At 41.6% G+C, this 72,089-nt stretch overlaps 2 protein-coding genes and 1 long non-coding RNA gene across 3 annotated transcripts in view; all 3 read right to left on the minus strand.

Moving 5' to 3' along the window:
* Positions 1 to 13,009: 13,009 nt before the first annotated feature.
* On the minus strand, positions 13,010 to 35,938 carry LOC131989066 (von Willebrand factor A domain-containing protein 7-like). The gene is made up of 17 exons (XM_059354236.1): positions 35,299 to 35,938; positions 29,480 to 29,616; positions 29,233 to 29,377; positions 28,625 to 28,718; positions 26,637 to 26,765; positions 26,035 to 26,221; positions 24,538 to 24,707; positions 23,252 to 23,364; positions 23,006 to 23,122; positions 22,747 to 22,920; positions 22,293 to 22,425; positions 21,993 to 22,145; positions 19,524 to 19,616; positions 18,256 to 18,527; positions 17,999 to 18,132; positions 17,132 to 17,291; positions 13,010 to 14,689 (listed from the first exon to the last, which is right to left on the minus strand). The coding sequence occupies exons 1-17, from the start codon at positions 35,479 to 35,481 to the stop codon at positions 14,309 to 14,311; spliced, it is 2,775 nt and encodes a 924-aa protein (XP_059210219.1). The 5' UTR covers positions 35,482 to 35,938; the 3' UTR covers positions 13,010 to 14,308.
* A 7,684-nt stretch (positions 35,939 to 43,622) lies between these two features.
* Positions 43,623 to 44,950, minus strand: LOC131989116 (uncharacterized). The gene is made up of 2 exons (XR_009395932.1): positions 44,867 to 44,950; positions 43,623 to 44,524 (listed from the first exon to the last, which is right to left on the minus strand). It is a non-coding gene; the product is annotated as an uncharacterized LOC131989116 (long non-coding RNA).
* Positions 44,951 to 70,218: 25,268 nt separating this feature from the next.
* The window catches only part of LOC131989095 (zinc finger protein 239-like), a 2,292-nt gene continuing 421 nt past the window's right edge, over positions 70,219 to 72,089 (minus strand). The window contains exons 2-3 of the mRNA XM_059354275.1: positions 71,533 to 71,612; positions 70,219 to 70,912 (exon numbers count right to left, since the gene is read on the minus strand). Coding sequence (XP_059210258.1) covers positions 70,223 to 70,912; positions 71,533 to 71,550 — 708 coding nt within the window. The 5' untranslated portion in view covers positions 71,551 to 71,612 and the 3' untranslated portion in view covers positions 70,219 to 70,222. The remainder of the gene's footprint in view (positions 70,913 to 71,532; positions 71,613 to 72,089) is intronic.

Consider the following 72,089-nt stretch of genomic DNA (forward strand, 5'->3'; position numbering starts at 1 on the left):
ACCCATACCTCAAACCCAACAGGAAGTCCGCCATCTTGGTTCGAATATCACACAATTCATCATTTTTACCCATTTCCACGCTGCATACTTTAACGAACTCCTCCTACAGATTTTATCCAATTGACTTCAAACTTGGTCAGTACAATCACAAGGCCTTTGGGATCAAAAGTTGTATAAATCTTTCCCGACGGTCACACTATGTGGGCGTGGCATGGCGGCCAAATATGGCGTCTCGCCATCTAACACCAGACTGGATAACTTGACCATACATTGTCCAATCTGTCCCAAATTTCTCACACATGATGAGGGGCCAGCCCTCGACACACCCACATGTCAATATTGATACACTGTAATAGCGCCCCCCGCTGGCAACAGGAAGTAACACCTTTTACGCCTAGCCCCAGCAGTAGGCTTCACGTAGAGACACAAAATTTGGTACACACATGCAGCATTTGGAAACGCATCAAAAAGCCTCTTGGACCCATATCTCAAACCCAACAGGAAGTCCGCCATCTTGGTTTGAAAATCGTACAATTCATCGTTTTTACCCATTTCCATCTCGCATACTTTAACCAACTCCTCCTACAGATTTCACCCGATTTACTTCAAACTTGGTCACTACCATCACAAGGCCTTTGGGATCAAAAGTTGTATAAATCTTTACCGATGGTCACTTTATGTGGGCGTGGCATGATGGCAAAATATGGCGTCTCGCGACTGCATAACTTGACCATACATTGTCCAATCTGTCCAATATTTCACACACGTGATTACAACACACCCGCATGTCAATATTGACACACAGTCATAGCGCCCCCTGCTGGCAACAGGAACCTATACCTCAAACCCAACAGGAAGTCCGCCATCTTGGGTTGAATATTGCACAATTCATCGATTTCACCCATTTCCACGCTGCATACTTTAACGAACTCCTCAGTCAGTAGCATTACAAGACCTTTGGGATCAAAAGTTATTGAAAGCTTTACGGACGGTCACACTATGTGGGCATGGCATGGCGACAAAATATGGCGTCTCGCCATCTAACACCAGACTGGATTACTTGACCATACATATACATATATATTGGTCCGTTTCTTATTAGGGACCGAGCACTAACGGTGCGAGGACCCTATTGAAATTGGTCTGTTTATTTATTTATTTTTTTCCAAAAATAAATCGCCTTTTTGGGGGCTTTATCATATTCAAAAACTCACCATCTTTGGAATATACATAAATCTCCGCTGAAATTTACGTATTCTAGTGGTCCCGGGAATGGGCGTGGCAAAATAACTCAACAGCGCCCCCTTGAAAGTCAAGAAAATTCAGCCCCTCGCACAGGAATGTCGTATCGGCATGAAATTTGGTACATACTGTACATGTATCATGGCAAGACGCACCAAAAAGTCTCAAGAACCCATACCCTAAAACGTACAGGAAGTCTGCCATCTTGGATCGAATATGGCGTTTCCTGCTGTTTTGGCCCATTTCCAGGTCGCATACTTTAACGAACTCCTCCTACAGATTTTACCCGATCAACTTCAAACTTGGTCAGTAGATCAAAAGTTATTGAAAGCTTTACTGACGGTCACACTATGTGGGCGTAGCATGGCGGCAAAATATGGCGTCTCTCCATAAAACACGAGATCCTTATAACTTTGCCATTCTTTGTCCGATCTGGTCCAAACTTCTCATGCTTCATCAGAGTCCAGCCCTTAACACTTCTAAATAACAATATTTTATAAAGCCCCGCCTCTTATGCTTTATCCACGCCCCCTTTCATAAAATGACCACGTTGCATCCTTTAACAAACTCCTCCTACAAATTTCACCTTCTTGCCTTCAAACTTGGTCAGTAGCATCACAAGGCCTTTGGAATCAAAAGTTATTGAAAACTTTAACGACGGTCACACTATGTGGGCGTGGCATGGCGGCAAAATAGGGCGTCTCGCCATGAAACACGGGACTGTATAACTTCACCATACATTGTCTCATCTGGCCCAAAATTCTTACACGTGATGAGGGTCCACCTCTGAACACACCCACATTGTTGTGTTCGTTAGGATTGGACCCCAAAGCAGAGAGACGTGCACACACTGATGGGTGAGAACTGAAAAATGTCTTTAATGACACGAACCAAAAAACCATACAAGGCAGGCTGCAGTGGCAGGGAGCTGGCTGGCAGGAGGAAATCTTCTGAGGCTTCAGGTGTACAGGGGGACAGCATGCCGGGAAGCAAAGGAATAATCTGGCAGTGATCTGGAGGGAAGACCAGGCTTAAGTACTGGGGGAAATGAGCTGAGTGGATGCAGGTGTGCCACTGCTGCCAACAGGAGGAGCCAGCCACGCCCCCTTCCACACACAAGCTCTGCAGAGAAAAAGAAAAGGGAGGGTGAACAGAAAGAACAAAAGGAAAAAAAACACAACAACCAAGACAAACTAAACTGAACCATAACAGTACCCCCCCCCCCCCCCCCCCCCCCTCAAGGGACGCCTCCTGGCGGCCTACCAGGCTTGTCTGGGTACCGATTGTAAAACTCTCTAATGAGCTCAGGGTCCAAAATAAGGGAGCGAGAAACCCATGAACGCTCCTCTGGGCCATACCCCTCCCAATCCACCAAGAACTGGAAACCTCGGCCTCGCCTCCGCACATCCAGCAGCTGCCGAACAGAGAATGCAGGGTGATCGTCGATGATCTGGGGGGGTGGAGGGGGCTCGGCTGGAGGGCACAGAGGGCTAGTGGAGACAGGCATGAGGAGTGACACATGGAAGGACGGGTGGATATTGAGGGATGGAGGAAGCTTAAGTCTCACCACACAGGGGTTGATGATCCGGTCAATGACGTAAGGGCCGATGTACCTGGGAGTGAGTTTTCGGGACTCCGTTCTGAGGGGAAGATCACGGGAGGACAACCAGACCTTCTGGCCGGGCTGGTACTGGGGAGCTGGAGAGCGGTGACGGTCTGCCAGTCTCTGGTTCTGAGCCGCAGATCGGGTGAGAGCAGCCCGGGCTTCACGCCAGACTTGATGGGCATGCTGGAGGTGCGCCTGCACCGAGGGAACTGCCACCTCAGTCTCCTGTGCGGGGAAGAGAGGAGGCTGGAAACCATTAGCGGCCATAAAGGGGGACATACCTGAGGCAGAGCAGATCAGGGAGTTGTGGGCGTATTCAATCCATGGAAGGTGGGTAGACCAGGAGGTTGGGTGATGAAAAGCAACACAACGAAGTGCTGCCTCCAGACTCTGATTCGCCCGCTCAGTCTGGCCATTCGTCTGAGGATGGTAACCAGAAGAGAGGCTAGCCGGAGGAGAACTGTGGCCCTCTGTCGGACACAATGTCCTGGGGGATGCCATGTAGTCTTAGAACATGCTGGGTGAGCAAGGAAGCAGTCTCAAGGGCAGAGGGGAGTTTAGGCAGAGGGATAAAGTGCACAGACTTGGAAAAACGGTCAACAACAGTTAAAATGGTATCGTTACCTTCTGAAGGTGGCAGACCAGTGACAAAGTCCATGGCAATGTGAGACCAGGGCCGGTGGGGGATAGGAAGGGGGCGAAGGAGACCAGCAGGAGCACGATGTGAAGCCTTACTGCGGGCACAGACAGTACAGGCAGAGACAAACTCCTTAGTATCAGTGGACATTGAGGGCCACCGGAAACGCTGACGAAGCAGAGCCAAGGTCCGATGGAAGCCAGGGTGGCATGCCACCTTGGAGCAGTGTCCCCACTGGAGCACAGGGGATCGGACGGGGGGGGGCACAAACAGCTGGTTTGGTGGGACACCCTCAGGGGCTGGATGGTCCTCAAGGGCCTCCTGGACCTGCTGCTCGACCTCCCACCTGGCTGCTCCCACCACACAGGAGGATGGCAGGATTGTGTCCTCAGCAGGAACCTCAACGGGGGGAGAGAACTGACGAGAGAGGGCATCAGGTTTGACATTCCTGGAGCCTGGCCGGTAGGTGAGAGTGAAGTCGAACCGGCCCAGGAATAATGCCCACCGGGCCTGGCGAGAGTTGAGTCTGCGGGGCGGAACGGAGGTAAGACATGTTCTTGCGATCAGTCCAAACAACAAAAGGGTGAATAGATCCCTCCAGCCAGTGTCTCCACTCCTGAAGGGCCAGCACCACCGCCAGCAGCTCACGATTCCCCACATCGTAGTTCCTCTCCGCAGGTGTAAGACGGCGAGAGAAGAATGCGCAGGGGTGCAGCTTCTGGTCAGAGGTGGATCGTTGCGACAGGACCGCTCCAACTCCAGAGTCAGAGGCATCAACCTCCACCACGAACTGGGCTGAGGGAACAGGATGACATAACACAGGAGCAGAGGAGAACAGACTCTTCAACTTAACAAAAGTGGCTTCAGCCGGAGGTGACCACACAAAGGGTGACTTAGCAGAGGTTAACCTGGTAAGTGGTGCTGCAACTCGACTGTAATCACGGATGAACCGACGGTAAAAATTGGCAAACCCCAGAAACCTCTGTAGCTGCTTACGTGTGGTGGGAGTAGGCCAATCTACCACTGCCTTAATCTTGGCAGGGTCTGATTTGATCTGCCCCTTCTCCACCACAAAACCCAGAAAGCTCACAGATGATACATGAAATTCACACTTCTCTGCTTTCACAAAGAGTCTGTTTTCTAGAAGTCTCTGGAGAACAAGTTTAACATGTTGGATGTGTTCCCCACGTGTACGAGAAAAAATCAAAATGTCATCAAGGTAAACAAAAACAAACCTGTTGAGCATATCACGCAGAACATCATTTATGAGACACTGAAAAACAGCAGGTGCATTGGTTAACCCAAATGGCATGACTAGATATTCAAAATGTCCGAGAGGAGTGTTGAACCCAGTCTTCCACTCATCCCCCTCCTTTATTCTCACCAGGTGGTAAGCGTTGCGCAGGTCCAACTTGGAGAAGATGGTGGCCTGGTGGAGGGGAGCAAAGGCAGAGTCAATGAGCGGAAGGGGGTACTTGTTCTTGATGGTTATGTCATTTAGGCCCCTGAAGTCAACACAGGGACGTAGAGTCTTATCCTTCTTTTCAACAAAAAAGAAGCCCGCCCCCATGGGCGAGGAGGATGGACGAATAAGACCAGCTGCCAGAGAGTCAGAAATATAGGTCTCCATAGCCTCCCTTTCAGGCCTGGAGAGGTTATAGAGTTTGCTAGTCGGATGGGTGGCACCAGGGAGCAGGTCGATACAACAGTCGTACGGCCTGTGAGGCGGTAGGGACAGAGCGCGATTGGACAGAGCGGGTCCAATCCTCATTCTCCAACCCCAAGAAGCTCTACTCCATCTTTACAAACCTCCTGGTCCCTCCAACTCCCCCTCCTACCTCCTCCCTCCTACCAACCCACTTTGTCAACCATTTCCTGAAGAAGATTGAGGACATACGCTCGTCATTTACCCATCCAGTCTCACAACCTGCCTCTCCTCCCTCCCCATCAGTGTCTCCCTCCCTCTCAGCATTCACTCCACTGTCTCCTCCTCAAGTGCTCAGCCTTGTAACCTCTGCCCGTCCTACCACTTGTCAGCTGGATCCTATTCCCTCCCACCTGTTTCAGTCTATTGCTCCTGATCTCCTCCCGTTCCTCTCCCATCTTGTCAACACTTCCTTGACTACTGGCTGCTTTCCTAACTCTCTGAAGGAAGCGAGGGTGAATCCTCTCCTAAAGAGATCCACCCTCGACCCATCCTTAGTGGACAATTACAGACCCGTCTCTCTCCTGCCGTTCCTCTCCAAAACTCTGGAACGGGCTATCTTCAATCAGCTGTCCTCCTATCTGCATGGGAACAACCTCCTTGACCCTCACCAGTCTGGTTTCAAGAAGGGCCACTCAACAAAGACTGCCCTTCTCGCTGTGACTGAACAGCTTCACAAGGCGAAGGCGGCCTCTCTCTCATCTGTTGTGGTTCTACTGGACCTTTCTGCAGCTTTTGACACTGTGGATCACCAGATCCTCATCTCCACCCTTCATCACCTGGGAGTATCTGGCTCCGCCCTCTCTCTGCTCAAATCCTATCTCAAGGACCGCACCTTCCGTGTAACTTGGAGGGGTTCTGTTTCAGAACCCTGTCTACTCACCACCGGGGTCCCTCAAGGCTCGGTCCTTGGTCCGCTCCTCTTCTCGATTTACACCAACTCCCTTGGCTCCCTCATCCACTCGCATGGCTTCTCCTATCATAGCTATGCCGACGACACCCAGCTAATCTTCTCATTTCCCCAGTCTGAAACACGTGCAGCAGCACGTATCTCTGCATGTCTGGCCGACATCTCCCAGTGGATGTCCTCGCACCACCTCAAACTCAACCTGGGAAAGACTGAGCTACTTTACCTCCCAGGGAAAGGCTCTCCCACCACTGACTTCCACATCACTGTCCAGGACACAGTGGTTGCCTCCACAGAAACCGCCAAAAACCTTGGCGTAACTCTTGACAACCAACTGTCCCTCTCAACAAACATCACCGCCACCACCAGATCTTGCAGATTCTTGCTGCATAACATCAGGAGAATCCGCCCGTTTCTCACCCAGAAGGCAGCTCAGGTCCTGGTCCAGGCACTGGTCATCTCACGCCTGGACTACTGCAACTCCCTCATGGCAGGTCTGCCTGCCAAAGCCATCCGACCTCTACAACTCATCCAGAATGCAGCTGCTCGATTGGTCTTCAATCTTCCCAAATTTTCACACACAACACCTCTCCTCCGCTCCCTCCACTGGCTACCAGTGGCTGCGCGGATACGCTTCAAGACTCTAGCTCTGGCGTACTCTGCTGCTAACGGTTCAGGTCCTACTTACATCCAGGACCTTGTCAAACTCTACACCCCTGCCCGTCCTCTCCGCTCTGCATCAGCCAAACAGCTAGCGACTCCCACCTTGCGTGGGTCAACTCGCCTCAAAACCTCTTCCAGACTTTTCTCTGTCTTGGCTCCCAAATGGTGGAACGAGCTCCCCACCGACATCAGGACCTCAGACAGCCTGTACATCTTCCGCCGCAGGCTGAAGACCTATCTCTTCCAACAATACCTCGGTTAAGTCATGGTCACCTAACAGATATATACATATTAAAAAAAAAAAAAAAAAAAAAAAAAAAATTTTCTTCTTCTTTTCTCTTCTTTTCTTCTTTAACATATAGCACTCCTTAGCAATGACAGTTAGCTCTTAAAGTTATGTACTTACTCGATTCCTATGGTCTATGTCTAGTACCATCAGGTTGAATGCACTTATTGTAAGTCGCTTTGGACAAAAGCGTCTGCTAAATGACATGTAATGTAATGTAAAAGCGCGGTCCTTGCTAAAAACCTCCCGCAGGTCATGATACTCAGGAGGGACAGAAGCTAGATCTACCGGTTTGGGGCGAACAGGTGGAGTGGAAATGGTGGTCGGGATGGCCGAGTGCAGACAGTGGGAGTGGCAATACAGACTCCAATTGGAGATAGATAATGTCGACCAGTCAATGTGTGGGTTGTGGAGTTTGAGCCAGGGGAGACCTAAAACTAAGGGTGAAGACGGTGAGGGAATAAGGTAAAAGGAGGTTGTCTCATGATGATAACCGGAAAGTTGCAGGGACACAGGGACAGTACGGAGAGTTACACGGGCCAAGAGTCGACCATCGAGGGCAAAAACATCCTTGGGTTCTGAAAGTGGCTCTGTGGGCAGGTCAAACTGGGTGACAATACCAGAGTCAATGAAATTGTCATCTGAGCCAGAGTCCACTAAAACAGGGAGAGGAAGGTTAGTTTGAGACCAGGAAACAGTACCTTTAAGCTGAATGCGACTGGAGGGGGACGGACAAACAGATGTATGGCTCACCAGTGCCCCCCTTGCAGCTGATGAGCCCACTCTTTTGGCCGGTCGGGACAGTTTGCGAGGACGTGACCAGCTTGACCACAGTAGATGCAGAGTCTCAGGAGGAAGCGGCGATGACGTTCAGCAGGAGTGAGCCTCATCCTCCCCAACTGCATGGGCTCCTCATTGCTGGAGGGGGATGAGGCAGCTGGAAGAGGAACACTAGTGGAGGGTGGAGCAGGGTGCAGAGGAGACTTGGACTGAAGGGGAGGGGCCCTCTGTCTACCTGCTCTCTCCCTGCGTCTTTCACTGAGGCGGTTATCGAGACGGATGGCTAAGGAAATTAGTTCCTCCAAGGAGGAGGTCTCATCCCGAGCAGCAAGCTCATCCTTAAGCTCCTCACTAAGCCCACACAGAAAAACCCCCTGTAAGGCCCTTTCGTCCCACCCACTCTCAGCTGCGAGAATGCGGAAGTCAATGGAGTAAGTAGCAACAGAATGAGATCCCTGACACAGGGAGAGAAGCCTAGTACCGGCTTCCTTACTCTGAAGTGGGTGGTCAAAAACTCTACGGAACTCATTACAGAAAAAATGGAAGGACTGCCAAGCAGGTGAGCCTACGTTAGCCATGGCCACAGCCCATGCAGACGCCTTACCAGAAAGTAAACTGCTGGTAAAGGCAATCTTAGATTTATCGGTGGAGTAAGTTAACGGCTGCTGGTCAAACACTAGTGAACACTGATGGAGGAATTGACTGCATGACCCTAACTCTCCGGAATACCTGTCTGGGGTGGGGATGAAGGGCTCACGAGGGTGACTAGGCAGGGTGGGAGAAGCAGCTGGAGCAGGAGCAGGATCAGGAGACGGAGCAGGAGCTGCCAGTGTGGAAAGCTGAGTGGAGACCAGGTTCAGGCGGTTGTCGAGCTGGGTAAGGCTGGAGGTCAAGTGGAGCAGTCTGTCCATAACTTCATTCAGAGCGTTCTCATGTTGTCCAACACGAGCTCCCTGAGCGGTGAGGGCTTGTCTTACCCTCTCAAACTCTGCGGGGTCCATACTTGGCCAGATTATTCTGTTGTGTTCGTTAGGATTGGACCCCAAATCAGAGAGACGTGCACACACTGATGGGTGAGAACTGAAAAATGTCTTTAATGACACGAACCAAAAAACCATACAAGGCAGGCTGCAGTGGCAGGGAGCTGGCTGGCAGGAGGAAATCTTCTGAGGCTTCAGGTGTACAGGGGGACAGCATGCCGGGAAGCAAAGGAATAATCTGGCAGTGATCTGGAGGGAAGACCAGGCTTAAGTACTGGGGGAAATGAGCTGAGTGGATGCAGGTGTGCCACTGCTGCCAACAGGAGGAGCCAGCCACGCCCCCTTCCACACACAAGCTCAGCAGAGAAAAAGAAAAGGGAGGGTGAACAGAGAGAACAAAAGGAAAAAAAACACAACAACCAAGACAAACTAAACTGAACCATAACACACATGTCAATATTGACACACAGTCATAGCGCCCCCCGCTGGCTACAGGAAGTCACATGTTTTATACGTAGCCCTAGCAGTAGGATCCACGTAGAGACACAAACTTTGGTACACATATGAATCATGTGGAGACGCACCAAAAAGCCTCTTGGACCCATACCTCAAACCCAACAGGAAGTCCGCCATCTTGGTTTCAATATCGCACAATTCATTGTTTTTTCCCATTTCCACCTTGCATACTTTAACAAACTCCTCCGACAAATTTCACCCCATGGACTTCAAACTCGGTCACTTGGTCAGTACCATCACAAGGCCTTTGGAATCAAAAGTTGGCTTGGCGGCAAAATATGGCGTCTCGCCATCTAACACCAGACTGGATAACTTGACCATACATTGGCCTGCAAGCAGGACTGAATGGGACCGAGCAGAGTGGAGCCGTCGGGGAAGGCGCCGTCGGGGGAGGGCACGTTGGTCGCGGCGCTGAGGGCTCAGTCCCCATGCATACCAAATGGTGTGTCTCCTACCACTGTGCTCAGGCTAGGTGTAAAACATGTTACTTCCTGTAGCCAGCAGGAGGCGCTATGATTGTGTGTCAATATTGACATGTGGGTGTGTTCCAGGCTGGCCCCTAATCACGTGAGTGAAATTTGGGACAGATTGGACAATGTATGGTGAAGTTATACAGTCCCGTTTTCATGGTGAGACGCCATATTTGGTTGCCATGCCATGCCCACATAGTGTGACCGTCGGTAAAGATATATGCAACTTTTGATCCCAAAGGCCTTGTGATGGTACTGACCAAGTTTGAAGTAAATCGGTTGAAATTTGTAGGAGGAGTTTGTTAAAGTATGCGAGCAGGAAATGGCCAAAAACAATGACAAGTGCGATATGCAATCCAAGATGGCCGACTTCCTGTTCGTTTTCGGGTATGGGTTCTTGAGACTTTTTGGTGCGTCTTCCCATGATACACGTATGTACCAAATTTCGTGTCTCTAGGTGAAAATATCCTATATTGTGAGGCTCTTTTGAAATTTTCAAGGGGGCGCTAGTGAGTCATTTTGCAAGGTCCATTCTTGCGAATACCAGAATACGTCAATTTCACGTGACTGCCCCGACGTGAGGCATCCTATATCTGTACCAAATATCCCAACATTTACAGAGAACATAGTGAAGTATTTTCATTGGAACTACTATGGTCCAGAAAAACAGTCCTGTGTTTTTATAATTACTTATTTTATCCTCTGACCTCTACCATTATCAAAGGCACACAGTTAGATGAAGTAGACAAACTTGAGTTTGGATAGTCGAACTGTAAATAAGGTCAAATGTTTAAAACATAAGGAAGAAGAATCGACAGTGAACCTTCACTTCACTTTTGTGAACTTTGATTATATATTCCAATAAAGTAATCTGATGACAAGAATACTGAAATAAACAGGGGCATAAACCGGGTTCATGAACTGATAAGAAGCCAATTTCTTCATTGCAGATATTAAAAAGAAACTTGAAACTTTTCTCTCTTATTCAAAGGTCAGAAACAGGTTTTGACACAGTCGTCTTTCCAGCTCCTGGCCAAAGGTGCCGGACAAACTTCTTTTCAACATGTGATAGTGCAGATAGTGGTCCACTGACTGAGCTAATTTAAAAATAATAAAAAGAGATCTTCTTTTCATACAGCTCCTTGAACCTCTGCTACAGGGTCCCACAGGGTACCAGTTACTCTGGGTAATTCACAGCAATTAATTACAAATACTTTCAATGCTATTACATTAAAGTTATCTACTGTTATTGTTACTTGACCAATTTAACTGTCAATTTACATGTGAGGGATGAATATTTACCTTATTAAAAACCTTAGTAAAAACACTCCTGTATTTTTACTATTATTTATTTCATCCTCTGACCTCTACCATTATCAAAGGCACACAGTAGATGAAGTAAGACTGCATAACGTGACCATACATTGTCCAATCTGTCCCATATTTCACACACGTGATGCGGGCCCAGCCCTGAACACACCCACATGTCAATATTGCCACACAGTCATAGCGCCCCCCGCTGGCTACAGGAACTAACATGTTTTACACCTAGCCCCAGCAGTAGATTTCACGTAGAGACAAGAAATTTGGTGCACATATGAATCATGTGGAGACGCACCAAAATGCCTCTTGGAGCCATACCTCAAACCAGACAGGAAGTCCGCCATCTTGGTTTGAATATCGCACTTGACATCGTTTTTGGCCATTTCCAGGTCGCACACTTTAACAAACTCCTCCTACAGATTTCACCCGATTTACTTCAAACTTGGTCAGTACCATCACAAGGCCTTTGGGATCAAAAGTTGTATAAATCTTTACCGCCTGTCACACTATGTGGGCGTGGCATGGCGGCAAAATATGGCGTCTCGCCATAAAACACAAGATCGTCATAACTTCTCCATTCTTTGTCCCATCTGGTCCAAACTTCTCATGCTTCATCAGAGTCCAGCCCTTAACACTTCTAAATAACAATATTTCATAAGCCCCGCCCCTTATGCTATATCCACACCCCCTTTCATCACATGACCACCTTGCATACTTTACATAACTCCTCCTACAGATTTCACCCCATTGACTTCAAACTTGGTCAGTAGCATCACAAGGCCTTTGGGATGAAAATTTGTATAAATCTTTACCGCCTGTCACACTATGTGGGCGTGGCATGGCGGCAAATTATGGCGTCTTGCCATCCAACACCACACTGTATAACTTCACCATACATTGTCCAATCTGTCCCAAATTTCACATACGTGACTAGGGTCCAGCCCGGGACACACCCACGGGTCAATAGTGACACACAGTCATAGCGCCCCCTGCTGGCTACAGGAAGTAATATGTTTTACACCTACCACAAGCACAGTGGTAGGAGACACGCAATTTGGTACGCATAGGGACTGAGCCAACAGCACCGAGTCCGACGTGCCCTCCCCTGATGGCGCCTCCCCCGACGGCTCCACTCTGCGAGGGCCCTTTCAGTACTGCGCGCAGTCCTAGTTTTTATTAGTTTTAGTGTTAATTTTAGTTTTATCGTAATGGGGTATTTGTTGGGTGCCAGATTAAAAAAAAGTCACAATAAATGTTTCCTTTATTTCCTTTGTCTGATCCATCTCAGCCCCAATAAGTTTATTAAGTCATAAAACCAGAAAGATGAAATAGATTTCACATCAACCAAAAAGGTTTACGTATGAAAAAAGTTGACAAAGACGAAAATGAAGGACATTTTCACTCTAATTTTAGTTAGTTTTGTAACCACAAAATACAGTTTCAGTTAGTTATCATTTTAAAAAAAACATTTTTATTTTTATTTCAGTTAACATAAATGTTTTTTCAGTTCTAGTTTTTTTTTACTTCGTTAGTTTTTGTTAACTATAATAACCTTGGTCAGAAGACATTTGATGTTCTTGTTTTTATTGTTATTTTTTCAGTGAAATAACATTTCTACTTTCAAATAATTCATATTTTAAAAACATCAGAATGATTCCTTAGTACAAGCATTTATGCAGATGATTGTTGATTTAAATTCCATGAATTTATTTAATATGATCTATGAATTTTCAAAGATTTAAATTCCATGAATTTAAATTTTAAGACATAATTGTGACTAGTTTTGTTGTAGATCAGTGTAGAAATATGTTCTGCAGTAAATGTGTTACAGGAAACAAAAAACACCCAACACAAGCACTTTATGTCAATAATTATATTAATGAAGTTAGGGCAATACATGAAAATTACTTCTTTTTTTTCTTCAACACATTCAGGAAAAACATTTTACAGAGGGGATTTAGGATATCTCAGAAAAAAAGCGCCTTAAAAAGAAAACCATTACACATATTTTCATGTTTTTCCAGAATAAAATGTGATGTAAATGGCTATGAATGATCCAAATCCCTGTTTAAAAACCTTCAGAATATAAACAGGAATGAAACTGAACAGTTTGGTTTATGTAATTGAATCTACTGACAATATTTCTCTATAAAACTGCTACAAATGAAGCATGCTCACTGCAGTATGACTGTTATTATATATTATCCATTTCATTTTTATTCCTCCAACCCATTGCTCTCAATTCCTTTAATTCTTTATAAAGAAATATAGAAATATTTATTTTCATACAGTTCAAGCATTCATCCATCGCCTAATCAGTGCATACATTTTATTCACTTGAGTATACCATCACCAGTAGGAAGTTTATTTTAAAGTACTTTGGAGTGGTAAAGGGTGCATGCAGTACCTGATGCAGACATAATGGTGCATCTCAATAAATTAGAATATAATGCTGCCCCCGCGACCCGGCCCCAGATATGCGGACGAGAATGGATGGATGGATAGATAAGCTTATTTGTAAGTAAGTCAAGTCAAAAAGCGGGAATAACACATGTATTATCACTACATGAAAAACTGCTATTTTAAAGTAAAAGCACCAAATTCATATTTATTTATAGAATTTATATAGATGATTGAAATAATAATTACAGGGCCAAAAAGATCAGTTTTTTTCAGTGTACCTATAACTAATTTGGTTGGCCATTAAAAAAACGTTAAAAATCTTTAAAGTAGTTTTTCTCAGTTTTACCCTTTGCTAGTTAGACTTTGTAGGACAGAATATGACTCAATATTTGGTTGGGGCTGTTTGACTTAACTCTTTGGAGTCTTAGACTATTTTGTCCATTTTTGAATCATTTTCATGTCTTTTTTTGGTCATTTTGTGTATGTTGTATCTTTTTTGGTCATTTTGTTTCTTTTTTTGTCATTTTGTGTCTTCTGTGTCTTTTTTGGTAATTTTGTGTCTTCTTTTTAGTGATTTTGTGTCTTTTTTTAGTCATTTTGTGTCTTTTTTGGTAATTTCTGTCTTTTTTCTAGTCATTTTGTGTCTTTTTGTGTCTTATTTGACGTCATGAAGAAGTTGTGCTCCTGCGCTTTCGTGGACTCCAGAGGGTTAAACTACTTGTTATGGACTTTTCCATCATGTCCTAATGTATTGAGATGCATCTGTAATATAGTGAGCCAGCGAAGCCCTTTAGCCTCTTGTTATAAAGGCAAATAGCAGCAGGAACAAGCACAGCGGCAGAGACAGAGTCAAAGCTGGAGGACCAGCAGAACGGACGATGGAGTGGTAGCATTTTCCCACATTTCCAACTTTGTCGACAGCAATTAACTCGACAATCTGCGAGCAGCAGGAGGCGGTGTAGTTAACGTGGACGACGGGCTCTGTCAGGGAGGTGGTGGTGAGTTTTCCAGCTCCTTGGCTCAGAGAAATGCTCTCTATCCCGGTGCCATTTCCATCAGTGAGGCTGGCCATGAGATCCCACTGGAAAGGTCCACACTCAGACTGGGTTTTAGGGCAATCGTCAGCCAGCACACTGAGCACCTCACACTTAGGCTGGAAAAAGTCTGTAATCTGGACGATGGAGTGGTAGCATTTTCCCACATTTCCAACTTTGTCGACAGCAATTAACTCGACAATCTGCGAGCAGCAGGAGGCGGTGTAGTTAACGTGGACGACGGGCTCTGTCAGGGAGGTGGTGGTGAGTTTTCCAGCTCCTTGGCTCAGAGAAATGCTCTCTATCCCGGTGCCGTTTCCATCAGTGAGGCTGGCCATGAGATCCCACTGGAAAGGTCCACACTCAGACTGGGTTTTAGGGCAATCATCAGCCAGCACACTGAGCACCTCACACTTAGGCTGGAAAAAGTCTGTAATCTGGACGATGGAGTGGTAGCATTTTCCCACATTTCCAACTTTGTCGACAGCAATTAACTCGACAATCTGCGAGCAGCAGGAGGCGGTGTAGTTAACGTGGACGACGGGCTCTGTCAGGGAGGTGGTGGTGAGTTTTCCAGCTCCTTGGCTCAGAGAAATGCTCTCTATCCCGGTGCCGTTTCCATCAGTGAGGCTGGCCATGAGATCCCACTGGAAAGGTCCACACTCAGACTGGGTTTTAGGGCAATCATCAGCCAGCACACTGAGCACCTCACACTTAGGCTGGAAAAAGTCTGTAATCTGGACGATGGAGTGGTAGCATTTTCCCACATTTCCAACTTTGTCGACAGCAATTAACTCGACAATCTGCGAGCAGCAGGAGGCGGTGTAGTTAACGTGGACGACGGGCTCTGTCAGGGAGGTGGTGGTGAGTTTTCCAGCTCCTTGGCTCAGAGAAATGCTCTCTATCCCGGTGCCGTTTCCATCAGTGAGGCTGGCCATGAGATCCCACTGGAAAGGTCCACACTCAGACTGGGTTTTAGGGCAATCATCAGCCAGCACACTGAGCACCTCACACTTAGGCTGGAAAAAGTCTGTAATCTGGACAGAGAGCGGGGAAATAAGTCAATCACAGCACAAATTAATCTTGTACCTCTGTAAAAATGTTTTTCCTGAATGTGTTGAAGAAAAAAAAAGAAGTAATTTTCATGTATAGCCTTAACTTCATTAATATAATTATTGACATAAAGTCAATCTTTATAGATGTTTACAACCATTTTCTAAAAGCTATATGAATAATTTGGAAATCATTAACAGATGCTTAAAATAGTATTTAAAATGTTATGAGTGCAACTATAAACCAGTAATAAACATTATTAATCAGAACTGAATTGTTTTATTGGTAAAGTAACTATTAACTTACATTAATAAACTGTTAACCATTTATAAATGATGATTTAACATTAACAAACTATCTATTCTAAGATGCTGAACAAGGAATTATCCTGATGTTTTTAAAATATTAATTATTTTAAAGTAGAAATGTTTTTTTGTTTTACTGAAAAATTGAAACGACAACAATAAGAAACAAGAACATCAAATGTCTTCTGAACAAGGTTATTATAGTGAACGAAAACTAAAGAAATGACAAAATGAATCTTGACATGTACAATTTATTTTTATCTTCTAAAAATACAGCAATTTCCCCCCAATTTTTTTTTCAAGATTACTGGAAAAATATATTTGCTTCATTGGTTGAATATCTTGAAGAATTTGTACAAATCATCCTATTCAACCCTTTTCAAATTAAAATTTTTTACAAGATTCTACCAACAAAGAAATGTTAAAAAATAACGGAAACTACAATTAAAGAAACACTTGTATGTATATCGAAACACTATATATATATAGTGGATGGATAAAATTAAAATAAAAACAAGAGTTTTTAAGAAAAACGATAATTAACTGAAACTGTATTTTGTGGTTACAAAACTAACTAAAATTATAGTGAAAATGTCTTTAGTTTTTTTCATCTTTGTCAACTTTTTTCCTACATAATCCAGTGTTTCTATTAGAAAGAGGATTCTTATAGTGAGCATGCAGGAACACATTGTAAATATATTTACTGAGATCGGGATGTTACACTAGAACCAACATTCAAAACACCTGGAACTATAAGAGTTAATAACCTTATTGGGGCTAAGATGGATCAGACAAAGGAAATAAAGGCAAAATGTATTATGACCTCTTTGAATCTGGCACCCAACACATAGCCCACTGCAAAAAAAACTAAAACTAACACTAAAACTAATAAAAAACTATACTAAAACGAAGCATTTTCAGAATATTAAAAACTTAACTAAAACTAGCAAACTCACTCTAAAAACTAACTGAATTTGAAAACAAAAATTCACAACGAAATTAAAACTAAAACTAATAAAAACTAAACTAAAACTAATTATTGTGAAAAAATAAAAACTAAACTAAAACTAGCAAACTCACTCTAAAAACCAACTAAAACTAACTGAATTTGAAAACAAAAAATCACAACAAAATTAAAACTAAGACTAATGAAAAATAAACTATTATAACCTTGTTTCGGTCTAGAGATTGTTTTGTGTAACCCAGGATGAGTCTAGTTACCTTGGTAACGACAGATAATCTCAGAACAACGTAATTGGAGTCGGCGCCACTGGCCGACTTGGCTTCCAGGGTGAGAGTGACATCAGTTCCTGATGGTGTGGAGGCAGGAGGTGTGATGGTCAGAGTAGCGTTAGTGTATACTCCAGTTGTTAAGGTGACACTGTCAAGAGAAGAAACAGATAAAATACACGTTATGATGACAGAACTTTTACTGTGATTAATCAATGCGTTTGATCAGTGGCGGACTCAGACTATTTGAAGGGCGAAAAAATAAAAAGGGCCCATTCTGTACAACATGGAGCCCCACCAGCAGCAGAAAGCTCTGATGCATCATGTATGATGAAATAGTCCTCATTCTTGATTACGATTAGCATTAGTTAAAGGAGATCCAGATCAAAGTAATTAATGGAACATGGTCTCACAGGAATCCGTGAAATAGCCACGGATTTGCTTAACTCAGAATCACTCAAATTTCCGCGAAACTGACACGGATTTCTCTACAATGCAAGTTAATGACAGTCATATCCCGTGGCTATTCCATGGGTAGTTTTTCCTATTGGTTTGTTCTAAGTCACGTGACTTTTCAATATTTTGACTTGGTTTCTGCATAAAAATGGATTTTGATCACATTTCTAGCGAGAAATATATGTTTTATTTTCTAAATATTCACTCAGTGAATGTACATAATCACTTTATATGTATCTTTGAATGTGTCTTTTTTGGTGATTTTGTGTCTTTTTTTTGTAATTTTGTGTCTTTTATTGGTCATTTTGATACTATCTCCAGCGTCCCCCAGGTAATTTAGACACATAACAACATTGATAAGAATATTTAACAAAAGAATGGTCTTTTGCTGTTTCCCCACACCTTTTTGGGAAGTTCATGGGGAAGCTTCTGTCATTGGTGGCTTCGATCTCGTACACTCCACCAGAGCCCTGAGTCATGACACTGAAGGGAAGCTCGAATGCTTCTCCTGGCTCCACACTGCCGGCCACCCCAGCCTAAAGAGAAGAGGAAGTAGAGAAGAGAACGAAATAGGTGAAGAGTTAAAAGATACATAAAAACAAAAATTGCATGCATTTATCTCTTTACACATGGTATGAAGAGGAAGTGGAGAGACCAACCTGGATATTGACTTTGGAGACTGATATCTGGGTGGTAGACTGTCTCTGAAAGTCACTTTTGGACTCTTTGTCAGTTCCTTTGAGAAGAACCACAAACTCCCCCTCAGGGACTAAATCAACTGTCACCAGGATGTTTCCATTGCCCATGTCAGTTGTTGTGCCATTGCTATGAGTCTCAGGACCAGACACAGTTACCAGGGCAACATCTTCGATGGTCATCAAGGACGGACCTTTCCTACTCATGACTGTGAGCATCAGAGTGGCTGCCTGACCTGGGTTTGTAGAGGAGGACATGAAGAAGTATTGTAGATTAAGAAAAAGAAGAAAAATTCATCTTCTTTGTTTACCTAATTACATTCAAAGATATAAATCTTAACCTGGTCCTGTAGTCTTTATTACACCATCACATCTATGATTGATTATTCCACATAATTGCTTTGATGCACAACATGGGTCTAAAGTGACCCGATATGTATGAGTTTTTATATTCTATATCTTTGCAATAAATTATTTTCATCATTCAGTATTCCAGGTTTTCCTCAATTAGTTGGTTTTTGATCATCATACATCCTAATTTTATGTTTTCCTTTATTCATTTTTAAATAAAATCCCTTTTTTTGTGTCACTACTCTTCTAATGCACAACATGGGTGAAGAATGACCCATATCCATTTTTTTTTAGCTAAGTAGCCTGCTAAGCTAACTACTTAGCTAAGTTCTTGGCTAAGTATTTAGCTAAGTAGCTTGCTAAGCTAACTACTTAGCCAAGAAGTTAGCTATGTAATAATACAAAAACTTTTTTTCTTCATAAAGTATATTTTCCTCAATGAGTTTGTTTTTGATCGTCATACATCCTAATTGTATGTTTTCCTTTATTCATTTTTAAATAAAATCCCTTTTTTTGTGTCACTACTCTTCTAATGCACAACATGGGTAAAAAACGACCCATATCCATTTTTTAGCGAAGTAGCTTGCTAAGCTAACTACTTAGCTAACTTCTTGGCTAAGTAGTTTGCCAAGCTAACTACTTAGTCAGTTGTTATCAAAAACAAGATATTTAAAGAATACTTGGAATATTCAATCATAAAATAAGTTGATATCAAAAGATAGAGCACAGAAACACACAGCAGCATTAAATAACATGGGGAATGAATGAGGGTCATTTTTGACCCATGTTGTACATTAAAAGGGGGGTCAGTATATTGTGCGTCAAAGGGTTAAAGAGGTTAATGAGGAGCTACTGTAAAACTGTTATTGCATGTGTTGTACCTGCGAGTGGACGCCCACTGATTACGGCGTAACCTGGGTGAGGTCCCCCGAATCTTTCCACAAAGTCATAGATGAAGGTTGTTGTACTTTGGCCTGGAAGCACAAGCACAGACTTACAGTAAATACAGATACAAGTCTCAATAACAGCTGTGTAATAACTTGTGTTAGATTATTCTGACAATAGAAACAGAACTAATTTACATGTTTTGCATCGACCAAAAAGCAGAGGAAATAAATGTGGATTATGATTTTAAAAAGCCGTAGAGACAACGGGGGTCAGTGCAAATATGAATTCAGATTACCTTAAACAAATGGTTTGGCATTTTTGGAAACAGTTTTATTTACTGTCTTGCAAAAAAAAAGTTGCATGCAAAGATCAATACCACTTTCATGTATTTTTGGTAAATATGAAGCTACCACTAGCAAGTGATTAGCTTAGCTTACCACAAAGCCTGCAGAGAGGCAGCTGGTAGTTCTAGCCAACAAAAGAAGAACAACAAAAGACAACAAAAGCTGCCAACCAGCAAATCTGCAGCTCACATGTTGTTTGTTAAATCCGTACCAAAAATGGGTAAAAGACCCAATTTGTGGTTTTACTGCAGACATTAACTTCCTTAAGCCTCTGCTGGTCACTGTGCCAGGCTAGATATTTTCTCCATTCCCATCTATTATGCTAAATTAAGCTAACCCGCTACTTATTGGAGAGTAATGCTGGGGTCATTTCTATGTTCCAAGAGTTCTATGTTCCCCAGCTTTATAACACAAAAAGGAAAACTGTGAAAGATGTTCCTCAGGTCTGTATCACTTAATACGACAAGTTTTAGGGTCATATAAAAATGGGGGAATGTAGGACCTGGGGAACATGAACATGGGAATATAAGACCTTGGGAACCTAACACATTTGTAACATAGAAACTTGGTAGCACAGGACCATGGGAACAAAGGATCCAGGAAACATAGGACCATGGGAACACAGAACCTTGACAACGTAGGATCCTGTTAACATATTACCTTAATAATTTAGGACCATGGGAACCTAGGACCTTGATAAATTAGAACCTTGGGAACCTAAGACCTTGATAAATTAGGACCATGGGAACCTAAGACCTTGATAAATTAGGACCATGGGAACCTAGGACCTTGATAAATTAGGACCATGGGAACCTAAGACCTTGATAAATTAGGACCATGGGAACCTAGGACCTTGATAAATTAGGACCATGGGAACCTAGGACCTTAATAAATTAGAACCATGGGAACCTAATACCTTGATAAATTAGGACCATGGGAACCTAGGACCTTGATAAATTAGGACCATGGGAACCTAGGACCTTGATAAATTAGAACCATGGGAACCTAAGACCTTGATAAAGTAGGACCATGGGAACCTAGGACCTTGATAAATTAGGACCATGGGAACCTAAGACCTTGGTAAATTAGGACCATGGGAACCTAGGACCTTGATAAATTAGGACCATGGGAACCTAGGACCTTAATAAATTAGAACCATGGGAACCTAATACCTTGATAAATTAGGACCATGGGAACCTAGGACCTTGATAAATTAGGACCATGGGAACCTAGGACCTTGATAAATTAGAACCATGGGAACCTAAGACCTTGATAAAGTAGGACCATGGGAACCTAGGACCTTGATAAATTAGGACCATGGGAACCTAAGACCTTGGTAAATTAGGACCATGGGAACCTAGGACCTTGATAAATTAGAACCATGGGAACCTAGGACCTTGATAAATTAGGACCATGGGAACCTAGGACCTTGATAAATTAGAACCATGGGAACCTAGGACCTTGATAAATTAGGACCATGGGAACCTAGGACCTTGATAAATTAGGACCATGGGAACCTAGGACCTTAATAAATTAGGACCCAGGGAACGTAAGACCTGGGAACATAGGATCCAGGAAAAATGCAACCTTGGTGATATAGGACCATGGGAACCTAGGACCTTGATCAAATAGGGCCCTGTTAACATAGGACCTCAATAATTTAGGACCCTGGGACAGAGGACCCTGGGAATATATGATCCAGGAATCATGGGACCTTGGTGAGATAGGACCATGGGAAACGTAGGACCTTGATAAATTAGGACCCAGGGAACGTAGGACCTTGGGAACATAAGACCTTGCAAACAAAGGATCCAGGAAACACAGGACCATGGTGACAAAGGACCCTGGGAGAATTGGATTCACATAAGATAGGACTTTTGGAACTGAGAACCCAGTGAACATAGGATCATGGCAACTTCAGACCCCTGGGAAGTTCCCTTGTATTTACCAGATCGATATGAGAGTGGTATCAATTTTTGCAGCTAACTCTCGGCAAGAAAGCAAATTAGCATATCTCTCTCAATGTTGAACTATTCTTTTCATCTACAAATTATGTGTATATGTGTTGATATGAGTGTTTCCACAGGAAGGGCATGAGTAATAAACAGAATATCTGACCTGAGACTTTAAGTGTGTATGGTTGGCTGGAGACGATGTTGATCTGCCAGGTTCCTATCTGGTTGTCAGCGTTGAGACGGATTCTCCTCAGATTGCCGACTGTCTGTATGGTCGCCAGACTACCGCTAGCCTGATTGTGACTCTGGGTCACACCTGTAGATTTTTAGCATGCCTTTAATTAGTCATAAATATGTATCACATATAACATCGTCAGTAAGGAAAAGGGACACCCAACAAGTGCCAAGCTTCTACATTGTCTTAACAAAGATAAACAAACACTCATTGGAAATCGTACGTTACCTGCAGGGTTGGTGAGGGTGAAAGTAATGGATGTCCCTGTGATGTAGATAGTGATGTTTTTCAAAGATTCATCCAACAAGAAGGGGAAGGTCTCCTGCTTCCCAGGGCTCCTTGCTCTCTGAAGAACTGTCACCTGAGGGAGAAGGGAGACAAAGAAAAGCGTGAGATTTGGAAACAACTAAGGAATCATTTTTGCACTTTCATTGTCTCTATTGTCTCTAACTTTGTTAGCGGTCTCCAGCTGTGCTTCTTTGCGAATTTACTTTAAGTTAATAATTATATGGACAGACAGTTGTATTATATAGCCTGGTTGGCACCATGAGCAAACAAAAACGGGAGTTCCAGCCTCCGTGAAACAGCAAGCGGAGCTGCTCAACATCAATGGATCTCGCCTAGGGCACCAAATGGGCTAGAGCCGGCCCTGCTACAGGATGTATTATAAGAAGTGTCCTACCAGAGCTGAAGTGGCGGTGTCGAGGATGACGTCTGTGGCCTGAGGCAACTGGTTCTTAGACACCTGGATGGCCTGGCCTCCAGAGGCCAAAGCCAGTTGCTTGTAGTCTTCAAAGGAAGCTGCTCTGATGGAACGACGGCGCCTACCACCGTGTCCAGTCATGTAGACTGACACCTGTGGAGAGATTTTAATGTGAAGGAAATTAACTTGACTAAACTGAATGAACATAGGGCATCATTGGGAGTTAGCCGGTATTTACCGTTGACTGTGTTTTCATGATGAGGGCCATAATAGTACCCTTGAGATGAATGTCTTTGGCGAGAGCATCAGTGAAAACATAAATGTAAGTGTTGTCAGGGGAACCGGTGAGAGCGATCTGGAACATAAACAATGCATCTCAGTTAATTCTGAATCAATACAGTCTTCAAAGACTCCATAAAAATATATGGGTATAAATATTTCCCCAATAAACAATCACAGAGTTAGAGAATACGAGTTTTAGTACCTGAAGCCCTGAGAGACACATCTCAGGGCTGTCACCGCCTCCAGAAGCCCTCAGCTTCGCGATTTCCCTTTTCATCTTATCAGCGTCTGTTGTCCTGATCATTGGTCCAAAGTCTGAATTAAAAGCACAGAAAAGGGAGTTAAGGGTCAAAATTAACCTGTAGCCTAAGGTATTTTGAATGCCTGCACTGCAAAACAGAGGTGTCTAAAAACAAGATAAAAACACTAAATCTGAGGGAAATGATCTTGCTGCATGGACAGATAATTTCACTTGACAAGATTTTTTAAATTAAGATTATTAAATCTAGAAATAAGCAAGTTGAACGCTTAAAATAAGAAATTAACTCTTAAAACGACAACTAACTGAATCTGTATTGTGTGGTTACAAAACTAACTAAAATTAAAGTGAAAATGTCCTTCGTTTTTGTCTTTGTCAACTTTTTTCATACATTAACCTTTTTGCTTGATATGAAATCTATTTCATCTATCTGGTTTTATGACTTAATAAACTTATTGGGGCTGAGATGGATCAGACAAATAAAATAAAGGAAACATTTATTGTGACTTTTTTTAAAATCTGGCACCCAACAAATACCCCATTACAAAAAAACTAAAACTAACACTAAAACTAATAAAAACTAAACTAAAACTAGCAAACTCACTCTAAAAACTAATTAAAACTAACTGAATTTGAAAACAAAAAATCACAACGAAATTAAAACTAAAACTAATGAAAAATCCCAAACTATTATATCCTTGGTAGGGACATATTAAAAAATTATGCGCATCACTATAGGGAGGTAAAGTAGTCTCAGGATAACCCTGGTAAGGATGGGCTGTTAATCAACTAAAACGTGCATATATGTGCGTGTCTGTGTGTGTGTTTGTGTGTGTGTATGTTGGACATACAATATCATTGTCCATTGAATTTTTTAACTGTGGTCATCAGGGGGAAAAAAACCTGTAGAAATGAGTCATAATTGTATGTTGGGCGGCTCTGGCTCAATTGATAGAGCGGTCACACACAGAGCGGAAGGTTGGTGGTTCGATCCCTGACCATGGCAGCCTACATGTCGAAGTATCCTTGGGCAAGATACTGAACCTCAAATGGCTCCCAGTTTTGAGTTCATTGATGAATGAATGAATTCCCAATGGTGGCAGGTGGCCTCCAGCGGCCCCCAGGTAATTTGAGTTTGAGACCCCTGCTCTATGGCACCATGCCACCACCAGGGGTCTTCACTGCTAAAGGTTCAGTAAACATGATGAGCAAGATAGAAAAGTTCCTACCGGGGTCATTGAACGGCACCAGAATGTACTCTGATGGCTCATTTTGTGATCCTCTGTTTTTGTTGATGATTTCGTAAGCAACCTCTCTGGCTGCATCGATGTCGTCTGACATGCTGCCGGTGGTGTCGATGACGAAACACACGACGGACGAGCGGGCGATCCCCATCATTCTGAGAACAAGAGTTATAGTCACATAACCCAATCATCCCTCTCATCAGAAAGCACAAATATAAGATTTAAGGATAAAGTGAGATAGGTAACACTTTATATTAGGGAACACATATTTAACAGTAATTAGTTGCTTATTAGCATGCAAATAAGTAACATATTGGCTCTTAATTAGTCATTATTAAGTAGTTATTAATGCCTTATTCTGCATGGCCTTATTATGCAACCAGTAAGTCATTAACTTAGAGTTTTTCTTCAATAACCTCAGAATGATTTTACTCTACAACAGGGGTCTCAAACTAAAATTACCTGGAGGCTGCTGAAGGCAGTATCAAAATGAAAAAAGACACAAAATGACAGAAAAAAAACTAAATTACTTAAAAAAGACACAAAATGACCAAAAAAGACACAGAATTACCAAAAAAGACACAAAATAACTAAAAAAAAGACACAAAATGACAGAAAAAAAAATAAATTACTTAAAAAAGACACAAAATGACCAAAAAAAACACAAAATAACTAAAAAAGACACAAAAAGACACAAAATGACTAAAAAAGACACAAAATGACTAAAAAGACACAACAACGGACACAAAATGACCAAAAAGACACAGAAAAAACACAAATGACCAAAAAAGACACAAAATGACAAAAAAGACACAACAGACACAAAATTACCAAAAAAGACACAAAATGACTAAAAAAGACACAAAATGACTTAAAAGACACAACAACAGACACAAAATGACCAAAAAGACACAGAAAAAACACAAATGACAAATGACAAAAAAGACACAAAATAACTAAAAAAGACACAACAGACACAAAATGACAAAAAAGACACAAAATAACTAAAAAAGACACAACAACAGACACAAAATTACCAAAAAAGACACAAAATAACTAACAATGACACAACCACAGACACAAAATTACCTAAAAAGATACAAGAAGACACCAATGACCAAAAAAGACACAAAATAACTAAAAAAGACACAACAACAGACACAAAATTACCTAAAAAGATACAAAAAAGACACCAAATGACTTACAAAGACACGAAAAGACAGACACAACAACAGACACAAAATTACCTAAAAAGACATGAAAAGGATTCAAAAATGGACAAATTAGCTCTATAAGACTCCATAGAGTTAATGGCTTACTGGTTGTATAATAAGGCCATGCAGAATAAGGCATTAATAACTACTTAATAATGACTAATTAAGAGCCAATATGTTACTTATTTGCATGTTAATAAGCAACTAATTCATGTTGAATGTGTGTTCCCTAATCTAAAGTGTTACCGTGAGATATTTTCTGTCGTACCTCAGGAATTCTTTGTCCCCGGCAGCGAGGCGGATGTCCTGCAGCAGCTGGAGGCTGGCGGCCGTAGCCGCCTTCACAGCAGCGTTGTGGACAGCAACGTTATCTGGACGACGCTCGTCTTTGCTGATTCCTCCACGAGGAACCACGGTGCTGGTCAGGTCACCTGCACCTCCGTGGCTACATTTACCTGCAGAGCAGAAGGGACAGGTCACACTTCAAATTTATATTTATACTGGACTTTACAGGCAATTTAGTGGGGGGTTTTGGGGGGTTGACTGACAGAATGAGTGTCTCGTCTAAATGTCAATGTACTTTAAAGCTACAGTTGGAACCTTTGACATAAATAATTTTGTGTCATATTTGTTGAAATTGTCACTATGTCCTTACAGTCGTACAAAAGATAAATAACCTGTGAAAAGAATCATGTGTCTCTCCTAAAATATTTTGTGATTGTTGATTTTTTATGTTAATGAATAAATAAGTAAAATATCTTATCGTTTTATCATGGACATATACATATTTTTATGAGTTGTGTAAGTTAATTTCCTCCTTGAAGAGGATTAAACAAGATGTTCAGCTCCCGGTGGTGACGTGTCTGATACCTTTGGGTTTGGCAGCAGAGAAGACTCCCATGTATCCTGATGTCAGCATCTTGTCCTTCAGGACGTTAGGGAGAATGGGGTTGGGGCAAGTTCCACTGGGACAGTCACTGCAGGTGGCCGTGTCCACATCTAAACATGCATGAATAGTTAAATAGAGATAAATAGAAGAAATAGAATAATAAGAATTATAAAAATGGAAACTACACATCAGATGGAGACAAAAACTGCAAGGTTGCTGCATTAATAAAGAGTTGTAGTATAAATACCATATGAAATGTGATGCAATATGCATTAACATAACTTAATTTATTTTGGTAAATTATGATATAGCATAGAATATTAGATATGATGAAATAGTAAAGGGTTCAGTCATAAAATAAGATAATGTATAGTATAGTGCAGCAATATAACATACAGTCATGGAAAAAAATATTAGACCGCCCTTGTTTTCTCTAATTTCTTGTTCATTTTAATTCCTGGTACAACAACTCTTGATAATGATTTTGGTTTCATCAATAAAACCATGTTAAATGTCTAGATATCAGCTCTTATATTAAACTCTTATCAGCTAATTTTGTTGTTATCATTATATTTGTCCAAACAAATGTACCTTTAGTTGTACCAGACATTAAAATGAACAATAGTCTAATTTTTTTCATAACTGGAGGGTTTCAGCCTCATTGTGGATACACTGAGGTGAGGTTTTACTCATGTTTGTATATTCCCACCCCTAATCAAATTATCTTGCATCGAGGCTTAGCTTTTTCCTTATCGGGTTAGGGTTAGCCTGTAGGGTTAGGCCTATTTGCCATGGAATGTGGCAGTAGTGGTGGAAAAAGTAACAGACCGGGGAACATAGGACCCTTTTTGGGAAAAGCAGGGAAAAAGGGGTCCTATGTTCCCCAGTCTCATACAAAGAGGGGAATATAGACATGCTCCCGCTCAAAGCCAGGATGGCTAGCTGCTAAATGAGCAACAGCAAGTTAGTTCTTCACACTAAGTGACTTTTGGCTCACTTTTCTCTAACCAGTGTAGCAAGCATGGTAAGATTAGCTTACTATCTAGCTAGCCAACTAGCGAACAATTGGCTAGTTAGCTAGATAGTAAGCTAATCCTACCATGCTTTCATGCTACAGAAAATGATGGGCTGGTGGCTAGCACGTCCGATGCTAGAAGCCTACTTTGCTAAGTAGCCGTCTCCATACGGGCCCTGTTTACAGCATTTTACTATAGTAGTGATCAGGTTGACCTCTGCTTCATGGTATAATTTAGGTCAGAATAGTGATAGGAGGGCTATGCATGGATATCAGGAAAATACACACCCAACAGTCAATCAGAATCAAATAGTCTTATGACATAAAGACAAAACAGCCCAGTCTGCTCTTTGTTCAGTAGATATGTTTTTTTTATATCTACATATATACAGATATAGTCCTCTTCATGATGTGTTACCCAACCAACAGCAAAAATATGCATAGCCCTCCTAAAGTCATGGAAAAAAGTATAAGACCACCCTTTTTGTTCAATTCCTTGTTCATTTTAATGCCTGGTACAACTAAAGGTACATTTGTTTGGACATTTTGCATGGTTTTCGTGATAATAGCTAAAATCATTATCAAGAAAGAACCATTGATAGTCAACTTTTTGTGTTTGGTAAAGTACACTGCAAGCTACAACCTGCTTTTCCTCAATAAGTCTAATATACAGTCATGGGAAAAAAAATATTAAACCACTGTTTTCTTCAATTTCTTGTTAATTTTAATTATTTTTTCCATCATTTTCCATGGTTTTCTTGATGATAACCAAAATCATTATCAAGAAAACCATGGAGAATGTCTAGATCTTATCAGCTATTTTTGTTGTTATCATTATTTTTGTCCATATAAATGTACCTTTAGTTGTACCAGGCATTAAAATGAACAATAAATTGAAGAGGGTGATGTAATCATTTTTTCTATGACTGTTTATACACATACACATACACACACCTGGCAGGTTTTCTAAGAGAAGGTCTGGGCGTATCAGGTTGATGTATGGATCAGTGTGTCCCAGCTCCACCCAGTTACTGTGGCTGTAGAAGTCCTGACAGGGATAGAAACACACACATTAACACAGTTATACATACATAAATATATATACTTGTAGAGTTATGATTGTATTTTCACTAGTCATACATAGCAGAAGCTTTACTCCATTTAATCTCATTTGTACCTCCTTTAGCCTGATCAGGTACACCCTGTTTATTTTTTTTCATTTATTGAGTTTTGGGTAACACTTTACAATAACCATCATTTATACATGGTAAACAGAATTTTTTTTTAAAAAGCAACTTTTTTCTCACAGATTCACCACTTTAAATCTCATAAATCTGCACATTTTTGTCTCGTAGAGTTGCCACTTTAGTCTCATAAACTTTTTTCTCAAAATATGACCCCCCTCCCCCGTGTCCGTATGTTTTTTTTTTACACATTCTGGCTGTATGTAATATCCTCCAATATTCTCTAGGGTGGAAATTAGGAATTTGCAAGTATTTCAATGAGTGCCCTATTAAGGGTTAACCTCTCGATCCCCTGCTCTTTATTTCCGCCTCTCTCACCTGTAGAGTATGGAGGATTCTGCCCAGAGTTTCTCTGGCAGCCTTGAAGTTCTCACCGCGGATGTTTGCCTTAATGGTGGCCATTCCCTCTGTGATGAGGCCACGCCCCTCCAGAAAGGCTTCAGAGTTGAAATGATGTGGAGCACTGAAAGACATTTTCACAATATGTAAAACAGCAAATTACACACTCCTGTTATTTTATTGCTTTGAAATAAAAACAGCTGTTTTGTCTCTATGGTTCTCCAACCTGTTGGCAAAGTCGTGGTCCACCAGTCCGTGCTGGACGTAGATCTCTTGAAGAGCAGAGTGAAACTTGGCTCCAGACACTTCTCCTGTTGCCATGGGACCCAGACAGGCCTGGACCAGCTCATCAGGAGAAGGACCCTGGAGTCACAGGTCAAAGGTTAGACAAAGGTTCACATTCCCCTGCACCTCCCGAACCAAACTATTGTCTCTAGGGCTGGGCGATATGGACCAAAAGTCATATCCTGATATATTTAGATCAGGGGTCTCAAACTCAAATTACCTGGAAGCCGCTGGAGGCAGTATCAATTGACCAAAAAAAGACACAAAATCACAGAAAAAACTAAATTACTAAAACAAAGACAAAAAATGACCAAAAAAAGACACAATAGTACTAAAAAAAAAAGACATAAAATGACCAAAAAATACACAAAATGACCAAAAAAAGACAAGGCAAGGCAAGTTTATTTGTATAGCACAATTCAACACAAGGTAATTCAAAGTGCTTATACACATTAAAAACAGCAAGACACAATTGAAAACAGTAAAAACAGTCAATTAAAACAGGGAAATAGAAATAAAGATATAAATAGGATAAAATAAGATACAGCAGGATAAAAAAGAGATAAAATAATAAAAAGTACAAGTCAAACATTGTGTAGTTAAAAAGTAAGGGCAGTAGAGTAGAGCAGATAAGTGTTAAAGTTAAGAGTACGCTTCAGTAAACAATAGTGTTTTTAGTCCTGATTTAAAGGAGCTGACCGTTTGGGCAGACCTCAGATCTACAGGTAGTTTGTTCCACACGTGAGGAGCAGAATAACTGAAAGCTGCCTCACCCCGCTTAGTTCTTGTTTTTGGGACACGCAACAAGCCAGTTCCAGATGACCTAAGGGGTCTGGATGCTTCGTAGACCAGCAGTAAGATTTTAAAATCTATCCTCTGACTCACAGGAAGCCAGTGTAGTGATTTAAGGACCGGTGTAATATGGTCCAGTTTCCTGGTGTTTGTGAGGACTCTGGTGGCAGCGTTCTGGATCAGCTGCAGCTGCCTGATTGATTTTTTGTTAAGACCTGTGAAGATGCCATTGCAGTAATCCAACCTACTAAAAATAAATGCATGGATAAGTTTTTCCATGTCTTGTTTGGACAGAAGACCCTTAATTCTAGCTTTGTTTTTCAGGTGGTAATAGGCAGATTTAGTGATAAGCTTTAGATGGCTGTTGAAGTTCAGGTCTGAGTCAATAATTACACCAAGATTACTGGCTTGATTTGTAGCTGTCAATGACATAGAGCCAAGGTGAGCGCTGATCTCAGATCTTTCATTTTTAGGGCCGAAAATGATCACCTCTGTCTTCTCTGCATTTAGCTGGAGAAAGTTCTTTCACATCCACTCATTGATTTGATGAATACAGTTACTCAATGAGAGCAAGGGACTGCAGTCGTGTGAGGACACTGAAATGTAGAGTTGTGTGTCATCGGCATAAGTATGGTAGGAGATGTTGTGATGTTCCATAATCTGAGCTAGCGGTAGCATATAGATGTTGAATAGAAGCGGCCCGCTCAGACTCATGGTTTCCAATTGACACAAAAAAGTCCCTATCTTGTAAGTAAGATTTGAACCATTGGAGCACAGTGCCAGTGAGCCCCACCCACTGTTCCAGTCTGCTGACTAAAATGTTATGATCAACTGTGTCAAATGCAGCACTGAGATCCAGTAAAACCAGGACAGAGGATTTGCCTGCATCAGTGTTCAGATTAATATAATTTAAGACTTTGATAAGTACAGTCTCAGTGCTGTGGTGTCGCCGAAATCCAGACTGAAATGTGTTAAAAAGATTATTTTGCATCATAAAAGCATGAATTTGCTCAAAAACAACCTTTTCAATGATTTTCCCCAGAAATGGTAGATTTGATATTGGCCTATAGTTACTAATTGTTGTGGAATCCAGATTAGATTTTTTTGGGAGAGGTTTTATTACTGCAGTTTTCAAAGTCTGTGGAAACTGTCCTGCTTGGAGAGAAGAATTTATTATCTGCAGTACATCCGGAGCTATGCAGTTGAAAACAGTTTTAAAAAAGTTTGAAGGCAGAATATCAAGGCAGCAGGTTGTGGGCTTTAATTTTGAAACCGTTTCCGTGAGTGTTGTGTAATCTAGGAGGCTAAAATGTCCTAGCTTGACTAGAGGATGGGAAGGCACCAGTGTTATCGTTCCTGAGCTGGAGCTGCACACTGCTTGTCTTATCTGTAATATTTTGTTTGTGAAGAAGGCTGCAAAGTCATTGCATGACTTGTTAGACAGCAGCTCAGGAGGGACTGATGCTGTGGGATTTGTCAGTCTGTCTACTACAGAAAAAAGTGTGCGGGCATTATTACTGTTTCTATTGATAATCTCTGAAAAATATGACTGCCTTGCATTCTTCAGTTCCTGATTATAGTTGCGAAGACCCTCTTTATAAATATCGTAATATACCTGGAGTTTGTTCTTTCGCCACCTGCGTTCAGCTTGTCTACATACTTTTTTCTGCACTTTAACCAGTTTGGCGTTTCTCCAGGGTGACTTTTTCCTCCCTGACAGAACTTTGGTCTTAATTGGGGCAATAGAGTCGATAACAGTCATAACTATGGAACTAAAACTGTTAACAAGGTCATCAACTAGAGCTGAGGGCAGGGTTGGTGATGGTGTAAAATCCTGGGTGAATAATGCACAAGTGTTTTCATTTATATAGCGCTTCCTGATTACCTCTGCTTCACCTTTTGTAGGATTGGCAAGGGTGATAATTTTACACAGAACACAGTAGTGATCAGAAAGAGCAACATCGTTCACCACAACCTCAGAGATATTAAGACCTTTGGTAATAATTACATCTAATATGTGTCCTCTGTTATGTGTTGGATCTGTGACATGCTGAGAAAGCCCAAAGTTATCCAGAATATTTAAAAGTTCTTTAGCACACCCATCTTCAGGATTATCAACATGAATGTTAAAATCACCTACTAAAACAACACAGTCAAAATCTATGCACACAACAGACAGTAGTTTGGCAAAGTCATCAAAAAACCTTGCATCATATTTGGGGGGTCTGTAGATGGTCAAATAGATTGCTCTATAGGGTGATTTTAACTGAATGGCAACATATTCAAAGGAGTCAAACTGACCATAAGACATGTTTTTGCATTGGAAGCTGTCCTTGAACAGGGTGGCAACTCCACCTCCTCTCTTATGTATTCTTGCTTCACTGAAGAAACTAAAATTTGGGGGGGTTGACTCAATAAGAACTGCTGCACTATTATCCTGACTTAACCAAGTTTCAGTTAAAAACATAAAATCAAGGTTGTGCTTGTGAATAAAATCATTGATTAAGAAAGATTTGCCAAGCAGAGATCTGATATTTAAAAGAGCTAAATGTAAATCCTTAACAGGAGACGCTGGTGAGTTTGGAGGATGACATGCTATACTCAGTAGATTGGCAGAGTTAACTGAACTCTTTTTATTTCTCACCAGTTTGATCCCTTTTCTGTTACCTATTATCACAGGGATTGAGAAAGCTGACTGAACTCCATGGGGCCCTGACTGCTGCTGGAACAGAGCAATCTTGATATTGATATCAGAGTCTGGACCCGGCACATATCAGTCAGACTTTAAGATAGGGTCATTCAGGGATTCCCAGGTATGGTGATTCAGAGGGGGTGGGGGAGGGCGGTGACTTTTGGTTGAGCGTTCTTTCCGAGGTGGTGGAGTGGGAGGGGCTGGATGTGGGAGGTTAAGGGGGGTAAATAAGGGATTTTGGCGAGGTGTTAGCTGGATTCCAATCTTGACAAGGCTCTTCATCCTGTCTGTGAAATCCAGAAGTGGGGAGTCCTGGCTGCATGGAGAGAGTTGGAGGCTGGGTGGGGTCTGGGGGGGTGAGGATTGGGGGCTGGGTGGGATCTGGGGGGGTAAGGGTTGGGTGTCTCCTGCCGTGACTCGGTGAGACTCCCCTCGTTGGGCTGTTGGGGTTGGTGGAGACTCCATTTTTTGGGGAGAGGATGATGATGCTGGCGGCTCTCTCAGACTTTGCTGTCCTCCATGGTCAGTCCTTATCATAGCGCCCTCACCAGAGCGACGTCTTATCCGTTGTTTGGGAACGTCTTGCCTCATGTCCTTGACACAGGCTGCTTGTGTGTGACGCAAATGATAAAAAATGTTGGAGCTTAGCAACTGCACTCCTGCCTTGTTAAGGCGAAATCCATCTGCCTTAAAGAGGTGCCTGCGTCCCCAAAAGATGTTGAAATTGTCAATAAAGTTCATTGATTGAGCGGCACACATATCTTTGAGCCATCTGTTTAGCATCATCAGCCTGCTGAATCTCTCATCCCCTTGCCGAACTCCTGGTAGTGGTCCACTGAAAAACACCTCAGTATTTAAACATCGAACTTTGTTAATCAGATCAGTGAAGTCTTGCTTTAATACCTCTGATTGTTGCTTCACAACATCAAGGGCTCCTGTGTGTATGATGAGAGCATTAGCTGTTGGATGCTCAGCAGCAATGTTCAGGATCTTCTTTGAGATATCAGACACCATGTCGTTGGTAAAACAGAGTACTTTGGTGTTTTTGCTGCAAGAGCGTTTTATCTCATTCAAACTCCATCACCCACTATCAGAGTTTGGGGCCCAGTGGTTAGCTCTTTCTGTAGCCTTTTAGCATATGAATTAGCCTCATACCTTTCTCTGGAGCTGGAAGATGAGCCCACTTTCGGGGAGTCAGGATTCTGGGAGAGTGGAGCAAATCTGTTCTTCCGTAGAATTCCTGTGTCTTGGGGCAATTTGCTCTTTGTTTTTGTTGTAACCTTGGTCCATGGTTGCTTTCTCTTTGGTACTGGGGTTGAAGCGACATTCCTGTATGATGGTAGTGCAGGCCACTCGGTGTCATCGTAAGTCTCCAGGTGCTGGGTTCTGCCTGATAACCGTCTTCCCAAAACTGAGGGAGGTGATTTGTAGTGCTTTGGCTTTGCACCAAGAGAGTTCCAGGGAGGACTTGTTGGTTTATTGCCATTTACACCCAGCTCCTGCTGCGTCTTGGTGGGGCTAGTTAGCTTTCCGTTAGCCTGCTCCCTTTCACTGTTAAGGGAAATCGGCAGAGTAGTTTCATTCCCATTCTGTCCATTTACCTCCACATTCACTTCGAGCCGGTGAATTTTTGTTTCCAGTACTGCTATCTTCTGGAACAGTTTGTGGTAATCATCCATGGAAAAGGGAGGCATTAAGATGGAATAGTGGCATTAGAATGTGCGAGAGGCACCAAATTTAGGCTTTTAGGGCAAAAATTTCTTGCAAAAAAAAAAAAACCTGTGGGAACCACTGGTTCTAAACCATGGGTCTCAAACTCGCGGCCCGCGGGCCAATTGTGGCCCTCGTGATGATATTTTGTGGCCCCCACCTTGATATGAAAGTTTAATGTGAGTTTTATATGAATGGCACTTTACCATGTTGTGTGTGGAAGGTCCCTTTATTGCTCCAGCTGGAGCTTTGTTTCACTCGTTTCTATGACAACGTTAACAAAAAGAAAAGCAGCTGCTACCGGACTGTTTATTATCTGCCATGTTGTTGTTACCGGAAGAAGTGGAAATGTTACGTAATGTAATTTTGTGTCTTTTTTTTGTAATATTGTGTCTTTTTATGGTAATTTTGTGTCTTTTTTTTTTTCCCCATGCTGCTTTGTTTTCTAGTCTGGATGTCATCAAGAAGTCTGGATTTGGTGCTTTTGGAGACTCCAGAGGGTTAAATGTGTGAGTATTTTTGTTGTTTTGGGACTTTGTTTGTGCTATCTTCAGATCATTTCCTACCGTGGGGTTGAACTCATGACCTGCTGCCTCAACCACCGCCCGACACGTCTCCGTCACTTTGTCCAACAGAGCTGTTGCTGTAATGCTGACATGAGTGGACGTCCCTCCCCCGTTGGGGACAAAGGCCATCGTGGACCCTGATAGGACCAGAGTCAGCAGGGCGAGGCCTGGCACTGAAGTCATGATGATTGATCTGCAGGGAACAGAGAGGAAATGATTAGAAGTATGTTATCAGGTTAATTAATGGAGGAGGACTTGTGTTCTAGCTGGATCGTCACACTGGAAGACTTTATAATGTAGAGTTAAAGTAAATCACATGACAGACTGAAAGAGAGATGTTCAGGAAGGAGAGAGAGAGAGAGAAGCAACAACATATGCTGATTTTTTGGAGTTCAAATTCATTATATCAGCCATCACATTTGTTTTTATTTTATTTTTAGACTTCCAGTGTGTACTTATCTGTCACTTCCTGCAACATATTTACACTAACTCGATAAAAAACAAATTTTATTATTTTATTGTGGTGATGCATTCCTGTGAGGTTGCAGATTAATGTTAAACAACCCGATGCATCACTTTACTGAGTCCACTTTCACTTCTTAAGTTCAGAAATCTTCATTGAATAACACAGAAAGAAGAATAAAAATAACATGAAATTAAAGTAATGTTTTTGACTAAAGTCACATTCATAAATTACTGACCGAATCCCCTATATTTATATTATTTCATTTACTTATTTTATTATTATTATTATTATTATATTTCATTTATTTATTTCATCATTTTATTTCATTAATTTTATTTATGTATTATATTTCTTATCTATTTTATTGACTGACTGAATCCCCTATATTCATATTCATATTCATATTCATTTCATTTCATTTCATTAATGAATAGTATTAATTGTATTTATTTATGACAGGAAATTCAAATTTATTGCATTGAAATTTTTCAATGTACTGGAATAAATGTCACATACTTTACAAAAAAGTAAAACCGAGAATCTAAGCTAACAGTTGTAAATAATGCAAATGAGTGAATGAATAAGAACAAGAAACACATTTATATTACACATTTATAATACAAACCCGAGAATATATATTCTCAGGTATATATATAAATATATATATATATATATATATATATATATATATATATATATATATATATATATACACATATATATATATATATATATATACACATATATATATATATATATATATATATATAATATTATATGTGTGTGTACTGATACCTGTTTTTAAAAAGCGAATACAATTTCGTGCTCTTGCTATACTTGAATTGTATTTCCCGGTAGTAATTTAATCTATATTAAAACAATAGTAAAAATGTAATATTATATAAAAAAATCTAAAAATATTTTAAGCAATGTGAAAAACAGCAGAACTAAACTGATGATCCTACCTTGATGTTTCTCAGCTGTGGTGACTCCAGAGACTCTAATAGCAGTGATAAAGGCTGCTGACCAGCCCTGAAGGTGGTTATATAGGCCTCTAGTGGTTTGCTCATCAGCTCAAAAATTCATTACATCAGCTACCACATTAATTTTTATTTTAGTTTTAGACTTCCAGCGTATACTTATCTTTCACTTCCTTCCTGCAACATATTCCCACTAACTCAATAAAAAACAAATTTTATTATTTTATTGTGATGATGCAGTCATCTGCGGTTGCAGATTAATGTTTAACAACCTGATGCATTTGAGCTGCAAAAATCAATCATTTTACTGAATAAAGTTTCAGTCCTGAGAAATGTTCATTGAACAACACAGAAAGAAGAAGAAAAATAACAGAAAATGAAAGCAATGTTTTTGACTAAAGTAGCATTCACTGACTGAATCCTCTATATTTATTTACTTTATTTTATTCTTTTTTTTTTTTTTATATATTTTATTATATGTGTATTATTTTATGTATTATATTTTTCATTTAATTTATATATTTAATTTATTTATTTTGTTTGTAACATTTTATTTATTTTGTTTATTTTATTTATTTTATCTATTTAATTTATTTATTTTGTTTGTTATATTTATTTTATTCTATTTTATTTTATTTATTCATTTTATTTATTTAGTTTGTTATATCTATTTTATTCATTTATTTGATTATTATTATTATTATTATTATATTTATATTATTGGAAGCCTATAAATGCGAAGTAGGATTCTCTGGTGTATTTCCTCAGAAATTCCTCAGAAGTCACCACCCTGCCCCGCCTTTAAAAATAAATCCTTTGACACATACAGAAACCTGCTGAACCTCAAACCCTCTCCTCCAGATCTGCAGGTCCAAAGTACACAGAGTGTGGAAAGAGCTGCAGTAGAGAAAGCAACATGTTGACGACAACAGTCAACCAAGCAGGTCAGTACTGGCAACACAGAGACCCTGATGGTTTAGTTGCTTCCTTTTTCTGTTAGTTTATCTCTCTTCATCAATTTTATATGTAAATAAATGGTGATCATTGTTAAACCTTGTGTCCCAGCAGCCATTTTTCTGCAGAGCTTTTGGTTTACTCTTTATGTTACTTCATGTGACAGTAAACTAAGGTCATAACATAAGCTTTACGTTCATACAGTCATGGAAAAAATGATTAGACCACCCTTGTTTTTTTTTTCCAATTTCTTGTTCATTTTAAAATTAGCCCTACCTTGAGAAAATTGAAACGCTGCTTACACAAATGCATCAATAATAATAATCTGTAATTTCACAGAGTGGTAGTAGTAGTTTTACTGAAGTAAATGATCTGAATACTTGCTTAGGGTCTTCAACATCAACACTTTAACATAAAGAAAAATCAGACCTCATAACTCAACATGCCACTCAACTCCTGACACAAGCTGTCATCATCTCAAAACTTGACTACTGTAATGCCTCCAGCCTGCTCATTGAGCTCCATTGGCCAGTGGTGGTTCTAGATTAATTTTACTGTGGGGGCCCAAACTGGGGGTAGTGTTTAATCAGAGGAGCACATTAGAAAACGGCAAAGATGATATTTAAACATTCAAAATCTTTATTTTAGCTTATTTAAAAATCTCAAGTAATCTTAAGTAGATTTGGAAGATGCAAATACACTGATTAAAACAATGAGACTTACCAACTATAACAATTATTTTTGTACGGCAATGACATTTCTCATTTTTGTGCACAATTTTTTTATTTTGAAAGTGCAGTACAGTCAGAATGATCTTTTTAAATATGCACAAGCTTTTATTGCACAATTAAACTATTTGGGTACACATTCTGGGTTCCTTTTGTGTACAATGAGATATTGTTTGAACAAGAAATAGGTAAGAATTGTTCCGTCGTTCATCGTTATGAATTGTTCATTTTATTATTAATTTGACACAGGGGCAACAGCAGGGGCCGAGTGCTTTTTTACAGGGGCAGTGGCCCCTGGAGGCCCCTGTGTAGAACCGCCACTGCCACTGGCTACCTGTTGCAGCCCAAAGCATCAAATTCAGATCTTTAATGCTGGCCTACATGCTAGATTTTTGTTTGTTTGTTTGTTAAAACCCTTTTTTATTCACTGGCTTTTAACTCAACATGAGCCTTTGCTCTGTTTTATTTGTTTTTATTCTGTTCTTTGTGTTTTGTTTTTTTTTTAATTAAGATTAATTTCAAAATTGAGATTCATTTTAAAACCCACTTTTATTTACTGGGTTTTACCCAGAATGAGACTCGCTTTGTTTTAGTTGTTTTTGCTTGTTCTCTGTTTTTATTGTTGGTCTGTCTTGCCATGTACAGCACTTTGTATCAGCTAACGCTGTCTTAAAGGGCTCTATAAATAAAGTTGATTTGATTTGATTTGATTTTTGCTTGTAGTCTGAGTAGCATTGACCAATCAGGTTTGAGAAGGCTTTGATTGACTGTAGCTAAACAGTCAGTGTGGACAGAGAAAGTATTATTTGCTTAGCTAACAAAGCTAGAAAAGCTACTTGAACAAGTCCAGTGATGGAAATGTCCCTCCACTCCTCTCCAAACACTAACCAGACCATAGGGGCCAATCCCCTGGGGGCCTCAGGGTCCGAGCAATCCCTCATTGTCACAATCCAATTGGGTTGGGTGGAGGTAGGGGCCACCCACCAGCCCATTATCCAGACTGTAAACAGACTAACTAGCAGAAGAGAAAGTCAAAGTCCTGATTTATTCTGGCCACTAGAGGTAACTGCCTTTTATTTATTAGGGACCGAGCACCGAGGTGCGAGGACCCTATTGAAATTGGTCCGTTTATTATTATTCATACCAAAAGTAAATCGCCTTTTTGGGGGCTTTATCATATTCAAAAACTCACCATTTTTGGATTGTACGTCAATCTCCTAGTAAATTTACGTATTCTAGTATTTGCAGGAATGGGCGTGGCAAAATGACTCACTAGCCTTGAAAGTCAAGAAAATTAAGCCCCTCGCACAGGAATGTCGTAGAGACATGAAATTTGGTACAGAGGTGTATCATGGGAAGACGCACCAAAAAGTCTCAGGGACCCATACCCTAAAACGTACAGGAAGTCGGCCATCTTGGATCGAAAATGGCGTTTCCTGCTGTTTTGGCCCATTTCCAGGTTGCATACTTTAACGAACTCCTCCTACAGATTTTACCCGATCAACTTCAAACTTGGTCAGTACCATCACAAGGCCTTTGGGATCAAAAGTTGTATAAATCTTTACCAACGGTCACACTATGTGGGCGTGGCATGGCGGCAAAATATGGCGTCTCGCCATAAAACAACAGATCTTTATAACTTCTTTGAAAATTTCTTCTTTGAAAATAAATTCTTTGTCCCATCTGGTCCAAACTTCTCATGCTTCATCAGAGTCCAGCCCTTAACACTTCTAAATAACAATATTTCATAAAGCCCCGCCCCTTATGCTTTATCCACGCCCCTTTTCATAAAATTACCATGTTGCATACTTTAACAAACTCCTCCGACAGATTTCACCCCATGGACTTCAAACTTGGTCAGTGCCATCACAAGGCCTTTGGGATCAAAAGTTGTATAAATCTTTATCGCCTGTCACACTATGTGGGCGTGGCATGGCGGCAAAATATGGCGTCTCGCCACAACACACGAGACTGTATAACTTGACCATACATTGTCAAATCTGTCCCAAATTTCACACACGTGATTAGGGTCCAGCCCGGAACACACATGTGAATATTGACACACAGTCATAGCGCCCCCTGCTGGCAACAGCAAGTAATGTGTTTTTTACCTAGCCCTTGCAGTAGGTTTCACGTAGAGACACGAAATTTGGTACACACATGAATCATGTGGAGATGCACCAAAAAGCCTCTTGGACCCATACCTCAAACCCAACAGGAAGTCCGCCATCTTGGTTCGAATATCGCACAATTCATCATTTTTACCCATTTCCACGCTGCATACTTTAACGAACTCCTCCTACAGATTTTATCCAATTGACTTCAAACTTGGTCAGTACCATCACAAGGCCTTTGGGATCAAGAGTTGTATAAATCTTTCCCGATGGTCACACTATGTGGGCGTGGCATGGCGGCCAAATATGGCGTCTCGCCATCTAACACCAGACTGGATAACTTGACCATACATTGTCCAATCTGTCCCAAATTTCTCACACATGATGAGGGGCCCTCGACACACCCACATGACAATATTGATACACTGTAATAGCGCCCCCTGCTGGCAACAGGAAGTAACACCTTTTACGCCTAGCCCCAGCAGTAGGCTTCACGTAGAGACACAAAATTTGGTACACACATGCAGCATTTGGAGACGCTTCAAAAAGCCTCTTGGACCCATATCTCAAACCCAACAGGAAGTCCGCCATCTTGGTTTGAATATCGCACGTTTTTGGCCATTTCCAGGTCACATACTTTAACGAACTCCTCCTACAGATTTCATCCAATTCTCTTCAAACTTGGTCAGTACCATCACAAGGCCATGGGGATGAAAAGTTGTATAAATCTTTACCGACGGTCACACTATGTAGGCGTGGCATGGCGCCAAAATTTGGCGTCTCGCCATAAAACAAGAGCTTGTTATAACTTCTCCATTCTTTGTCCCATCTGGTCCAAACTTCTCATGTTTCATCAGAGTCCAGCCCTTAACACATAACAATAATACATAACAATCTACATAACAATAATTCATAAAGCCCCGCCCCTTATTCTTTATCCACGCCCCCTTTCATAAAATGACCATGTTGCATACTTGACATAACTCCTCTGACAGATTTCAACCGATTGACTTCAAACGTGGTCAGTAGCATCACAAGGCCTTGGGGAACAAAAATTATAAAGGCCTTTACTGACCTTCACACTATGTGGGCGTGGCATGGCGGCAAAATATGACGTCTCGCCATAAAACACCAGCCTGTCTAACTTGACCATACATTGTCATCAATCTGTCCCAAATTTCACATACGTGATTAGGGTCCAGCCCGGGACACACCCACGGGTCAATAGTGACATACAATCATAGCGCCCCCTGCTGGCTACAGGAAGTAACATGTCTTACACCTACCACAAGCACAGTGGTAGGAGACACGCAATTTGGTACGCATAGGGACTGAGCCAACAGCGCCGCGTCCGACGTGCCCTCCCCCGATGGCGCCTCCCCCGACGGCTCCACTCTGCTCGGTCCCATTCAGTCCTGCTTGCAGGCCTAGTTCTATTAATTGTTCTCAAACATGATTGATATGTGATTTAATTCATATTTTGTGTCCACTATGTGGTGTTAAAAGCTAAAAAACAGTTACAAATATTTCATAATACACACTTATGTGTGTGTCGGCTGTTTAAAAATTCATTTTATAGCTGTATATGATACATTGTCAATGTGAATGGTCAAGTCCATTGATTTAAGATTAAAAAGAGAATAAATACTGTACAGTTGATTTAGATGAATGTATAAAAAGAGATAAAGAGATTAAGAATAGATATTAAAACTGCTGCTCTATGCATGTTGTTTTTTTTGGTGTATGAATCGATTCTGATAGCGAGCCAGAGCCCAAACCCGAGGAACGTGGAGCAGGACACCGGTTTACATGCATGGAGGGTGTGACGTTGGAAACAGCTCATCATGCATCTGGAGAAAGCACATCTATCACATCATACAGATAAGACACAAAATCACACTACCCCGGTAGATGAACAATTACACCAACATACATTGAAGGACGAACAAACAAACTGTGGACAAACTGACTTAATTGGACAATTGACTTTAGTCCTGGACTTTATTGGACTTTGTTTTATTTATTATTTTGGGCCCATGTTTTTTCTATTTCCATTGCACTTTGAACAGTATTTTTCCAAGCGGTATATTTGTTAATGTTGTTGTTTACAACTCAGGTTGTTATATCGTAAATATCTAGGTTGATTCAACTGGGTTTTGGTAAATAGAGAAATATAAATTCAGCCATAGCTGAACTAATTCAGTTGTTATTCAAGAGTGGTTTTTCTGCCAATAAAGAATAATTTTGTTCCTCATTTTTTCAAACTGTGTCCATATCATATATATCCTCCCTGAGTGAAACTGTATCTTCTGATTTTGGCCGAAGTTTAAAGTACATGATAGTCACCTTAGCTCATGTACAGTAGACATCCGTTACATATGTTTTCACATGATATAAATATGGATATAATATATATATATATATATATATATATATATATATATATATATATACAAAATCAAAAGTATTCAAAAATAGGCTCAGATCTTATATATATATATATATATATATATATATATATATATATAATATAAGATATAAGATATAAATTAACCCTCTGGGGTCTGAGCCTATTTTTGAATACTTTTGATTTTGCCCTTTATATACCATATAAAATGTTTACTAACATTTTTTCAGCACAACTTCACCTTTATGATCTGACAATTATTCCTTCACTTTGACCTACTTTATTAACACATTGAGCCCAAAAATGATGAAATCCGGGTTGAAAAATTAAACTATTTAATCGATAACACCCACAAACAGGCTTAATGAAGCCTAAAAATTCAATCTCAGAGATGATGAAACTTCATAAAAGATTATAGATCACAGAGGCTATTTATTATTAAAAACCAGCAGTATTATGGAAAATCTTCTCTATTATCTCCATGAAGAAGAAAACACCAAATAAATCATCACACAAGTAAACTGTGACAAATATAAATGAACCGACAATTTGTGAAATAATTAAAGAACTTTATTAAATTCATTGCAGACATTATTATGTTATTTCATCATACATTTTCACAACAAGATTACTTTGATTTTTTAAATGTAAATATCAACACATTTTTCATCAAAAATGTAAAAGTCTGATTTCATTTCATTCATTCATTGTTGACACTTTATGAATCTGTGTAATCGAATATTATTTATCTTATTTATGAAATGTCAGAAAATAGTGAAAAATCTCTGTTATAAATCCCCACAGCACACACACATGAATTCAGAAGTCTTGTTTTAATAAACCAACATGTTTAAATATGAGTAAATATAAGTTTATGACCATATATAACAAAGAAAACAAATAAATATTAAATAATAATAAATATTCATATTTGAAAAGCCAGAACTGTTTGGCATGTTTTGATATAATATATTACACTCAAATGAAGAAAGATTTTTTTACTAATAATTCGAAATAACATTAAAGTTTAAAGGTGGACTTTCACTGGAGTTGATTCCATCAGATCTAATTTATAATATCTAACCTATAAAATGTGAAAAAAAATAAAACATTGCCTGTTATCATTTCCCACAGCCCAAACAGATCAATTTGAATGTTTTATTTCAATAAAACAAGTTTAAATATCAGTAAATATTAGTTTATGACCAATAAAAGCATTTAATCTTTAAATTAAAGAAGCTGGAACCAGCAGATATTTGACATTAGAGCTTGTAAAATGACTAAAATGATTATATTTGATTATAAAAACTTGTAAAATGACTAAAATGATGATTTGATTATAAAAACAGCTGCAACGAGTCGATTAATCTGCTAATTGTTGCAGCTCTATTCTCACACATCACACGAGGACTCTGAGGAAAGAAACACACTTTTCTCTGATTAACAGCAAATCTCAATTAGAGCTCGTCCTTCCTGCTCTTCTTCTTCTCCTCGTGGAAGGCTTTTCCATCTGCCTGCTTCCTGAAGCTCAGTCTGACGTCGTCATTCACCCCCTGGTCCTTCAGCTTCTGTTTGAGCTGAGAAACATTATTACTCACACAGAGAGATTACATTCTGCTTTCTTCTTTACATTTCATCCTCTGGAAGCTCTTTTTCAGCATTTTTTTCCTCACATGATAGTTTGTGACTTTCCCTGTTTCTTCTCCTGGAAACGCTCGGGCTTTTCTCACATTGTTGGATTGTATTTGGACACATTATTATTTTAAATGTCTCTGTATCTGTTTCCTCCTCAGACTGTTTCTTTTACTGCTTTAATGTGAATTCACTCTCTGAGGGTCAAAACATTTCCATCTCGATGCTAATAAACACTCATTTGTTTGCTCGGTTTTTGCATAAAATATGAATAAAAGCAGATTTACCTGCTTCAGCATTGCCTCCATCACAGCAGGGTTGTTGGGATCCACAGAGCTCTTCACCCTCAGTTTGAACACTTGCTTTGAACTTGTTTTTGGGACTTCTAAAAAGACAATCAAACATGATCAGTTGAGAGATTTCTGCTCTGATAACAATCAGCATCCTGTTGATATAAAGTGTCCTCAGTTAGTTTAGTCCTGCCTGTGGTCAGTTTAGAGCTATACTGCAGGCCGCCACCAGGGGGCGGGGCTTATCACTCACTTATCAGCAGTTACTTCCTCCATCTGTTGATATTCTCACATTGAAGTCAACACAAACTGATTATCTGCAGTTGGTCACACTGCACATTAACACCAACATCCTGAGTGTTCACATTTATTGTCCAGAAATGTTTTTTATTCTCTCTTTGATGCTAAAGTAAACCTAAATCTGATATAAATACTGTTTGAATCAGGGGTTACCACTCACCTGGACTGTAGCAGATGAATGGAAACTTCTGGTCACATTTCACGTCCCACCATCTTCCAGAGGAGCTGAAATATGCTGCTGCACAAGCCTGACTCCCCCCGCTGTTATCAGGTTGCCCTGGCAACCAGTGGCTGAAGGAGGAGCTGCTTCCATCGGACCACTTCCAGGAGTCTCTGAAAAGGCCGATCCAGACATAACTATTTGCTGGAACCAGCTCCTGGACCTCGTGGTTCTCTGCCAGGTTTCTCACACTGGCCAGGTCTGTGTGGTGTTCTCTGCAGTAGCTCTGGGCCTCAGTCCAGTTCATGGAGTCAGTGAGGACAAATGTCACATCCAGCCCTGAAAATAGATACAGAGAAATGCAGTGCACTGATGCATACTTTATGTTTGAGTTTTTCTGCGTCTAAATATTTTTCTCAGCAGTCTGATGTTTCTTAATGAATGTCAGCATGAAGCTGAAGTCTCCGTGGAGCTGTGTGCATATCAACTCCTTCTCTTGCAGCCCTGTTGACTGAGACAGTGACGTGGGATAAAGCTGTTAATGATGCAGCTCTTTATATAAACCTTTATACATTTATATCAATGAAGGCAGGACTCACGTCCATCTGCTTTAAAGGACCTTCATGTAACTTAAGACAGAGAGGCAGAGAGCAGCAGAGAAGGGGAGAGGTCAACAAGCTCAACTGGTCTGTTTTACCTTCACTCATCAATATTCTCACCTCTCACATCACAGCAGACGGCCTGAAAGTTGTAGGTGCAGCCGGTATCGTACCATTGTCCATCACTATACATCGTTGTGCAGTGTTCTGCACTGCCGTAATTGTTTGGTTCTCCAGGATACCATCGTCTGAACTCCTCCTCTCCTGGTCTGTAGAAACTTGTGTTTGACAGTGACCACCTCCAGCTGTTCACGTCATCGTACAGTCCGATCCAGGTGTCCTGAAACACATATTTGCATTAATATTAATATTAATGTGTCCATATGAACAGTGAAACAGGTTCTGCTTCCTGTAATAATTCCTGCTGTTTATACTGGACAGTAAGAGATCTCTTATAATGCACGTTCAATGGGGAACAAAATCATTCGTCCTCCTTAATTGTAAAAAAAAGAAAGAAAAAGATTTAAAAGTTTCTCAGATTGTAAAACTTTAAACCCCTCTGTCACTGACATGATGTCAAAAACATGTTTGACAGGAAAGAAAGAGAAAAGTGAACTCACAGTCACTCCTGCTGTTCCTGCCATTTTCTTCAGGGTCTCCACATCCTCCATGCTGTCTATAGTGGCCAGGTCTGTGTAATTCTCTCTGCAGTACCTTTGTGCTTCAGTAAAGTTCTTCTCTTCAGAAATTAAATGGTACTGACGTCCAGCACACAGGCCTGTAGAGACACACATGCATACTGATCACATTTATGCTGTAAAGAACTTTTATACATGTTCACTTTATAACTTTACCGTTTAATTAATAATTTATAATATAATATAATTATATTTAATATAAGTTTTAATATAAGTTTTAATATAATATTATATCCTAATATTTAATATAATAATATATAGTATAATAATATATAACAATATAATAATATATGATATAAGTTTTAATATAATAATAAATAATCTAAGTTTTAATATAATATAATTATATTAAATATATTATAATAATATATAATACATTTTAATATAATATAAAACATAACATAATAATATATATTACAATAAAATATCACATAATATAATAATATATAACAGTGGTTGGTGTGCCGTGAGATTTTGTGACAACCACACACTATTGATGCTGTATACAACAATACAAAACGTTATTAATTCATGTTTAATTTCCTGTATTATTGCTGTGTGCATCTCATTTCCCCATACAGAGGCATATTCTATACTACCCTCAGAATAACTAGTTTTAAAACTCGTCCTCAAAGGGAACCCAGTAGTTTCACCGTATTATTCAGAGCTTTCCAGACCAGATTATTTTAAAGTATAATGAAATAGTTTTGATGAACACGTTGTGATTCCCCAGAGCGTTTTCATTTTACAGCCCTCTTCCCTTCAGATCAACAGCAGCATGGTGACAGAGAAACGTTCCTCTCTGTCTGTCAGAGAGAAAAAAAAGAGACTCTGACTGGAAGACAGCCAGCAGCCACTTCACGCATGCCTGGTTCATTTACAGACTGGACGCTGAGGAGTTCTGGGATGAGGGAGGAGCTGCCAGCCCCCGCTGCTCCTTAACAAGAGTCACAACGAGTCTCCAAAAGTCTCCAACAACACCAGAAAAAGTCCCTAGATTTGTCTCAAGTCACTTTTTTGACAAAGAGTCTCTAGAGAGGTCTGAATAGTCTCTAAATATAGTGACAATTCAGACTTCTTGTAAAAAAGAAACTTTCAAAAATAAGAGCACATTGAAGCCCGAACAGAATCCACCACAGAGTTAAAGACTGTAAAAATATGATGCCTTAAATAAAAATTCTCCTCATCAAGAATTTCCATCATGTTCACAACCATGTAGGCAAACACATTAAAATAAGCAATGATAAGATCAGTGTCTATGATGGAATAGAGGCATTAAAATGTGTGAGAGGCACCAAATTTGGGCGTTTACAGCAAAAACAGCAGGCAAACTACAATAAAATTGAAGTGAGTTTAATTAGTGCAGGCAACAAGTGAATCCCAGCAGTGAAAAACAAAGACTGAGCACATTTTAACTGATTTATCTCTAATACATTTTTCAGAACAATTAGAGATGTGACTGATTCCTGCTTTTTAAAAAGGAGATCAGCTTAGTGTGTGTTTGGGTTAAAGTCTCTACATCAATTATAATGTAACTGAAGGGCATCACAAAAGAGTTGTGATAAGAGCTCTGCAGCCACAATGATACACCAATGTAGTGTGAATATAAAAGAAGAGAAAGACTTGCCTGGTGCAGCCATGAGGAGCAGAAGAAACACCAACATCTTGAATTCTCTCTGGCTTCATGAGAGAGTGACCCTTCAGACTCACTGCTGCCGTTGATATAGACGGATAATTAACAGTAGCTCAGTGTTATTCCAACACCGTGTCATGGTCAGACGCAGAAATCATTTGCATATTTACGACGACAGGTATAATAACATGAACAAATATGATTTTATTGGGTTGTGTGCATGACAGAGAGAGAGAGAGGGAGGGAGGGCAGGTTTCTTCACATAAGATCACAGCAAGATTACAGATGACAACCTGGGGTCCCTCCACCTGCAGAGTGAGGCCTGAGGGTGGGGCTCAGTGTGAGCCAGGTAAAGGTGGGGACCTGGACGTGCTGACCCCCGGCTTCAGTGGCTCTGGGGACGTGGAACGTGGAAGGAGGTGAAGGGTTACAAGCTAGAGATAGTTCAACATCAAATCAATCAAACAGCCTTTATTGTCATTATATGGGCAACTATACAACCAAATAGAGAGTGACACTATTTAAGGTGCATAGTTAAAACAATCATAACACAAAACAAACATGAGTAGAACATTTAAAGACACTGAGCTAAAACAAGGACAAGGACGTGTGATGTCCGCCTCGATTGGGAGGAACGGCCTGATAGAATAGATGGACTGTGTGCAGTTCCTTGGAATTATTCAAACTATATGGCCCTGTCAGGGCCATATAGTTTGAATGACCTCACCAAATGTGATCCCATGGTGTGTGTGTGTGTATGTGTGTGTGTGTGTGTGTGTGTGTGTGTGTGTGAGACGCTGTTTGTTTGCTGAGTGACGTGGCAGCAGGACAGTTCACTGAGCAGGAGATAACTGCTGACTGCTGGGAGGGGGGACAGGTTTCTAGATTAAAATGAAATACTTTTAGGTGTTGGGGATCAACTTTAACGTAGATCCAGCTCTTTTTTTTATTTTGATCTGCATTTAACCCTTCTTTTTTACACACAAGTGAACACACCACACACCATTCGGTGCACCTGGGGAGCTGCATGGGGGGTTAGGTGCCTTGCTCAAATGACCTGTCAGTCCTGGGTTTGGAACCGGCCACCCTCCGGTTACAAGCCCGAGTCCTAACCTCTAGGCCACAGACTACGTGGCGTTCGAAAAAACCCAGAAACAGTTTCTGTAGGTGACCTGAAGTGACCTGGACTAGTTCAGGTATCTCTGTTAGGCTGTGTGTGTGTGTGTGTGTGTGTGTGTGTGTGTGTGTGTGTGTGATTTGAGATTGGATTTTTGGGGACAGGGCTAATGGAGGCTGACTTGAGACAGGCTGGGACGGTGTCCCGGTGTCTGCGTGTGGCAGAGAGAGATTAAAGATCTTAGTGAAGACAGGCGAGTGTTGATTAGCGATCTGAACACACGACTCACTTGATGTTCCTGGACAGTGAGTGTGTGTGGGCTGGCAGTCTGTGGGGCAATGTGGCTGCGTGGGGCCTCGTGGCCTCAAAGCGGGCAAATAAATGGTTTAACTCCTCTGCCAGCGAGGCGTCAGTGCTGGTAGTGCTGCTTTTGTAGTTGGTTATTTGTTTTAGTCCATGCCACACCTGCCGGGGGTTGTTGGACAGATGTTCCTCCGGCCAGGTTTTTACAGTTTTTTTTAACCGGCTGGGTTCTCCTCCTGAGGGGAGTATAAGCAGGGATGAGGAGCAGGGAGAGATGGTCAGACAGGCCCAGATGTGGGAGGGGGACAGCTCTGTAGGCATGCTTTAGATTGGAATAAACCCGGTCTAGTGTGTTAGCCCCGCTGGTGGAACACTGTACAAACTGTACAAATCTGGGAAGGACAGTGTTAAGGCATGCTTGGTTAAAGTCCCCGCGATGATCTGTACTCCCTCAGGATGAGCCAGCTGCAGTCTGTTGACAGTGTCATGTAGGTGAGTGAGAGCGATGCTAACGTTAGCATCGAGTGGATTGTAAACAGCAGTGATGATCACTACTGTCAGCTCTCTGGGCAGATAGAAGGGCCTACAGACAACTGTCATGGCCTCCATGTCATGGAGCAGTGTGTGTCTGTGATCTTGCTGCCCGTGCACCAGTCGTTGTGGACATAAACACAGTCCTCCTCCTCTGCTCTTACCGAGTCTCTGTTCCTGTCGTAGCGGTGGATGGTCCGATCCGCTAGCTGAACCGTACCGTTCTGAGCGGCAACCCCTCTTCTGCATGCCCTCTCTTCGCCGTCTACGCCTCTTGCCGGGGCCGCCAACTATCCAGGGAGCCTCCAGATAACGTGCTATGTCTCGCTGGATGTTGTGAGTCTGCTGGAAATCCCTCGAGACAACAGCCTGGTATCGTAGCTCGAGCCTCACGAGCTCTTTACGACTGTATACAAGTGTAGCGTGACAACACGTCCTGAGACACACTGCATACACAAATAACACGATCATCATAATATTACACCTAGTCAGAAAGCCAAAAGCCATATTATTAATCTAAGGCAGAAACCTGGGTCTGGAGATACTCACAAGCCCCCGGCTGAGCGCCGCCGTGTTGGAGTTCTCCCCGAGGAACCAGAAGGTCGCCTCAATGCGAGGAGGAGGTCTCTGACTGTTGTTAGTGTCTATGCACCAAACAGCAGATAAGAGTATCCGGCCTTCTTGGAGTCTCTGGGTGGTGTCCTGGAAGGGGAACCACCTGGGGAGTCTGTAGTTCTTCTGGGAGACTTCAACACTCACATGGGCAACAATGATGATACCTGGAGGAGGTGATTGGGAGGAATGGCCTGATCTGAACCTGAGTGGTGTTTTATTATTGGGCTTCAGTGCTACTCACGGATTGTCCATAACAAACACCATGTTCAAACATAGAGTTGCATCTGGTAAGGATCCTCCAGGGTGCCTATTATATATCTATATCTTTTTTCTGAGGCCTTTTCTGCTTCATTGGAAAGAGGGGGAGACAGAGGGAGAAATAGATGGACTGTGTGCAGTTCCTCGGAATTATTCAAACTGTATGGCCCTGTCAGACGCAGCAATCGTTTGCATATTCAGGATACAACAGGCATAAAGCTGCACAATGACCTCACCAAATGTGATCCCATGGTGTGTGTGTGTGTGTGTGTGTGTGTGTGTGTGAGACGCTGTTTGTTTGCTGAGTGACGTGGCAGCAGGACAGTTCACTGAGCAGGAGATAACTGCTGACAGGGAGGGGGGACAGGTTTCTAGATTAAAATGAAATACTTTTAGGTGTTGGGGATCAACTTTAACGTAGATCCAGCTCTTTTTTTTATTTTGATCTGTATTTAACCCTTCTTTTTTACACACAAGTGAACACACCACACACCATTCGGTGCACCTGGGGAGCTGCATGGGGGGTTAGGTGCCTTGCTCAAATGACCTGTCAGTCCTGGGTTTGGAACCGGCCACCCTCCGGTTACAAGCCCGAGTCCTAACCTCTAGGCCACAGACTACGTGGCATTCGTCTTGTTCAGCGTCTCCCAAAAACATTTTCAAATATGTAAAAATAAACTGTAGATTTAAGTGTTTTATCGCTGGAGGGATGAAAAATGTACAAACATTATGGGACAAGAGAAAAAACCCAGAAACAGTTTCTGTAGGTGACCTGAAGTGACCTGGACTAGTTCAGGTATCTCTGTTAGGCTGTGTGTGTGTGTGTGTATGTGTGTGTGTATGTGTGTGTGTGTGTGTGTGTGTGTGTGTGTGTGATTTGAGATTGGATTTTTGGGGACAGGGCTAATGGAGGCTGACTTGCGACAGGCTGGGATGGTGGTGTGTGGCAGAGAGAGATTAAAGATCTTAGTGAAGACAGGCGAGTGTTGATTAGCGATCTGAACATCTTAGGGCACATCTTTGAAGTGCGCACACTCCTCACACATGCATACACCTGCTTCAAACACGCACACACAGGTAACTTTGTGATTTTTATTACACACACAGGTAACTTTATGCGATTTTCGCTACACTTTGATCCAGAGGGTCGCCTCAATGCGAGGAGGAGGTCTCTGTCTGTTGTTAGTGTCTATGCACCAAACAGCAGATAAGAGTATCCGGCCTTCTTGGAGTCTCTGGGTGGTGTCCTGGAAGGGGAACCACCTGGGGACTCTGTAGTTCTTCTGGGATACTTCAACACTCATAACAAACACCATGTTCAAACATAGAGTTGCATCTGGTAAGGATCCTCCAGGGTGCCTATTATATATTTATATCTTTTTTCTGAGGCCTTTTCTGCTTCATTGGAAAGAAGGGGAGACAGAGGGAGAAATAGATGGACTGTGTGCAGTTCCTCGGAATTATTCAAACTATATGGCCCTGTCAGACGCAGCAATCGTTTGCATATCCAGGATACAACAGGCATAAAGCTGCACAATGACCTCACCAAATGTGATCCCATGGTGTGTGTGTGTGTGTGTGTGAGACGCTGTTTGTTTGGTTGCTGAGTGACGTGGCAGCAGGACAGTTCACTGAGCAGGAGATAGCTGCTGACAGGGAGGGGGGACAGGTTTCTAGATTAAAATGAAATACTTTTAGGTGTTGGGGATCAACTTTAACGTAGATCCAGCTCTTTTTTTTATTTTGATCTGCATTTAACCATTCTTTTTTACACACAAGTGAACACACCACACACCATTCGGTGAACCTGGGGAGCTGCATGGGGGGTTAGGTGCCTTGCTCAAATGACCTGTCAGTCCTGGGTTTGGAACCGGCCACCCTCCGGTTACAAGCCCAAGTCCTAACCTCTAGGCCACAGACTACGTGGCATTCGTCTTGTTCAGCGTCTCCCAAAAACATTTTCAAATATGTAAAAATAAACTGTAGATTTAAGTGTTTTATCGCTGGAAGGATGAATAATGTACAAACATTATGGGACAAGAGAAAAAACCCAGAAACAGTTTCTGTAGGTGACCTGAAGTGACCTGGACTAGTTCAGGTATCTCTGTTAGGCTGTGTGTGTGTGTGTGTGTGTGTGTGTGTGTGTGTGATTTGAGATTGGATTTTTGGGGACAGGGCTAATGGAGGCTGACTTGCGACAGGCTGGGACGGTGGCGTGTAGCAGAGAGAGATTAAAGATCTTAGTGAAGACAGGCGAGTGTTGATTAGCGATCTGAAAATCTTAGGGCACATCTTTGAAGTGCGCACACTCCTCACACATGCATACACCTGCTTCAAACACGCACACACGCACACACAGGTAACTTTGTGATTTTAATTACACACACAGGTAACTTTATGCGATTTTCGCTACACTTTGATACAGAGGGTCGCCTCAATGCGAGGAGGAGGTCTCTGACTGTTGTTAGTGTCTATGCACCAAACAGCAGGTCAGAGTATCCGGCCTTCTTGGAGTCTCTGGGTGGTGTCCTGGAAGGGGAACCACCTGGGGACTCTGTAGTTCTTCTGGGAGACTTCAACACTCATAACAAACACCATGTTCAAACATAGAGTTGCATCTGGTAAGGATCCTCCAGGGTGCCTATTATATATTTATATCTTTTTTCTGAGGCCTTTTCTGCTTCATTGGAAAGAGGGGGAGACAGAGGGAGAAATAGATGGACTGTGTGCAGTTCCTCGGAATTATTCAAACTATATGGCCCTGTCAGACGCAGCAATCATTTGCATATTCAGGATACAACAGGCATAAAGCTGCACAATGACCTCACCAAATGTGATCCCATGGTGTGTGTGTGTGTGTGTGTGTGTGTGTGTGTGTGTGTGAGACGCTGTTTGTTTGCTGAGTGACGTGGCAGCAGGACAGTTCACTGAGCAGGAGATGACTGCTGACAGGGAGGGGGGACAGGTTTCTAGATTAAAATGAAATACTTTTAGGCGTTGGGGATCAACTTTCACGTAGATCCAGCTCTTTTTTTTATTTTGATCTGCATTTAACCATTCTTTTTTACACACAAGTGAACACACCACACACCATTCGGTGCACCTGGGGAGCTGGATGGGGGGTTAGGTGCCTTGCTCAAATGACCTGTCTGTCATTCCTCCGGTTACAAGCCCGAGTCTTAACCTCTAGGCCACAGATTTAAGTGTTTTATCGCTGGAAGGATGAAAAATGTACAAACATTATGGGACAAGAGAATGAGTGTGTGCATGCAGCGGTCCTGAACACACACACACACACACACACACACACAGTGCCAGCTCTCCCAGCTGACTCCTCCTGCAGGAGGCAGCTGGGTCTCTGATGATAATTTATTTATTTTGATAATTTAATGCACTGATTACACATCTTGCATATTATTATATTTTACATTTTCCTGATTTTTTTTAATTTTTTTTATAGATTACACATTACACTCCTGGACCATCAGTAGCAGATCCCCTCAAGTCTGTTCTTTTTCTGCTTGTTTCCTCCTTCCTTCTCTTCCTTTCCTCCTTGTTTCTTTCCTTCCTTCCTTCTCTCCTTGTTTCCTTCCTCTTTCCATCCCTCCCTCCTTGTTTCTTTCCTTCCTTCCTTCACTCCTTGTTTCTTTCCTTCCTTCCTTCCCTCCTCATTTCAAATCAAATCAAATCAATTTTATTTATATAGCCCAAAATCACAAATCACAGATTTGCCTCAAAGGGCTTCACAGACTGTACATGGTACGACACCCTCTGTCCTTAGACCCTCACATCGGCCAGGGAAAAACTCCTTAAAAAACCCTTTCAGCAGGGGAAAAAGAAGAAGAAACCTCAGGGAGAGAGAGAGAGAGAGAGGGAGAGAGAGATAGAGAGGAGCAGGAGTTCTGGGAGGGGCACAGCAGCAGGTGATGATGCGCCACCATTGGCCAGTAGTGATGGTGAGTGGACCAGGAGAGGAGCATTCCCATCTGGGGCCGAACCAGAGCACACAGCAGTGAGACCAGCAGGAGTGATGCTGAGCAGGACCACAGCTCCACACCCTGTGAAGAGAGAGCAGAGAAAAGTGTGAGTACTCTGGGAAAATAAAAGCTTGTGTCATGTATTATTGGGACATCAGAGAGAGAGAAAGAGGGCCCCGGTGTATCGTGTCCCCCGACACATTGGGCCTATAGCGGCATAACTAAGGGCTGGTCCAAGGCCTCAGCCAGCCCTCACTATAGGCTTTGTCAAAGAGGAAAGTTTTAAGTTTACTCTTGAATAAAGAGAGGGTGTCTGCCTCCCGAACTGAGACTGGGAGATGATTCCACAAGAGAGGAGCTTGATAACTGAAGGCTCTGGCTCCCAATCTAGTTTTAAGGACTTTAGGAACCACAAGTAACATAGAATTTTGGGAGCGTAGTGCTCTAGAAGGGTAATATGGCATTATGAGGTCTTTAAGATATGATGGTGCCTGAGAAGTCGGATCTAGATACGTGTCTTCTACAACAACAACAACAACAACAACAACAAACACACACACACACACATTGTGTATCACAACCTCCGAAGAGACTTGAACAGCTGTTACTCTGTCCATGTCATAAGTAACTGGCCAATAGGATTCTGTTTGCTTGTAAGTCCAACTTCTGTAGATGAATGAAAATGTGAATTATTACAGAGATCGGGGCTCATTCTGACTGGGATCCTGTGTCCAGCACTGCATATTTTTACCTGTGACCTAATTAAAGGCCTGCATTGAGACCAGTCTTTTTCTCCGGTGTGTTTTCTCTTGGGCTCCGATCTACGAACCAGAGAGACCCTTAGAGAACCGTGGCATCAGACATGAAGGTGCTGACTCTCATCCCAACTGCTTCTCACTCGGCTGCAAACCGCCCCAAAGAGTGCTTCACCGAGTGTCCAAGACATGCGACCGCAGATCTGACGATACGATAACAAAATCAATCATCCATCTTTGGCCTAGAGTGCTCTGTTACCAAGTACACTTAGGAGCAACTCTATGTTTGAAAAGGTATATAAATATATAATAGGCACCCTGGAGGATCCTTACCAGATGCAGCTCTATGTTTGAACATGGTGTTTGTTATGGCCGATCTGTGACTAGCACAGAAGTCCAATAACAAAACACCACTCAGGTTCAGATCAGGCTGTTCCTCCCAATCACCCCTCCAGGTACCATCATCGTTGCCCATGTGAGCCTTGAAGTCTCCCAGAAGAACGATAGAGTCCCCAGGTGGTACCCCTTCCTGGACACCACCCAGAGACTCCTAGAAGGCCGGGTACTCTGACCTGCTGTTCCGTGCATAGAAACAAACAACAGTAATAGACCTCGCATTGAGGCGACCCTCTAGTTCATCGGGGAGAACTCCAACACAGCAGCGCTCAGCAGGGGAAAGGAAAAGGAGAGAGTCCAACCTCTCCAGGAGTTTTTGTCCCAGAGACCAGGCTATGTGTGGAGGTGAGCCCAACTATCTCTAGCCAGTAATGATCCATCTGGCTGCCGCCCGACCCTTAGGCCTCACCCAGCGGGTGGTGGGAACACAGGTTGTCATCTGTAATCTTGCTGTGATTCTCTCCACTGCACTGCACACTTGAGCAAGGCACCTAACCCCCCACGCAGCGCCGAATGGTGTGTGTTGTGATTAATAAAGTAATTCATGATGAAACTCTTATCATTGTTATTCTTATTAACCCTTAAAAGGGCACTCAATGAAATACTTGCAAATTCCAAATTTCAACCCTAGAGAATATTAGAGGATATTACATACTGCCAGAATGTGTAAAAAAACATACGAAAATAATATTTTGAGAAAAAAGTTTATGAGATTAAAGTGGCAAATCTACGAGAAAAAAATGTGCAGATTTATGAGATTTAAAGTGGTGAATCTGGGAGAAAAAAAGTCGCTTTTCCCCACTTTTTTCTTGTAAATCTGCAACTATTTTTGCGCAGATTTGCCACTTTAATCTAGTAAATTTGCAACTTTTTTCTCAAAATATTACCTGGAGTTACCAAATATAGTTCTTTGCCTGATAAAGGGTTAAAAGCTAAATTCTCAGAAAAAACATTAATCTTTTTATGTCATATTATCAGCAAGTATACCCAAAATAAAAAGAGCTGGATCTACGTTAAAGTTGATCCCCAAAACCTAAAAGTATTTGAATTGAATCAGGTTGTTATCTGTAATCTTGCTATGATCTTGTGTGAAGAGACCTGTCCTCCCTCCCTCTCTCTCTCTCTGTCATGCACACAACCCAATAAGATCATATTTGTTTATGCAATTTTATTTTACCTGTTGTTTCCTGAATATGCAAACGATTGCTGCGAAGTATTGTTCATTGTTCGTCTATTTCAACAGCAGCAGCGAGTCTGAAGTGTGGCACTCTCATGAAGCAAGAGAGACAACACGATGTTGGTGTTTCTTCTGCTCCTCATGGCTTCACCAGGCAAGTCTTTCTTTTCTTTTATATTCACACTGCATTGATATGTCATTGTGGCTGCAGAGCTCTTATCACAACTCTTTTATGATGCCCTTCAGTTACATTATAATTGATATGGAGACTAAAGCAGACTGGTTGATGTTGATGACATCATACATGGCTGGATAAAGAGCTCTGGCCCCGGGGTCTCAGGGCCCCGCCACCTTCACCGTGTCGGTCACTCCTTTCTGTACTTCCAGTCCAGTTTGGAGGATGTCATTTATAAACTGAGTCCTGTGATCTTTGTCAAAGTCGCTCTTAAACCCAAACACACAGTGAGCTGATTTCCTATTTAAAAAAGCAGGAATCAGTCACATCTCTAATTGTTCTGAGAAATATATTAGAGAAAAATCAGTTAAAATGTGCTCAGTTTTTCCACTGCTGGTCTTCACTTTATACCTGCACTGATTAAACTCCCTTCATTTTTATTGAAGTTGATGTTTTGTTGCCATGCGGAGTCCTCAGGCAAAACACTTTGTTATACAATATATTATTTGTTATTGTACATGCAGATTCTTTGGAAGAGGTCACAAGCCAAGAATGTTTAAAATATGATGATGTGTTGTGTTGTATGAATTTGTCTAAATGCAAAACAAGTTTTAAAAAAACAACAATCTTTAAGTGTGAGATGTTGTGCAGTTATGTTATATTAAAATATATTATAGTATATATCAGTTCAGTGTTTTTCAACCTTTTCATGGCCAAGGCACAACTGTATTCATATCAGTCCAATAATCAGGGCTTTCCACTGGGACATGGAGCAGCCAGCCAGTGGGGAGAGGTAGCCGGACAACATTTTTGCCATAAATGCCCAAATTTGGTGCCCACTGCACATTCTAATGCCTCTAATCCATCATAGACACTGATCCTCATCATTGCATATTTTAATCTGTTTGCCTACATGATTGTAAATGTGAAGAGAATTATTGGTGAGGATCATTTTTATTTAAGGATAAATATTTTTACAGTCTAAAATTCTGTGGAGGATTCTGTTCAATGTGCTCTTATTTTGAAAGCTACATGTGTTTAGCTATATTAGACTATTCAGTCCCCTCTAGAGACTCTTGTTCAAAAAAAGCGACTTGAGACAAATCTGGGGACTTTTTCTGGTGTTGTTGGAGACTTTTGGAGACTCGTTGTGACTTGTTAAGGAGCAGCGGGAGTCTCTCCCAGCTGCAGGCAGCAGGACATGTTAACCCCTCAGCGTCCAGGCTGCAAATGAATCGCGCATGCGCAAAGTCGCCGCTGGCTGTCTTCCAGTCAGTGTCTGTGATGTCGGTAAACTCGTCTATGGAACTTGTCAGAAATAAAGACGATAAACTCTTGCTATTAATATCTGTTGCATGAATCCACAACACGATAAATTCAGCATTAATTTAATCCATAAAGATGAACTTTATGTTGTCTGTTGTCAGTCAGCTCCTCCCAGCGGTCTGATGCTGTTTCAGCGGCAGCAGCAGATTTTTTTCTTTTTCTCTGACACATTGTACGGTGAAACTAGTGAGTTCCCTTTGAGGACGAGTTTAAAAATAGTTATTCTGAGGGTAGTGTAGAATGAGCCTCTGTATGGAGAAATGAGTGCGCACACAGTAATAATACAGGAAATTATTGTTATTATTGTTAATATTGTTGTATACAGCATTAATAGTGTGTGGTTGTCACAAAATCTCACAGTTATATAACCACTGTTATATATTATTATATTAAATATTATATTATATTATATTATTGCAGGTATAATGTGTCATCAAACAGAAATAGTCTAAATCGTCCTTGTGTGCAGTACTTGAGTAAATGTACTTTGTTACATTCCAGATTTTACTACAAACACAACGATGCGTTTGAATCCATTAAACTGTAAAGTTACAGAGTGAACATGTATAAAAAGTTATTTATAGCATGAATCTGATCAGTATGCATGTGTGTCTCTACAGGCCTGTGTGCTGGACGTCCGTACCATTTAATTTCTGACCTGAAGACTTTTACTGAAGCACAACGTTACTGCAGAGAGAAACACACAGACCTGGCCACTATAGACAGCATGGAGGATGTGGAGACCCTGAAGGAAATGGGAGGAACAGCAGGAGTGCAGGTGAGTTCACTTTTCTCTTTCTTTCCTGTCAAACATGTTTGTGACATCATGTGACAGTGACAGTGACAGGTGGGTTTAAAGTTTTACAATCTGAGAAACTTTTAAATCTTTTTCTTTCTTTTTTTTACAATTAAGGAGGACGAATGATTTTGTTCCCCATTGAACGTGCATTATAAGAGATCTCTTACTGTCCAGTATAAACAGCAGGAATTATTACAGGAAGCAGAACCTGTTTCACTGTTCATATGGACACATTAATATTATTATTAATGCAAATATGTGTTTCAGGACGCCTGGATCGGACTGTACGATGACGTGAACAGCTGGAGGTGGTCACTGTCAAACACAAGTTTCTACAGACCAGGAGAGGAGGAGTTCAGACGATGGTATCCTGGAGAACCAAACAATTACGGCAGTGCAGAACACTGCACAACGATGAATAGTAATGGACAATGGTACGATACCGGCTGCACCTACAACTTTCAGGCCGTCTGCTGTGATGTGAGAGGTGAGAATATTGATGAGTGAAGGTAAAACAGACCAGTTGAGCTTGTTGACCTCTCCCCTTCTCTGCTGCTCTCTGCCTCTCTGTCTTCAGTTACATGAAGGTCCTTTAAAGCAGATGGACTTTGTGAGTCCTGCCTTCATTGATATAAATATATAAAGGTTTATATAAAGAGCTGCATCATTAACAGCTTTATCCCACGTCGCTGTCTCAGTCAACAGGGCTGCAAGAGAAGGAGTTGATATGCACACAGCTCCACGGTGACTTCAGCTTCATGCTGACATTCATTAAGAAACATCAGACTGCTGAGAAAAATATTCAGACGCAGAAAAACTCAAATATAAAGTATGCATCCGTGTTGTGTGTCATGGTGCCTCTGCACTGCATTTCTCTGTATCTATTTTCAGGACTGGATGTGACATTTGTCCTCACTGACTCCATTAGCTGGACTGAGGCCCAGAGCTACTGCAGAGAACACCACACAGACCTGGCCAGTGTGAGAGACCAGGCAGAGAACCAGAAGGTCAAGGATCTGGTTAGTTATAGTTATGTCTGGATCGGCCTTTTCAGAGACTCCTGGAAGTGGTCTGATGGAAGCAGCTCCTCCTTCAGCCACTGGTTGCCAGGGGAACCTAATAACTGGGGGAATGAGGCTTGTGCAGCAGCAGATTTCAGCTCCTCTGGAGGATGGTGGGACAGGAAATGTGACCTGAAGTTTCCATTCATCTGCTACAGTCCAGGTGAGTGGTAACCCCTGATTCAAACAGTATTTATATCAGATTTAGGTTTACATTAGCATCAAAGAGAGAATAAAAAACATTTCTGTACAATAAATGTGAACACTCAGGATGTTGGTGTTAATGTGCAGTGTGACCAACTGCAGATAATCAGTTTGTGTTGACTTCAATGTGAGAATATCAACAGATGGAGGAAGTAACTGCTGATAAGTGAGTGATAAGCCCCGCCCCCTGGTGGCGGCCTGCAGTATAGCTCTAAACTGACCACAGGCAGGACAAAACTAACTGAGGACACTTTTATATCAACAGGATGCTGATTGTTATCCGAGCAGAAATCTCTCAACTGATCATGTTTGATTGTCTTTTTAAAGTCCCTTCAAAGCAAGTGTTCAAACTGAGGGTGAAGAGCTCTGTGGATCCCAACAACCCTGCTGTGATGGAGGCAATGCTGAAGCAGGTAAATCTGCCTTTCATTTACATTTCATGCAAAAACCGAGCAAACAAATGAGTGTTTATTAGCATCGAGATGGAAATTTATTGACCCTGAGAGAGTGACTTCACATTAAAGCAGTAAAAGAAACAGTCTGAGGAGGAAACAGATAAAGAGACATTTAAAATAATAAACTTTAATAATAAACTTCTATCACCAAGAAAATATCCAAATGCAATCCAACAATGTGAGAAAAGCCCGAGCGTTTCCAGGAGAAGAAACAGGGAAAGTCACAAACTATCATGTGAGGAAAAAAATGCTTAAAAAGAGCTTCCAGAGGATGAAATGTAAAGAAGAAAGCAGAATGTAATCTCTCTGTGTGTGAGTAATAATGTTTCTCAGCTCAAACAGAAGCTGAAGGACCAGGGGCTGAATGACGACGTCAGACTGAGCTTCAGGAAGCAGGCAGATGGAAAAGCCTTCCACGAGGAGAAGAAGTGAATTAGATCTGATGGAATCAACTCCAGTGAAAATCCACCTTTAAACTTTAATGTTATTATGAATTATGAGTAAAAAAATCTTTCTTCATTTGAGTGTAATATATTACATCAAAACATGCCAAACAGTTCTGGCTTTTTAAATATGAATATTTAATGTTTTCTTTGTTATATATGGTCATAAACTTATATTTACTCATATTTAAACATGTTGGTTTATTATAACAAGACTTCTGAATTCATGTGTGTGTGCTGTGGGGATTTATAACAGAGATGTTTCACTATTTTCTGACATTTCATAAATAAGATTAATGAGATTAGATTACACAGATTTGTAAAGTGTCAACAATGAATGAATTAAATGAAATCAGACTTTTACATTTTTGATGAAAAATGTGTTTATATTTACATTTAAAAAATCAAAGTAATCTTGTTGTGAAAATGTATGATGAAATAACATAATAATGTATGCAATGAATTTAATAAAGTTCTTTAATTATTTCACAAATTGTCGTTTATTTATATTTGTCACAGTTTACTTGTGTGATGATTTATTTGGTGTTTTCTTCTTCATGGAGATAAAAGAGAATATTTTCCATAATACTGCTGGTTTTTAACAATAAATAGCCTCTGTGATCTATAATCTTTTATGAAGTTTCATCATCTCTGAGATTTAATTTTTAGGCTTCATTAAGCCTGTTTGTGGGTGTTATCGATTAAATAGTTTAATTTTTCAACCCGGATTTCATGATTTTTGAGCTCACTGTGTTAATAAAGTAGGTCAAAGTGAAAGAATAATTGTCAGATCATAAAGGTGAAGTTGTGCTGAAAAAAATGTTAGTAAACATTTTGTATGGTATATAAAGGGCAAAATCAAAAGTATTCAAAAATAGGCTCAGACCCCATTTATATCTATATTTTGGTACCAATGCACCACAGCAAACCCCTTTCATGTGAAAACATATGTAACGGATGTCTACTGTACATGAGCTAAGGTGACTATCATGTACTTTAAACTTCGGCCAAAATCAGAAGATACAGTTTCACTCAAGGAGGATATATATGATATGGACACAGTTTGAAAAAATGAGTAACAAAATTATTCTTTATTGGCAGAAAAACCACTCTTGAATAACATCTGAATTAGTTCAGCTATGGCTGAATTTATATTTCTCTATTTATCAAAACCCAGTTGAATCAACCTAGATATTTACGATTTAACAACCTCAGTTGTAAACAACAACATTAACAAATATACCGCTTGGAAAAATACTGTTCAAAGTGCAATGGAAATAGAAAAAACATGGGCCCAAAATAATAAATAAAACAAAGTCCAGGACTAAAGTCAATTGTCCAATTAAGTCAGTTTGTCCACAGTTTGTTTGTTAGTCCTTCAATGTATGGTGGTGTAATTGTTCATCTACTGGGGTAGTGTGATTTTGTGTCTTATCTGAATGATGTGATAGATGTGCTTTCTCCAGATGCACGATGAGCTGTTTCCATCAGAATCGATTTATACACCAAAAAAAACAATCTATTCTTAATCTCTTTATCTCTTTTTATACATGTATCTACATCAACTGTACAGTACTTATTCTCTTTTTAATCTTAAATCAATGGATTTGACCATTCACATTGACAATGTATGATATACAGCTAAAAAAATATTTTTTTTAGACAGCCAACACACACAAAAGTGTGTATTGTGAAATATTTGTAACTGTTTTTTAGCTTTTAACACCATATAGTGCACACAAAAGATGAATTATATGATAGTGTCCCAGCAGCATCATGACAGCCATAAGGTCAAAGTTATTTCTGTGCATTGTAAACCTTCTAGCAGTCGGTATAAAGAGCTCCTGTGTCTCTCTGATTGGCTCATTGGTGCATTAGTCTCTGACTGAAGGTGCTGACTGATCCCCTGCAGGGCGTGGAGTGGCTGTGCAGGTGGGTCATGACTGGAGCCAGTTTGTTGAAGGTTGTGGCCTCTGCCACCTGCTGGACGTCTGTTGTTCAGCCCCGACCACAGAGCCAGCCTTCCTCACCACTTATTTCATCATCATGCAGACAGGTGAGACTTTCTGAACCAGAGCAGCTCACCTCAGTAAAGAGCTCCCTCAGGCTCAAAGCTTTTCTTTAGATACACATAAAACAAAACAATGACAGAAATAAAACGGTAAAAAAAACATTAGTTTAATATTGCAAATCACTAAAACAATCTGAAGTTTTAAAGTGCTTTATTTTCATATATTTGGCTTCTGAATGTGAGTCTTTATCACTTAATAATAAGATTAATCAGCCATGTGGATTAATCAGCCAAACTCAAAACTTTTCTTCCGCACACGTCCGAAAATATAAACCTAAGTGTTTTTTTATTCTGTGCAGGACAAAAAGGAAAGTAACTGAAGTTCTCCTGATACAAAACAAAAAGAATGAAGGATGAGTTTCAATCGACTTCTGTTATAATTTCAAGCATCAAAGTTGTTGATATTGTTACCTGCTGATATGTTGATGTGTTCTGACTAACAGTTTAATGACCATTTCCTCTTTGTTTATTTAAAGTTGTTGATGAAACTGTTTCCTCCAATTCTACTGGTGGACTGTAACTATGATCAAATCCACCTCTGGAGCATAAATCTTGTTTTTTACCTAGAAAGTAAGAGAAATAAAGACTCAATAGAACTGCTGCTGAAAGTCCCAGTCCTCAGTAGAGGACAATCATTAATGGACTCTCTGGTTGTGGTTCTCTTCCTGATGGAGGAGGATCTGTTCCCTGACTTGGTGTCTCAGGTGCAAGCCGATTCCTCGCTGCTGCAAAGAGAACAAACAGATCTGAGTCATTCAGGAGAAGAAGAGGCCTCTTCTCTTCTGAGACTTCAAGCAGAATCTCCTTTCCACAAGGAATTCTGGAACAACTGCAACTTTGACCTTCTCTGCGCACCGAAGTCGTCTTAATGAACACAAAGTTCATTGCAACTGCCAGAGAAAGCTCCAACTCAACTTCCTTCTTCCACGCCTCTACTGAAAAAGGACCCCCCCCCCCCCCCCCCTTTCAACTGGATTTGTGAGTAATGTAACTGGGCTTAGATTAGCTATCAGCAAGGACTTTAGCAGAAAGGGTTTGACCTGTAATTAATGAAGTATATTTATGTGATATTCGTGTTACAATCGAAGTTGTATGTTAATCTTGCTTTATACAGACGGTCAGTCTTATATGCAACTAACTATACTAACCTTTGACCTGCTCACACACTGATTTTCACATGATATATTTGAAATTAACTGGAACTAAACACAGTTGGTAACAGTTCACATGACCAGGGCAAGGCCTAGTCACCTGGCTCTTCACAGCTGGAAGTTTTACGACTTGTTGTGTGAGGAGCACTAACCCCTCGATCTAAACCCGAGTGGTATTCTGTTATTGGACTACTGTGCTAGTCACGGATTGTCCATAACGAACACCATGTTCGAACATAGAGTTGCTCAAAAGTGTACCTGGTACCAGAGCACTCTAGGCCAAAGATCGATGATCAATTTCATTATCATATTGTCAGATCTGCGGCCGCATGTTTTGGACACTCGGGTGAAGAGAGGAGTGGAGCTGTCAACTGATCACCACCTGGTGGTGAGTTGGATCAGGTGGCGGGGGAGGATGCTGGACAGACCTGGCAAACCCAAACGTGTAGTGAGGGTGTACTGGGAACTGTCTGCTGGGTCTTCAACTCACACCTCCGGAATAATTTCTCCAGCATCCCGGGTGAGGCTGGGGACACGGAGTCCGAATGGGTCATGTTCAAAACCTCAATTGTTGATGCGGCTGGTAGGAGCTGTGGCCTGAAGGCCATCTCTGCCTGTCGTGGTGGCAACCCAAGAACCCGCTGTAGGACACCAGCGGTGAGGGAGGCCGTCAAGCTGAAGAAGAAGGCCTTTCGGTCTTGGCTGGCCGAGGGGTCTCCAGAAGCAGCTGGCAGGTACCGTTTGGCCAGAAGGGCTGCAGCTGCGGCTGTCGCTGAAGCAAAAACTCGGGTATGGGAGGAATCCAGGGAGGCCATGGAGGAGGACTCTCGGTCGGCCTCAAAGAGGTTCTGGAAAACCGTCAGGCGACTCAGGAAGGGAAAGCAGGGCCCAAGCTGTGTTCAGCGGGGGAGGAGACCTGCTGGCCTTGGGACAACGGACCAGCTCTTTACCCTTGCGAGACTTCTGGAGGGGTCATGGGAGTTTGCCCATCCAGTCTACATGTGTTTTGTGGATTTGGAGAAGGATTATGACCGTGTCCCTCGGGGAGTCTTGTGGGGGGTACTGTGAGAATATGGGGTACCGGGCTCGTTGCTACAAGCTATCAGGTCCCTATATAACCAAAGTGAGAGCTGTGTCCGCATACTCGGCACAACCTCAAACACGTGCCCTGTGGGTGTTGGCCTCCGCCGGGTTGCCCCTTGTCTCTGATTCTGTTCGTGGTCTTCATGGACAGGATCTCAAGGTGCAGCCGGGGGGAGGAAGGGATCCGGTTTGGTGACCTCAGAATTGCATCTCTGCTTTTTGCAGATGATGTGGTTCTTTTGGCTTCATCAAGCCGGGACCTCCAGCACTCACTGGGGCGGTTTGCAGCTGAGTGCGAAGCAGTCGGGATGACAGTCAGCACCTCCAAGTCTGAGGCCATGGTTCTCTGCCGGAAAATGGTGGATTGCCCCCTCTGGATGGAGAGAGAGGTACTGCCTCAAGCGAGGGAGCTCAAGTATCTCGGGGTCTTGTTCACGAGTGAGGGTAGAATGGAACGTGAGATGGACAGGCGGTTTGGTGCGGCGTCAGCAGTGATGCGGGCGTTGTACCAAACCGTCGTAGTGAAGAAGGAGCTGAGCCTGAAGGCAAAGCTCTCGATTTACCGGTCCATCTATGTTCCAACCCTCACCTATGGTCACAAACTTTGGGTAGTGACCGAAAGAACAAGATCGCGGATACAAGCCGCCGAAATGAGCTTCCTCCGTAGGGTGGCTGGGCTCAGCCTTAGAGATAGGGTGAGGAGCTCAGACATCTGGAGGGAGTTCGGAGTAGAGCCGCTGCTCCTTCGCGTCGAAAGGAGTCAGTTGAGGTGGTTTGGGCCCCGGGGAAGACCCAGAACACAGTGGAGGGATTATATCTCTCTCCTGGCCTGGGAACGCCTCAGGGTCCCCCAGGAGGAGCTGGACGTTATTGCTGGGGAGAGGGCGCCTGGAATGCCCTGCTTAGCCTGCTTCCCCCACAACCCGGCCCCGGATAAGCGGAACGAGAATGGATGGATAATTAATAATCAGTGTTCCACATTGATAGTTTAGTAACTTTATGAGACTGATTTAGGTGAATTGGCTATATTTTTCTGTTCTTACAGATGGTGCCCCTGAACGAGCTGACTTAGAGTAAATCAAGTCATATCATTTCTTATAATTAATAATTATTTATGATAATTATTAATAATTCTTATAGCCATCTAACCACACTTTTGAACCGTAAAATCCACACAAGTGTTGCTCAGGTTCATCCCAACATATTTGGTATCCTTATGGGAGGGATAGCATTTATGATAATGCTCTTTTATTAACATAGTTGACGCCCTGTGCAAGGTCATCATTTATTCATAAAAGAGCCATCCTTAATTCCCAACATTTTTGGTGATCTGTGATGGAGGCAATTGGTATCTTTAACCAACATATTTGACACCCTGTTGCGTAGTCCCAACATATGGGAACTCGGAATGAGCTCATGGAATGCACAGAAACTATGAATATGAGTGATTTAGAGCCATGTGTGTATGCTTGTCAGAGATCCAGGCCAGGACACACATCTTGGACCTTTTTGTTTACCCTCGACGGCGAGTGGCGGCTAGTGGCAGCAGGCGTGACCAGTCAGGGGTTCCCGGATTCTTCTTTCCTCTCTCCCTCCTCATGCATTCACAACATTCATCCCCTAATCCCCATTCCTGATAAGCAGCATACAAACGGACTGAGAACAGACTGAGAGTACAAACAGTTACAAATACACTGGATCGACTCATTGCATTTATTTCACTTGTTTAAGTGAAGCGGTCACCAAGTTTCCTCTCACAAGCCACGATTCAGGCTTGCACCGGTTTTTTTTTGAGTTGTGTGCAAACAAGGGTTTATGTTCAAAGTGAAAAGAGTATTGCGTTCAGGGAATAATAAGTGATACTTATTTTGAGAGGATAACATATTGTCAACATGTACCACATGTGAAATAATTTGTTGTATTTAATACTTTTCAATATAAAAGAAACAAGTTACAGTTGAAGCAATTTATTTATTCTTGGTAGGATTATACATTCTATTTAATTTTAAGTTCTACTAAGTGGAGGCACAAAATAACTTATGCACTTACCTTATCTCTGAAAAGAGGAAAAAGAGTTAGTTACATTTTATTAAGGTTAATACGGCACCATATGATGGATGGGTGGGTAGGTAGGTAGGTAGGTAAGTAGGTAGATATGCAAATAGTAAATAAACCAGTGTGTGACGGCAGAGTGTTGAGTTTTAATGTTTTATTTTATCATTCATGACTGAACAACTCTAATATGTTTTTTACTGATACAGATCTTAGTCCAAAGCTTAATGAATTAACAAAGGAAATTTATCAAAGGTACACACACCCAGACAAAAGAACTACATTTATATTACATTACATTACATGTCATTTAGCAGACGCTTTTGTCCAAAGCGACTTACAATAAGTGCATTCAACCTGATGGTACTAGACATAGACCATAGGAATCGAGTAAGTACATAACTTTAAGAGCTAACTGTCATTGCTAAGGAGTGCTATATGTTAAAGAAGAAAAGAAGAGAAAAGAAGAAGAATTTTTTTTTTTTTTTTTTTTTTTTTTAAATATATATATATCTGTTAGGTGACCATGACTTAACCGAGGTATTGTTGGAAGAGATAGGTCTTCAGCCTGCGGCGGAAGATGTCCAGGCTGTCTGAGGTCCTGATGTCGGTGGGGAGCTCGTTCCACCATTTGGGAGCCAAGACAGAGAAAAGTCTGGAAGTGGTTTTGAGGCGAGTTGACCCACGCAGGGTGGGAGTCGCCAGCTGTTTGGCTGATGCAGAGCGGAGAGGACGGGCAGGGGTGTAGAGTTTGACAAGGTCCTGGATGTAAGTAGGACCTGAACCGTTAGCAGCAGAGTACGCCAGAGCTAGAGTCTTGAAGCGTATCCGCGCAGCCACTGGTAGCCAGTGGAGGGAGCGGAGGAGGGGTGTTGTGTGTGAAAATTTGGGAAGATTGAAGACCAATCGAGCAGCTGCATTCTGGATGAGTTGTAGAGGTCGGATGGCTTTGGCAGGCAGACCTGCCATGAGGGAGTTGCAGTAGTCCAGGCGTGAGATGACCAGTGCCTGGACCAGGACCTGAGCTGCCTTCTGGGTGAGAAACGGGCGGATTCTCCTGATGTTATGCAGCAAGAATCTGCAAGATCTGGTAGTGGCGGTGATGTTTGTTGAGAGGGACAGTTGGTTGTCAAGAGTTACGCCAAGGTTTTTGGCGGTTTCTGTGGAGGCAACCACTGTGTCCTGGACAGTGATGTGGAAGTCAGTGGTGGGAGAGCCCTTCCCTGGGAGGTAAAGTAGCTCAGTCTTTCCCAGGTTGAGTTTGAGGTGGTGCGAGGACATCCACTGGGAGATGTCGGCCAGACATGCAGAGATACGTGCTGCTGCACGTGTTTCAGACTGGGGAAATGAGAAGATTAGCTGGGTGTCGTCGGCATAGCTATGATAGGAGAAGCCATGCGAGTGGATGAGGGAGCCAAGGGAGTTGGTGTAAATCGAGAAGAGGAGCGGACCAAGGACCGAGCCTTGAGGGACCCCAGTGGTGAGTAGACAGGGTTCTGAAACAGAACCCCTCCAAGTTACGCGGAAGGTGCGGTCCTTGAAAAGCAGCATTTTACTGTTTTCTGCTTGGAGCTCATTTAAACTATTTAATACACTGATATGCGCTTTAATGTATAATACTTAAACATTTACTAATATGGGGAAAAAATAAAAATACAGAAAGAAATGTTAAAAAAACAAATAGAATTAAAATTAATAAGACAAAATAAAATGGGTGAAAAAAAGACATTACATGGAATGAAAAGCCAGATAAAAAACAAAGAACTTGTTTGATCGTAGATGAATGTGAAAAAATCCCGATCTGAAAAAATGACTTTTGCTGGAAGTTATATGTAGTGGTGTAGAAGCATTTACATAAAATTTAAATTGTACTTAAGTACAATTCTTAGTTACAGAAAAAGCACATCTAGAGTCTGACTGTAACAGTCTTTAGTCTCAGAGAGAAGCTCAGAATATAACAACACAGCACATGGAGAGGAGGCATGAAGAAACGGCTGGCTTGGCTTTTAAATGATTAACAAGACTTTGTGTGAAGGCGTTGGTGAGATTTGAGGCCACCATTGCTAGAAAACCTTTTCCCACATTGTTCACACCAGTACGGTTTCTCTCCATTGTGAACACGTTGGTGAACTTTAAGGTGACAACTTCTTGAAAATGTTTTCCCACACTGTTCACACCAGTACGGTTTCTCTCCAGTGTGAACACGTCGGTGGACATTAAGGTGATGACTCCGAGAAAACAATTTCCCACATTGTTCACACCAGTACGGTTTCTCTCCAGTGTGAACACGTCTGTGGCATTCCAGTTTAGTTTTGGTAACAAAGGTTTTCTTACATTGGTCACAGCTGTAGGGTTTCTCTCCAGTGTGAACACGTCGATGGGTATTAAGGTAATACCTGATTGAAAAGGTTTCTCCACACTGGTCACACTTGTAAGGTTTCTCTCCAGTGTGGATGCGTTGATGGTATTTCAGGTTCTGTGCTGTGGTGAAAGAGCTCCCACATTGATCGCAGATGTACAGTTTCTCTCCACTATGAATGCGTTGATGTCGTCTCAGGCTCGATGCCTGAGTGAAAACGCTCCCACATTCATCACAGCTGTACCGTTTTGCTCCAGAGTGAACCTTGAGATGAACCTGTAAATCTCCAGCTGTTGTAACAGATTTGTCACAGGGCTGACAGCGGTTAGCGGTTTCTCCCTGTTTCTATAGCAACAGACAGACAGAAAAAGAGAGAGGGTCAGTGCAATGCCATGGTGGAGAAAGCTATCTAAAACCATCAATAATATTTAGAGCACGTCTATACAACATAACCCTCAATGTACAAGCAGGACTTTATTCCAAGTTGGGGATTTAAGAAAAAACAGTGTTGCTATGACGCGCCATACTCTGTCCCTCATTGGCTGAGCCTTGAAATGCTGGTTGTCCAATCACAGCCAACAAATGTCTGTCAGTATATCTGTGGATTCTTTTGTTCATAGAAGCTGACTGTAATATAAAATTAAAATTGAAATACTAACAGTAAAACAATATTTTAAACGGGGTCTAAAGACGACTGTCAGTTTTATAACAAACGGCAGGTTGGACACCATGAAAGCTGTTACAGTCTCTGTACTGCAGGGGGCGCCATCACCTCCTTAACGCTGCATTGTATCTGTTAATACCTGTTCATTTTGGGTGCAAACAAACCCAGTTAGGCAGAAACTATTCTTCTTATTCTGTCATCATATTGTACTGTTGGAATCATAACGTTGATATCTAAAGTAAAGAGAACAAAAAGGACAAAAAACACAAATACAAACTCAAAGTCATTAAAGTGATCTGACCTTTTTTGGAGGACTCATTCTTCTTCTTCTACCTTCAGATGGACGTCCTGAAATCAGAAGTGTCTCGTGACACAGATGAGCTGTGAAGTCAACAAACAGAGACACACGATGAGGACATAAATAAATGTATAAGCATATATATCCTGACTAAACATGAACATCCTGAGCCATCCGTGGGCTTTTACCTGTTTTATTACAACTGTTCCGTACTGTACTCTGTGTGTGTGTGTGTGTGTGTGTGTGTGTGTGTGTGTGTGTGTGTGTGTGTGTGTGTCCCACAGCAGGATGTTGGAGCAGGAAGTAAGACTCCACAATAACAGGATGTGCTGCTTGGATAATTGCTTGATAAGGGCTGAGGAGAAGCTGTTCCAGAGTTTCCCTGACTATCTGACAGACACACACACACACACACACACACACACACACACACACACACACACACACACACACATACATGTCTTTGTGTAGTTGTGAGGACCACCACTTCCCCTAGCCCAACACACACATTTCAGGGTTTACCATCTCTGTTAGGACCTTCCCTGAAATTCATACAGATG

The sequence above is a fragment of the Centropristis striata genome, chromosome 17, assembly GCF_030273125.1.
Source record: "Centropristis striata isolate RG_2023a ecotype Rhode Island chromosome 17, C.striata_1.0, whole genome shotgun sequence".
Taxonomy (NCBI): Eukaryota; Metazoa; Chordata; class Actinopteri; order Perciformes; family Serranidae; genus Centropristis; species Centropristis striata.

Coding starts and splice junctions, on each gene's coding strand:
- LOC131989066 (XM_059354236.1), bottom strand. CDS start 35,481: ATGACTTCAGTGCCAGGCCTCGCCCTGCTGACTCTGGTCCTATCAGGG. Junction 23,123..23,251: donor TGTGTCTCTCAGGGCTTCAG/GTACTAAAACTC, acceptor TTTATGTTCCAG/ATCGCTCTCACCGGTTCCCC. Junction 19,617..21,992: donor ATACACACTTAAAGTCTCAG/GTCAGATATTCT, acceptor TTGTGCTTCCAG/GCCAAAGTACAACAACCTTC.